Below are 72,089 nucleotides of genomic sequence, written 5' to 3' on the forward strand. Positions count from 1 at the left end.
AAAAATTTTATGGTACTGGAACAAAATAGAGAGCCCAGAAATGAGCTCATATTTCTATGGTCAATTAATCTATAACAAAGGAGGGAAGAATATACAATGGGGAAAATATAGCCTCTTCAATAAATGGTGTTGGGAAAACTGGACAGCTATGTGCAAAGGAATCAAGCTGGACTACTTTCTCCCACCATATGCCAAAATCAACTCAAAATGGATTCCAAACTTAATAACACTTGAAACCATAAAAACCCCAGAAGAAAATACAGGTAGTATGCTCTTTAACATTAGTCTTTCCAATATCTTTTGGTGGAGATATGTATCCTCAGGCAAGAGAAACAAAAGTAAACATAAACAAATGGGACTACATCAAACTAAAAAGCTTTGGCACAGCAAAGGAAACTGTTAACAAAATGAAAAATTTCTACTGAATTGGGAGAAGATATATTTGATAAGGGGTTAATATCCAAAATATACAAAGAACTCTTAAAACCCAACTTCAAAAAAACAAACCAATTGAAATAGGGGTAGAGGACCTCAAAAAGACATTTTTCCAAAAGACATACAGATGCCCAACAGACATATGAAAAGATGCTTAACATCACTAATCATCAGAGAAATGCAATCAAAACCACAATATCACCTCACATCTGTGTCGGAAGGCTGTCATCAAGACAAGTAACCAGTGTTGGTGAGCGTGTGGAGGAAGGGAACCCTCTTGCACTGTTGATGGGAATGTAAATTGGTACAATCACCATGGAAAACAGCATGGAGTTTCCTCAAAAAACTAAAAATGGAACTACCATACAATCCAGCAATTCCACATCTGGGTATTTTTCCAACAAGAACACTAATTCAGTTAGATATATGCACCCTTATATTCCTTGCAGCATTATTTACAATAGCCAAGATATGGAAGCAACCTGTGTCTATGGTGTGTGTGTGTGTGTGTGTGTGTATACACACACACACACACATATATATATATATATATATATATATATATATATATATAAAACTCAGTCATAAAAAAGAATGAAATCTTGCCATTTGTGACAACATGGATGGACCTAGAGGGTATTTTGCTACATGAAATAAGTCAGGGAGAGAAAGAAAAATACCATATGGTTACACTTATATGTGGGACCTAAAAAACAAATGAACATACATTATAAAACAGATAGATTCCTAGATGCAGAGAACAAACAGGTCATTCTTACAGTGCAGGGGGCTGGGGGATGAGTGAAATAAGTGAGGGAGATTAAGAGGTACAAACTTCCAGTTGCAAAATAGAGTCATGGGGATGAAATGGACAGCATTGGGAATATAATCAATAATATTATAATACCTTTGTATGATGACAGATGGTAACTAGACTTATCGTGCTTATCATTTTGTAATATACAGAAATATCAAATCACTATGTTGTGCACCTGGGAAAAAATAAAAAATTTAAAATGTTTTTTGGTATTCTACTTTACTGCCTCTATTGGGTTTACAGCCACACCTTATAAAATTTTCTAGTTGCTGTAAGGAATACATTTATTGCAGTTTACCTTAAATAACATACCACTTCCAGTGTAATATATACATTTTATAAATGTGTACTTCCATTCATCCCATTACTTATAATTATCACATATTTTACTTCTACATGTCCTAAGTCTTAGCTCTTAATTTCTGCTTTAAATTTTCTTCTGGTTAAACACTGTCATTTTCCTTTTAATAATAGTCAATTAGATTTTAAATAATTTAAGGAATTAGAAAAATAATTTAAAATTTTCATTTCTGGAATTTCCTTCCTTCATGTAGATATATGTTTCACCAGATGTCACTACCTTCAATGTGAAGAACCTCCTTTAAGATTTCTCGTAGTGCATATCTCCTGGTATCGAATTTTTTCAGTTTTCATTATAGGATATTTGGATATAGAATTTTAGTTTGACACCCTTTTTTAAACTTCAGCACTTTAAAGACATTGTTCCACTGTCTTCTTGATTACATTTTTCTGGTAAGTTGTTTATTCTTCTTATTGTTCACTGCTATGTGTCAAACTCTGACTGCTTTTTAAAATTTCTCATCTTTTTCAGCAATTGACCAGTTTCTTTTATCCTGTTTGCAGCTTGAGTTTCCTGGATCTGTGAGTTTTTATTTTTTAAATCAAATTTGTAAATTTTTTAATCTTTATTTTTCCATATATATTTTTCTGCTCCAGTCACTCTTCCTCTCCTTCTGGATCCAACTATACAGGTTAGACAACTTGTTATTTATCTCATATGTCAGGTTTTTTTTCTTTTTTTAAATCCTTTTGCTATGCTTTAGTTTGAGTAGTTCCAATTAACCTATCAAGTTCATTGATCTTTTCTTCTACAGTGTCTTGTATATTTTTATGCCCATCTAGTGAATTTTTCATTTAAGAATGTATTTTTCAGTTGTAGAATATATGGGTTTGTCTGTTTTTATTTGTTTTTTGTTTTTGTTGTTCTGAGACTCACCACCTACTCCCTCAATGTTAACCTTTTTCATTAATATTTTAAACATTTATATAGTAGCTTTTAAAGTGCTGTCTGCTATTTGTAACATCTGTGTCAACTCTGGATCTATTTTGATGGCTTTTTTCTCGTTATGTCACATTTTCTTGTCTTAACACCTAATAATTTTTTATTGCATATTGCATATTGTGGATGCTGTGATGTTGCTAAGGATCTGGATTTTGTTGTCTTCCTTTAGAGAGTGTCCAGTTCTGTGGTGGCAGGCAGTTAATTTACTGGCAAATACGTGTGATCCTGTTGAGGACTGGTTTTAGAGTAATGCGGATTTATAGTAACTGTATTCCCAAGGGTTGGCCTGTTTGGGGTCTCACCTGAATGCCTGGCGTTTTTTTCTTTCTTTCACTTTAAAAAAAGGTAAAGTTGAACAAAGTTCACATACTGACTGCTTAAAACACAGAGTCATGACTAAATCTTATTTTTATTGTATTATTTTCAAAACCCCAAAGAGGTTCTGCTTTTTAATCATTCTTTCAAGAGCTCGGCTTTTGAGGGATGAAGGAGATGCCCACATCATGGTATGACTAGTCAAAATATTTAGTGCTTTCCTCCCTCTCTGAATAGGTAGTTGATACTGACAAATAATGAAAGATTTGGAATTATGGGACTGAAATTGATCAACTTAAGAGTACAAGAGTATATTACATCAGAGAAAAAGCTTTAATGTTACATGCAACATAGGACAGCTAGGTCTGAGGGAGAACTAAGAAACGTGAGGTTACTAAAAATGAAATTATTCACCAGGTTTATTTAGGGCCTTTAGGGCCCTTCTGAAGTTTTATTTTCCTTGAAGTCATTTTGTGTGTGTATGTGAATACTCTCATCGCAAAAATGCTATTGGTCGGGTAAAAGCAAACTTTTGAGACACAAGGGGATGTCAACAGTTTTTATCCTTCCCTAGAAACCATCTTTATGACAATGTCATTTTCAATTTAGAATCGACATTAAGAAAAACATCCAATCCAACTAATTCAGAGCTCAAAACAACAAACAAGAAAGTGCTCAATCAAGTGCATGAAAGGATGTTATACCGTATCAATAGGTGTGAAACTAATTTGAAAAAGTTACCATTATAAAAACTGGGTATGTCATTTCTAAAATCAAGTTAATCATACATGACAGTTTTCAAGAGTGTAAGAATTCATCTGAAACAGCTAGTTGTAGATGTCTATCCAAACAATTCTATTTTAAGGTGAATTATGATTCTGTAAGCACATAACATTGCAATAACATGAACAGAAAAATACTTTGTCCATTTTTTAATACTAAAAAAATAATAATAATAATAGAGGGACTTCCCTGGTGGCACAGTTGTTAAGAATCCACCTGCCAATACTCGGGACACGGGTTTGATTCCTGGTCTGGGAAGATCCCACATGCCACAGAGCAACTGATCCTGTGTGCCACAACTACTGAGCCTGCGCTCTAGAGCCCACGAGCCGTAACTACTGAAGCCCGTGCACCTAGAGCCTGTGCTCCGCAACAAGAGAAGCCACAGCAATGAGAAGCCCACGCACTGCAATGAAGAGTAGCCCCCACTCACTGCAATTAGAAAAAGCCCGTGCGCAGCAACGAAGACCCAATGCAGCCATAAATAAATAAATAAATAAATAAATAAATAAATAAATAAATAAATAAATAAAAATAGAAATAGGCTTTGAATAAACACATTCCAGGTGAAATAAATTTTACCAAAAAAAAAAAAAAAAAAGAGTAACAGAGAGAAAAAGACTTGAGAAATTCAATTTGCCATGGAGAACTTCACAAGTAACACTTTTCTTGTCTAATACTAAATTTCTGGGGATTTGCATGAAAACACAAGACATTAAGCACACCTAAATATAAATCAAGATAGAACATATAATTCAATAAATAACCAAAGGATTAAATGCTATGTCATCTCCAATGAACAAATTTCAAAGTAATCATCTTGAGAATAGAAAAGACAGGTTTTAACTTTTTCAATTTTAACGTTTAATAATTCTGGTAATACTCAAAAAGTATTGCAATATTGTAAGTACTTACGCCCGAATATCTTAAGTTTCAGTGACAGAAATTAACTCAGTGTTCACAAAGGAATAAATAGTTCCATTCAAAATTTATTGAACTGCAAATTAGTTTAAGTATTATGCTAGTTAACTAGAGAATATATCTCTAAAAAATATCTCAGCAGGTCCCTGGATGTCTCAGTATATGCCAACATTATTGGACTGTTTAAATTAGAAGCTGAAACTATGAATTACCTGTCAAGGTTTCAACAATAAAAAATTTTAAAAGCCCATCATATGTTAATAAATTAGATTTATACAATTGATGATTTCAAAATAAATAAAACCTGAGTAGTATATGCCCTCTTTTTCCACCCACCCTCAGCATCTATACCTTTACATCCCATTTTCTTTTAGACCAGTGTGTCTCAAGCTTTAATAAGCATACATATTCCTTGAGGATCTCATTAAGATGCAATTTCTGATTCAGTAAGTCTGTTGTGGGTCCTGAGAGTCTACCTTTCTAACAAGCCACAAATGAAGCTGATGCTATCTTTGAACCACCCTTTGAGCAGCAAGGTGACCCAATATATAAAGTGAAGGAAACCTCTGGCCTAATGACTGTGGTTTTATAGATTCAATGCTGTTATATTTTGTAATCAAACATAAATAACCAACAATGATCACAAAAAATAAGTCTTGGAAGAAAAGAATGTTTTAGTTAAGTGAGAACTTAAAGTATACAAAATTGGCAGTGTTTCTATTTGTCTGACAATTGACACCTTTGATACATTATAATGTAATCAGGACACCAAATTCTGGTAACTTTAAAAAATAGTTACTATAGCTTGAGGCTCTTCCAGTTAATTCAAGTTCAGAAAATTCAAGCCAGTACACTGTAAAACCACTATTAAAAATCTTTAATGGTAAAGTGTTCATATAAATTACTTGTAAACCTGCTCTAAGCTATCCCATCTCCTCCTCCTCTTTCAACAAATAAATGCTGCTTTTTTTTCTTCTGTCTTGTAGCTAAACAGCGTGTAACACCCAGTGCCCCTCCCTTTAAAAATCGAACAAAATTGTCTCCAACCAAAGGACCCAATGCAAAAAGGTTGGCTTCTTTAACACACTCATATGTATATGCGTCTATTTCCACAGGATTACCCTTACATGTGATTGGCTGGCTTGAGTTGTGGCCCAGGTAACAACCTTGCTCCTTCAGAAAGGACAGATTGGGATGAGAACCTATCAACACTACTGCTGCAGAGAGCTTAAATATTTTCTTCAATCCAGAGATATTTTGAAGAATGCATTTCATGTCCGACTTAAAGGAAAGCACATGGTGCTCAGGAAAACTGGTATAATCAGATAAAAGATTTGAGTCTAAAGAATATGACTGAGTACACATCATATGATAGACTTTATGGTATTCTGGATAAAGCTTTTTGGGAAGCTGTTTGAAAATTAAGCTTGGATCAGTTACTCGTCTGCGAAATACATGAATCACAGGGACATTATTGTTGTAAGCACACAGTACTGCATCAGCTGCGGTAAGCCCAGAACCTACAATTAACACTGGATCCACTTTGCCACACAACTTTCCTTTGCTTATAGCGGCTCCAAATTCAGGCATTGAATGAAACACAAAAGGAAAATCTTCCCCATCAATTTCCAAACGGCCAGGAGAATCCAATGTTCCAGTTGCCAGAGCTACATTTTCAGCAAAGAGACAGAAAGGAATATGGGAACCATCTCCTATTCGCTGATAACCCCTGATTTCCCAGTTTCTCTTGGTAAATTTTGACTTCTCTATCTGTAAATGCTGTGTTGAAATATCTCTGTCTTGACCATCATTATCAACTTGATCTCTATAGAGTCTTGATACAGAGGTAATGTAAGTATTCTCTCTGAAATTCTTCTGAAGACCCATGACTTTTACATAATGTTTATAGTAGCGAGCTATTTCCTCTGGCATAACTCGATCCCCTTTTAGGTTCCTATAAAAAGAAAAGGAAAAATATTCTATGAGGATAATACTTTTAGTTTCCATGATTAGTACTTCTCCATCTAGTGAACTGTTATATCTTTTTAATTCCTCTGGACTGTCTCAGCTAAAGCTAACCATACACTTTACCATAACACTTACCATAACACTTTACATAACACTTACCATAACACTTTACAAAGAAAGAAAGCCTTTCCTTTTCTTTAAAAATGTTAATAAATTAGTTTATCAATGGAGGAAGTCCCATGAGGGTAGAGACTGTATTTAATGCATCTTTGTTTCCCCAATGCCTTGTATAAGTATCTGTTCAGATTAGCTGCCTTTATCAATAAACTTTTATTAAATAAATGGATTAAAATGTGGATATCTGAAAATTAGACTATTTTAGTCTATCTCACAATTGTAATCTAAATAATTCAGTCTATAGCTATACTATTCAGTCTGTATTCTATTTAACTGTAGACTGAATTGTTTAGATTACAACCATTGAGATATTACAGGTCTGACTGCAATACATATACTTCTCAAAGATAATATCTAGACACGATTTTTAATAAGTTGCTTTCTGTTTTCCTAATGACCAAAAATAATTCAGATCAGTCTTTTGCTGAATAAAATCATATTTAAGTAGATAACAATTCTCTCTCTGTGTTTCCTACTCATAAAGAGATCTATAAATATAAGCTGCTCTTTATGAAAAAAGCACGTTAATATATTTTTTATTTTCCACCTGAAATTTAAAGCAATGGGCGTTAGTATCCTTAAACAATGCCCCAATTAGAAGTAAGTAGAAATAAAAACACCAAATCAGGGAATTCCCTGGTGGTCCCGTGGTAAGGACTCCGTGCTTTCACTGCTAAGGGCCCGGGTTCGATCCCTGGTTGGGGACCTAAGATCCCATAAGCCACGCAGTGGGGCCAAGAAAACCCAGAAAAAACACCAAATCATTTCACATAATTCAGTGTAACTTGTAGCTGGAAGAAGTTCAAAGTTTAATGACTATAATAATTAAGATTTAGAATGTATTAACTCTCAATTTGTACAGAAACCCTATGTAATAGTTACTATTATTATTATCTTCATTTTGCAAACTAGGAAATTGATAGCTAGTTTGTTATTTGACCAAGGTCATAACATTAGAAGTTACAGAGTCAGGATTTAAACCCTGCCAATCTCTAGAGGTCTAAGAGTCTTAACACTATGCAAGGGCAGGAACTAAAGCTAATATTTATCACAAGATTCATTTTCACATATTAAACACACAATATGCTCAATTTAGAAGGATGAACACTATGGTATGTAAATCATAAAGCTCTCTTTCCCTTTCTTACCCACATCATAAAGGGAAAAATATGTTGAGCAATTTCACTTTCTTACTTATGAAAATCAAGAACTTTTATGATTTGCCTGATTTTGCAACTTAACATTTCAAACCCACATAAAATTCCTTTCTAAACACCCAAAAGTCATATTTGAAAGGTTTAAATTTACTCTGGTCTAAATTTACTTTCCTTAAATCTTCTTAAATTAAGGATAATTACTGTAGATTAACATGGTTTCTATCTAGCAGAAAGTAAAGCATTCAAACATTACAGCCCTGTTCTAACAAAGGTTGAGTAACTTCCTGCTTTAATTTATTGTTTCTGGCAGCAGTCAAATTAGAGTAGATTCTGTGTATTAGTAGTTACTATCTATAGGAATGAAAATGGCTTGAAAATGATAGGGCTTTTCATATTTCTCTTTTTAAATTTTGGGTTCTTTCTCCCAAATAAATACAAAATAAACTTTTATTCTTTCAAGTTGAGATTTTCATATTTTCTTTTTTTAAAAATTAATTTTCATTGAAGTATAGTTTTTTTTACAATGTTGTGTTAGGAGATTTTCATATTTTCTATTTTCATATTTTAGTATTCTTATTAAATATTTACCTCTACAGCCAAGTAGGCAATCACATCACAGATTCTATTTTATTCCATCATTCTAAATTATTCATTATATATATTCTGGTTTCTCTTCAGATCATATAAATCTTAAGCCTTTTAAAATTATTCATTATATATACTCTTCTACTCTGAAAAGTCAAATACTTTAGGTATGTATACATGAGATATGCATACATGAAGTTATATATCCATTCATAAAAATAAGTTATATATATCCACTCATAAAAATAAGTAAATAAGGAAAGGATATGTAGGTGGACAAGAAAGTAACAAAACAGAGTGGTTTAACAGGAGAGTGGGATAAAACTATGATTAACAGTCTGTAGACAAGCCCTTACTTCTGTGTGCTTAGTTTTATAAAATCTCTAAATAGAAACTAACTCATAACCACTGTTGCAAAGAGGTTTTATTTGAAAGACACATGCATTAATATTATTCATCTAAGACAGGATCACAACTAGTTTGAGATTGGCTGACAGACTCCCATTGTACACCAAAATTTTAATAGTTTGATCTTTACCTTCGTTTGCTAGATACCCAATCTTTAAATTTAAGTCCAGGTAGCTCCATCCAATTTCCAAAGCTGATTGTCAACATCGAGCCTTCCATATTCTATTTGAATAAAAAATGTACAATCAAAAAACATATTTTATCAGTAGCAAGGGTTTTTTTCTTTTTTGTTTTTTTTTTTTTAACCAAAGCCATCTCATTTACTATAATTAAGTCTGGAAAAGGAGAGCTCAAAGAAGTCCTAAATGGTTGTGTAAATCACCTCTGGAAATTTATTCCAATTAACTTTCAAATATTTTCAACACTTGGTAGTTTCTATACTCCTTCTTTCATGTAATTATACATTTATAAATCAGATTTACAATATCACCCAATGCCTATAATCAACATAATTAGATGCAGAATATCGTGTTAGAGGAGCAAATCAGTATTTTCATTTTAAACAAAAGGGGACAAGTTCATTCATTTCTAACACTTTAAATGTCTTTGCATTTTAATACTATTAACAAATTATTTTAAATGGGCAGCAAAATAGCTTCCCCCCCCCAATCAATTATGATTGTGAAGTCTAAGCTGGTTTCAATACAGCAGGCATCGCTTTCTAAAACTAGGGAAATAAGTAAGTGGTTGCCTGATTAAGAACAGACTCACTGCTGAGGCTAATGCTGCCTTTAAGGAAGTGAGCCCCTTCAAGCTTGCCCTACTTCTGCTTTGCTCAGTACAAAGCAAGAAAAGCCCAAGGGCCAAAAGCACCTTTCCCAATGACCTCAACGATCGCTTTCAACCAACTCTTTTAGGCTATGCCTTCTTTTATCTGAACCCTTCTTGCCCTGTTTCTACACAGCCCAGTATTGGGAATGGGACTTGTTATTATTATTATTATTGGCCAACATTTACAGAGCACTTACTATGTGCTATGGCTTATAAAGTCATATTATTTGTGACAGTACAAGATCACCACAGTAAGAGAATGCAGCAAGTTGCCACTGCTTTGAAGCAGGCTGGGCCTGATACTAGGATTAGAACCAAGTTTCAGGTATATATCGCTTTAGCACTGATTCAAATATGGTTTTAGTAATCAAGGCTTATCCATACTTTAACTTTCCTAAATGTAAGTGGGAGAAATGCAGTAACAGAGATCAAATATTGCCTGCACATTTTTCTAAGCAGAAAATATATATGTACAATAAAACCTCAGGAATTTATAGAAGGTTCTCTAAAAACTTAAAAAATGTATTATGGCTTTTTCAATAAATGCAGTTTTATTAAGAATGCTACTTATTAATAAAGCAAATATAAACATGTAAGCTAAAAGGCACAGATATTTTGATAGTTGCTATCCATTACCATAAAGGTAATTGAGATGAAAAAGTCAGCGACATAGTTAATCTATAAAGTCCCCAAATACTCTGAAACAATCGTTTGATAAATGTAAACAACTTTTAGCCATATAACGTTGCACTAATATAGGAATATCCAACCGAAGTTTATACTAAAGATTTGATATTTAAAGTTAAAATTCCCATGAAGTCTTTATTTCATAACATAGCAGAAATTATTTAACATTTATTTGTACAAGTGAGCACTCGCCACACACTAGACACTGTACTAACTGCTAAGGACACAGGAGTGAAGAAAAATTATTAGTTGCTGCCCACTAATTAAATATGCTGGATCTTTATGTTGACAGTCCTCTGGTTTAACCTCTGCTATGGACTGAATTGTATCACCCCCCAAATCCACATGCTGAAACCCTAACCCTCCAATGTTATGGCATTTGGAGATGGGGCCTTTGGAAGGTAATTAGGGCTAGATGAGGTCATGAGGCTGATGCCCTCATAACAGGATTAGTGGTTTTACAAGAAGAGAGTTCACACTCTCTTTGCTACATAAGGATATGCAAGAAAGCAGCTGTCTGCAAGCCAGAAAAAGAGCCCTCACCATAAACTGAATCATCTGGCACCTTGATCTTGGATTTTCCAGCCTTCAAAGTGTGAATCTGTTGTTTAAGACACTCAGTCTATGGTATTTTATTTTAGCAGCCCAAGCAGACTAATACAATTTTTTTTCTTTTACATGTTTCATTTAAGATCTTGAAAATGTAGGGAAATAATACATATTAGAATGAAATACTGTGTGAGATTTTGTAAACTCTACAATGAATAAATGAATTAAAAATGTTTTACTATGCAAAACATCTTGAAATATTTTCTGTATAATTCTTAGAGAAACATTTATTCTAAGACACTATCACTAATCAAATTTGGCTTAATTTCTACTAGTAATTAATTCATATTTATCCGAACACATTAAAATTCTCAGATAAAGATGTGGTAATCATCATATATAACATTATATCATAATGTTTAAGAATCAAAATGGTCTTATCAAGATGACATATAATAATTCACATTCACTAAAATGCTAAGGAAAATATACTCACATGCCAAGCTCCACCAGGCGGACCTTTACCAAGAACTAAGTGAGGGATATAATGATGCTGTTCTAATTTCCAATGCAAAATGGATGGATAATCATACCCAAAGTCAGCATCTGGATGAAGAAGTGCGTCGAAAAGTACTGCAACAGGATTGGATGATCGACCCTCAAGGCCCTCAGACAAATACTCTAAGTCCTGAATGAATTTTTTTTTCAAAAAGAAAGAAAAAAGGCAGATGGAGTTTGGAAAAACAAACAAAAAAACTCCAGCTAACATAATAATAGTGAAGACCATTATTGTAATCCAGCATTTCCCATAGAGTGTGCTACAAAACACTTGACGTTCCTTGAGATCTTAATAGATTCTCTGGTCAAATAAGTATGGGAAAAGGTTGGGTTTCAAAAAGCTAATCAGATCGTTTTACTACAAAACTTGAAGATGACTTTAATATGCTAGTATGCCTTACTATGTCTACCATGACACTCTAATAATAAAAAGCAGCATTTCCCAAACTTACCAGAGCATAGAGCACCTATTAAACTCCATCAGGAAATAATTTGGGAAATTCTGCTCTAATTAATTCAGGAAAATAAATGGAAGCAACTCAGCAGAATATATTTACAAATCTAAAATTAAAATGTTAGAAGGTGTTATTTAGAAGAAAATGTTTTCAGCTAAGAAGTACAATGCTTATATAGTAGAAAACTAACCTTGCCTCAGTATAAAAAAATTTAAAAGCATCAACATGTGAAAAATAATACCTGATCAACAATGGAAAGATGTCTCGCTTCTTCTAATTTGCTATGTAAGATTGTGTTTGGATGTATTGCTTCTGATGATAAATATGGTCTGTAGCCTGACAGCATATAAGAAAGGCAGATTCCTGAGGGTCCATTTCCTATTTAAAAAAAAAAGGTGGAGAGGGGTGTATCTTGCATCTTAATACTCATGTTCTTTGGCTTTTCTGTTTCACAGATGGTTTTTCTCCTTCACCAATTCTTCTTTCTCTAAACTCTCAAAGACAAGTATTCACAAGAGAAGATTTTTGTCTTCCCTCCTGTTTTCTTTTGGGAGTCTCACCTACTCAAAGCTTCAACTCTCTATGCTACTAACCCTCAAAATTAGATATCTAGGCTGACCTCTTACCCCCAAAATATATCCCAAATTTCCATATGCCACTTCTTCACCTGACTGAACCACTAATAACTTAATCACAATGTGTTCAAAAGCAAATTCATGAGTTCTTCCGTTTTGGTGCCCCTCCTTTAAACCTTATTCCTTTGCTGGTATGATACTTACCAGCAAAATCCTAAGTTAATCAGGTTCTGGTTTAAACGTATTTTGTCACCTATATCCATTCAGTTGTCTTTGTTATTCTCACTCATATATTCTCACTCAGAAGACAAAAATCTCTTCTTGTTCCTCTTCAAGATTCACCTACTTCAAATCATTTCACATTCTACATTCAAATGAGTTTTCATAACAGAGTTCTCATTATGTTACCCACGCTATGTTACCCACTCTACCCAAAGTCCTTCATTGCTTGTTTCTTCTATCCACTATTCTCCATGTTCTGGTCTCAACCATCTTTCAAGTCCCACCTCCTAATAACGTCCCTCCTGTATTTCTATATCCTTTACCCAAAACCAAACTGGATTTTTTGTTGTTGTTGAACTCCAACAACCACTTTGATTTCTGTAGTTCTTTTAGTCTGGGTTGCCACTTCTCTATTATATCCATCTACCAAAACTTTAATCTATCTGGGACAACTGTAAGCCATCAGAAAAATATCCTGTTCCTTGTCTAATATTTTGCCCCAAATAAAATAAGCTCATAGATGTAAACATGAAAAGTAACATCATAATATTAGGAAAGAGGTTAATATTTCTACTTATAATGCTGTAGTAAGAAGCCTTTAAATACAACACAAAACTCAAAAGACAGAAAGGAAAATAAACCATTTGACTTCATAAATTTTTTTTTTAAATGGCAAATACTGGGAGTTAAGATCTGAGGCAAAGAGCTAACTTCCTTGAATCAAAAAGAAAGAGACAAAACTAAAGAAAAATCATAATACCAACAGAAATAGAAAAAAAATCTGAGAAAATCCAACACCTATTCATGTAAAAACTCTCAACAAACAACAGAGGGGAAATTCCTTAACTTGATAAAGAGTATCGACAAAAATCCTACAGCTAACATCATAATTAATGGTGAGAAATTAGGGGGTTTTTTCCCTATAAGATCAAGAAAAGGATGTCTCTTCTCACCATTCCTACTCATCACACACCTTAATGGAAATCCTAGCTAATGCACTAAGACCAGAAAAGGAAATTAAATGTATACAGATTGGGAAAGAAGAAACAAAACTGTCTTTATTTGTAAATGCCATGATTATCTATGTCAAAAGTCCCAAAGAATTGACCAAAAAAACTCCTGGAAGTAATAAGCAATTATGTTGCATGATACAAGGTTAATATATATGTCAATTGCTTTCCTACAGACCAGTAATGAACAAGTGGAATGTGAAATTAAATACACAACATCACTTATATTTGCAAGAAATACTTGGGTATAAGTCTAACAAAATTCACATAAGATCTAAATGAGAAAAACCACAAAACTCTGATGAAAGAGATCAAAGAATATATAACTGATGGAAAGCTATTCGATGTTCATGGATAGAATGATTCAATATTGTTAAGATGTCAGTTCTTCCCAACTTGATCTACAGATATGATGCCATCAAAATCAAAATCCCAGCAAGTTACTTTGTGGATATTGGCAAACTGATTCTAAAGTTTAAATGGAAAGGCAAAAGACCCAGAACTGCCAATATAATATTGAAGAACAAAGTTAGGACTAATACCATCCAACTTCATCTTACTGTAAAACTACAGTCAACAAGACAGTGTGGAAATGAAAGAATATACAAATGAATGGAACCGAATAGACAGCCAAGAGATAGATCCTCACAAATACAGTCAACTTATTTTTGACAAAAAAGCGAAGGCAATGCAATGGAGAAAGGATAATCTTCTCAACAAATGGTACTAGAACAACTGGACATCCACATGTAAAAAATATGAATATAGATACTAACTTTATATCTTTACAAAAATGAATTAAAACAGATTATAGACTAAATATAAAACACAAAATTATAAAACATCTAGGGCTTCCCTGGTGGCGCAGTGGTTGAGAATCTGCCTGCTAATGCAGGGGACACGGGTTCGAGCCCTGGTCTGGGAAGATCCCACATGCCGCGGAGCAACTAGGCCTGTGAGCCACAATAACTGAACCTGCGCGTCTGGAGCCTGTGCTCCGCAATAAGAGAGGCCACGATAGTGAGAGGCCCGCGCACCGCGATGAAGAGTGGCCCCCACTTGCCGCAACTAGAGAAAGCCCTCGCACAGAAACGAAGACCCAACACAGCCAAAAAAAAATTAATTAATTAATTTTAAATAAAAATTATAAAACATCTAGAAAATAACTATGAGAAAATCTAGGTGACGTTGGGTTTGGTAATGAGTTTTTAGATATAACACCAAAAGCAAGATCTACGAAAGAAAAAAATTGATATGCAGGACTTCTTAAAATTTAAAATTTATGCTCTGCCAAGTCACTGTTAAGAGAATGAAAAGACAAGTCACAGACTAGGAGCAAATATTTGCAAAACATGTATTTGATAAAGTACTTGTTTCTAACATATACAAAGAACTCTTAAATCTCGACCATAAGAAAACCACCAACACAATCAATTAAAAAGTAGGGAAAAGCTCTGTACCTCAAGGTATAGAGATGGAATATAAGCATATGAGAAATTACTCAACATTGTATATCATTACAGAACAGCAAATTAAAACAATGAGATACTACACACCTATCAGAATGGCTAGACCCCAAAACACAGACAGTATCAAATGTTTCCAAGGATGTGGAAAAACAGGAACTCTCATTCATAGTTGCTGGGAATGCAAAATGATACAGTCACTTTGGAAGACAATTTGACAGTTTCTTAAAAAGCTAAACATAGTCTTACTGTATGACCCAGCAATCACACTCCTAGGTGGGTTGAAAACTGAATGGCCATGCAAAAATCTGTACATAAATGTTTGCAGCACTTTACTCATAAATGTCAAACATTGGAAGCAACCAAGATGTGCTTCAATAAGCGAATGGGTAAACTGAAACATCCAAACAATGCAATAGTATCCAGTGATAAAAAGAAATGAGTATCAAGCCATGAAAAGACAGAGAGAGGGATCTTAAATGCATATTGCTAAGTCAAAGAAGCCAGTCTGAAAAGGCTACATACAGTGATTCCATATATATGACATTCTGGAAAAGGCAAAACTATAGAGATAGTAAAAGATCAGTGGTTACCAAGGGTTGATAGTTGAAGGAAAGGATGAATGTGTGGAACACAGGAGGTTTTTAGGGCAGTGAAACTATTCTATATGATGTTATAATACATGACATTATACACCCAGCAAAACCCATAGAACTGTACAACCCAAAGAGTGAACCCTAATGCGCACTATAGATTTTAGTTAATAATAATGTATAAAAACAGTGGTTCATCAATTGTGACAAATGTACCACACCAAAGCAAGATGTTAATAAAAGGTATAAAAGGGGGTTGGGAAGGAGAAGAAAAGGAATATATAATAAAGATATTAATAAAAGGTATAAAAGGGGGTTGGGAGAGTATTTACAGAAATATTCTCTGTAATTTCTGTTTCATTTTCCTATAGACTTAAACTGCTCTAAATAAAGCCTATTAAAATAAATATTGACTATATGAAAAATAGTGGGAGTTAATATCTCAAAGAATCAAAAAGAAATAACACTCAAAAGACAATACAAAAAGAATACAAATAAGCAGTTCATAGAGAAATATATACACAGGCAGAATGTGCCCCAACTCCCAAAGATTTCCCATTCCTAACCCCAAGAACCTGAGCGTGTTACCTTACAGAGAAAAAGGACTTTGTAGATGTGATTAAATTAAGGACAGTGAGCTGGAGAGAGTACCCTGGATTATCCAGGTGGGCCCAATCTAATCACACAAGTCCTTAAAAACAGAGACTCTTTCCCACCTTTGGTAAGGAGGAACCATAACTATGAAAGGTTAAAAGAGAAACGACACTGCTGGCTTTGAAGATGCAAAAGGGGTCCAGGAGCCAAGGAATACTAGTAGCCTCTAGAAACTGGGAAAGCAAGGAAACATTTTATCTATCCTAGAGCCTCCAAAAGGAATGCAGCCCTGCTGATTTTAGCCCAGTGAGACCAGTGTTGGACTTCTGTTCTATAGAACAGTTAAATACATTTATGTTGTTAAAGCCACCAGGTTTGTGGTAATTTGTTATGACAGCAACAGAAAACCAATTACAAACATTAAGGAAATTAGCCCTTTATTATGATCAGCTGGCGGTGCTATTGCCAGCAATAATGGCCCTATATACATGAGGTTAAGCTACGCTTCGGCTAGCTGAGGCAAAATAGGAACAGATTGCTTTGGGGGAAGTAAGGCGCAGATGAAAGTAGTTTTTCCTTTTCTGACCCTGCCATAGCCCAACTAGAACAAGAAGACATAGGTTCCTTTGCCTATGGCAAGACATCCAGGATGGAAAACCAGGGCTGGATATAAGTGGGAAATGGAACGTGAGATTTAGTTTCCAAGATATCTTGGATGAGAAATACTGCAAACACTGTCAGCTCCCCTAGAGGGGAATCTAGTGTAGAACTATCTTGTTTTCCTTCCTTCCTTCCTTCCTTCCTTTATTGAATCTCTTATGGAGAGATGTCAATATGCCAGACAGAGCACAGGACTTTCCTCTCCATTAACTTGAAACAAGTCAAAGAAACTAAGGAAGTTGTATGCCATCAAGGTACATTATGTCCCATAATTCTTTCCTTTGGCTTGGTTTCATACTATAGTACTTGTCCAACTTCATGAGTTTGAATATTAGATTAAAGATACATATGACAGGTAATTAAATACATGCAATAAAACAAAATCATAAAATTTTATAATTTTGAATTAGGTTTTATTAATAACTTAATTTTTAATATCTTATATACCTATCTATTGAGGTGGTACAATGGATATATAATAGTAACATATGGTTAAAATATTATAAACCTAACTGTAGAGTACTATAATGTTCTTTACTAACTGAGCACTGACTACTAACTTGCACAGGTTACTCAACAACTGAGTTTCCCTGTCTGTCCATACCCGAAAACCTCAGAGGGCTATCGGGTTGTAAGGCATGATCCAATAATGTACACAGAATGCTCTATACAGGGCTCTAATAACATTGGTTATCATCATTATCATGACACTGTCATATAAGTAACACAACTGATAGACTACCGATATTTTAAAATAATAGAGTAATATCAACCCTTCAATGAAAAAATGTTCCATTCTAACACAGAATCTAATATCAGATAAACCAATTCCTCTCTCCAAAGATTTGGTTATTGGTTATTTAAAAATATTAAGCAACCTAAGAATACTTTTCAATACAATCCTAAGAACTTGTGCTATGTAACTGTGCATTTATAAAAGTAGTAAGGATCAGAACTGTAATTTTAAGAGATAAAATGCAATAAAACTTACCTATTACTACCACAGGCAAAGTCACTGATGAATCTTCAAGTAAAGAAGTTTCTTCAACTAATGGCATAGCTTTAACTTTTCGCCCCAAATTATCACCAAAATATTGCACTAAGGAATTAAAAATCTCTCCTTCAGTTTCAGGGTCACTATAGTTTCTTTTAAAAGGAAAATATGGAACAAAAACAAAACAACAGATATATAGTCAATATAGCCTTTATAAAAATCTGTCTTTATTCAGATTTTATTTAGGCCATAAAATATTCAATAGTTCCATAAAAGGAGAAAAGGAAATCCTTTTGATTAATGCTTTCAAATTAGTACCTTAGCTACATGTCAACGTACACCACTTTGTCAGAAATCCTAAATACAGTGGTCCCTCGGTATCCAAGGGGGGTTGGTTCCAGAACCCCACCCTCACTCCCCAAATACCAAAATCCATGGATCCTCAAGTCCCTTATATAAAATGGCATACTATTTGCATATAACCTACCTACATCCTCCCACATAGTTTAAACCATCTCTAGATTACTTATATCACCTAATACAATGTAAATGCTATGTATGTAGTTGCCTGCATGCAGCCAATTCAAGTTTAGCTTTTTGGAACTTTCTGGAATTTTTTCTTTCCCAAATATTTTTCATCTGCAGTTGGTTGAATCCGAGGACGCAGAACATGTGGACATGGAGGGCTGAATGTAGCTGCTCATGTCTCTTTAATGCCTTGAAGGCAAGTCTTAAATAAGAAGCTATTTTTAATGACCAAAGACACAACATTGTAATAGGGATTTTTATAATTCTGAGATCTCCTAGGACTGGAAAGTTTCTCCTTCACTTTTTTCTCATTAATAAAAAGGTGAGTGCAATAGAGGCAGTATATTTGGGAAAAAACAGTCACACATATTATTTTAAGGAAAAGTTACTGAACTTATATATTACAAATGGTGCATTTTGGTAAAAAAAAAAAGTAAGGTTTATACATCTTATTCTCAAAGAGATACTGAAAAATGCAAAGATCTTAACGTTGATTTCCAATCTACCTTCTTTCCCAACTGCCTCCCTAGAAACTAGTTTTGGCGTTCTGACAAGCTCATGCAATAAATGGAGTATCCTTTGAACACAGTTAATGTTCTGCATTATACTAGAGATTACTTCAGAACAGAATTCCTGAATTATTTTTCATTTTCATATAGTCAGAAACAGGCCAATGTCTGAAAATATTAAACTGAGTACTGACCAGTGGGTGAGTGTGATTACTATTCCTAAAATGATAAACATGGGAATGGATCAGTTATTTCACAGGACTCACTGACCCTTGGGGGAGGATGACAAATGGAAAGAATTAGGCAGAGACCAAAATTTCTCCCTCCCTATAACCTTCCAAGTTCCCAAACTACCCTAGGGTAGGGCAGAGTTCCCCAGGATACACTGACAGCTTTCCCACCCCCAGTAATTGGGCTCCCCTAACGATACATGGCCCCTTTTGGCCAGAACTGATACCCTTTGGATATGGCTACTTAGGAAAGCCCCTCCTCACACTGCAAGCCTGCCCCTGAAAGAAGTGTCTTATGCTCAATCCATCCCTTTCAGAGAATTCCAACTCCCACCACTAATCAGATCCAGATGTACTAGCTGTCTTGCCTTCTGCTTCTTGACAACTGAACTCAACATGAGTATATCATACTTGGGCCTGTCCGTGATATTTCTCCAAAGTGTGTGCCCAGGACAGGTTCCCCAGCTTCCTTTGGATGCTTCTGATTAGTCCTTTTAGGTATCCAGGCCTCATTAATATTATGGTGGTTGTAAAGGCCACAGTTCTTTTTCAGGAGATGCAGACATCATGGCCAGTCTCCTCCTGACATCCCTATCTCAAACACTGTTGCTTCCATATATATAACCTGGAATTTAAATAATAAAAATGATCATCACTCTAAGATTCTGGTAATTAAAAAGATGTCTCCTTCTTCAAACCCTAACAAATGTTTCACATTAATAAAAGGGCAGATATGCTGGGGGTTAGAGTCAAGTTGAGACTATATAAATATTAAACTAGATACTTGAATATTATCTGATATCCTGTACACTCTGAGAGCAAACTGATAATCCTCTGAATGAGTGAATGAAGGTACTTTAGCAGTTACTACCATATTTGATTTTATAAGCAAAACTCAATGATCTAAAATGCCTTGTCCAGTTTCTTAAGTCTACAAATAAACGCTGTGAAACAAATAATTAATATTTAAATTCCTTAAGAACAAAAAAATCATGGCTAGAAGTGTTGGCTTAAACTCCGAATCACTTTTACTTAAAGGTACAGTAGAATTCATTTATTTAATAACTTATTAAGAGGCATTTAATATTCTAAGTCAAGATGTCTCAAGAAACCTTTTTTTTTTTTTTTTTTCTGGCAGGCCTCAGAATTTTAATATAGCTATCAATTCTATAAACTGACTATACATCTTGTTTTGAATTTTATTTATTTTTGTACAGCAGCTTCTTATTAGCTATCTATTTTATGCATATTAGTCAATCCCAATCTCCCAATTCATCCCACCACCACCAACCCCCTGACTATACATTTTACAAGGATCTTTCATTACACTGGACTAGTCTTCTCAAATAATGGGTTTACACTTAAGAAAAAAGAGGTTAAGACAATTAGAAATAAAATGCCTCCTCTGTTAGGCTTCCATTAATCAAGAAAGACAAAGTTTTCAAGCGCTCAAAAACATCAGAAAAACAACAGATCATCTGATCAGGCCTTAGACCAAGGTAAATAAATAGAGGGAACTTGGTAATGCTTTTTAAAAAAAAAGACTTTTAATGAGATATAATTCACATATAAAATTCACCCTTTTATTTTTTTTGGCGGCACCACTTGGCATGTGGGATCTTAGTTTCCTGACAGGGATTGAACCCACGCCCCCCGTAGTGGAAGCACGGAGTCTTAACCACTGGACTGCCAGGGAAGTCCAAAATTCACCCTTTTAAAGTGTACAATTCAGGGCTCTAAGTAGTCACAAGGTTTTTGCAATCACTACCAATAACTTCAGAGAAATTTTATCACCCCAAAAGTATATGCTGCACCCATTAGCACTCATTCCTCATTCTTCCCTCCCCGCAGCCATTGGCAGCCACTAATCTACTGTCTTACTGATGTGCCTACTCTGGAAATTTCAAATAAATGGAACCCCTCATACATTATGTAGCCTTTTGTGTCTGGCTTCTTCCACTTAGCATGTTTTCAAGGTTCACCCAGGTGGTAGGATGTATTGGTACTTCATTCCTTTTTATGCCTGAATAATATTCCATTGTATATTACCCACTCATGAGCTGATAAACATTTGGATGGTTTCCACTTTTTGGCTATTACAAATATGCTATGAACATTCATATATAAATTTTTGTGTGGACAAATGTTTTCATTTCTCTTAGGAGTGCATGCAATGGCTGGGCCATAAACTCTATGTTTAACATCTTGAGGAATTAGCAAACTATTTTCCCAAGTGTGCATCATCTTACATTCCCACCAGTGATATGAGGGTTCCAATGTCTCCACATCCTCACCAGCATGTTATTTTTTGTGTTTGTTATTTTAGCCACTCTAGTAGGTGTAAAGTAGCATCTCACTGCAGTTTTGATTAGCATTTCCCTAATGACTAATAATGTTAAGCATCTTTTCATGTGCTTATTGGCCATCTGCATATCTTCTTCAGAGAATAATTCAACTTATTTGCCCACTTTCCAACTGGGTTGTCTTTTTTATTGTTGAGTTTAAAAAATTCTTTATATGTCCTGGATACAAGTCCCTTTTTGGATATATGATTTGTAAATATTTTCCCCCATTTTGTGGGTTGTCTTTTCACTTTTTTTATATTGTCTTTTAAATCACAAAAGTTTTAATTTTCGATCAAGTCCAATTTATTTTTTTCTTTTGTTGCTGTACTTTTGGTGTCATACCTAAGAAAGCACTGCCTAATCTAAGATTACAAACCTGTTTTCTTCTATGAGTTTTATAGTTCTAGTTCTTAAATTTAGGTCTTTCATCCATTTTGAGTTAACTTTTATATATAGTATGAGGTAGCAGTCCAACTTCATTCTTCTGCTTGTGAATATCCATCTGTCCTGGCATCATTTGTTGAAAAGACTGATATTTCCCTTTGTCTTGGGATCCCACAGAAATCAACTGACAACAAATAAAGGGAATTATTTCTGGACTCTCAATTCTATTCCATTGATCTATGTTTATCTTTATGCCAACGTCACACTGTCTTGATTACAGTTTCTTTGTAGTAAGTTGTAAAATTAGGAAGTGTGAATCCTCCAACTTTGTTCTTTTTTCAAGATTGTCTTGGCTATTCTGGGTTCCTTGTAATTCCATGTGACTTTTAGGATCTGCTCATCAATTTCTGAAAAAAAAAAGGCAGCTAGGATTTTGATAGGATTACACTGCATTTGTAGATAAATTCAAGGAATATTGCCATTACTGCCATCTTAAGAATACTAAATTTTTCAATCCATGAACATGGGATTCCTTACCATTTATTTAGGCCTCCTTTCATTCTTTTCAATGTTTTCTAGTTTTCAATGTACAAGTTTCACATTTCTTCTGTTAAATTTATTCCTAAATATTTCATTCTCTTTGATGCTAGTATAAATTGAATTGTTTTATCAATTTCATTGTCAGATTGTTCATTGTAAGTGTACAGAAATACAATTGATTTTTGTATGTTGATCTTGTATTCTGCAATATTGCTGAATTCATTTATTAGATCTAGTAGGTTTTTTGTGTGTGTGTGGGCCTCAAGCAATTTGACACTAGTCTCTCCCAAGACTCAAGCAGAGTATATAGAGCCAAAGTTTTAGCTTATCTTAATTCTCCAGAGTATACGTAATTTGTTCTGATTTTCTACTAACTGGTCATAGGTATAATCTTTGTGTATATAATCCATAATATTGGTATAAACTATTTGTAATAAACTTGCATGGTACATGATAAATACTGGTTTAACACAGGCATGAAAAACTGAATCAAGAGAAGAAATGAAAATAAGGTTCACTGAATTTACATAAAGCAACAATGAAACAAAGACCTATTAGTAAGTATTCTTTCTAAAAAATTCAGAGTCTAAACTATAAATTTAGTATTGCTGTACATATTTTACAGTATATGCATACTGTGTTCACAGGTCTATGAACAGTGAAAATTTCCACTGCAGATATCCAATTTGCTGAATGTTCTATTTAAAACAAGTATTTGAGTAATAAAAAAATCTACTTTAAAAAAATCTACTTTTCCTTTATTTGAGGCAATAAATTGGAAAATATAATTAAATTTTAGGAAATAGTAAAGAACAGCACTTTACACATATGCAAAAATAGTTACCTTATTTTTAGGCATCAAATTAGAAGACTATTTGAAATTTCAGATGATTTTAGATGCCTTCCATGTTTTGTTTTTGAAACATTATGGTCCAAAGACTCAAAACAAATTTAAAAGGATGGCACAGACATAATATTTGAATAACAAAACACTTTTCTCACACCTAGCAATACTTTTCTAAATGATCCTTCAAAATGAAATGCTTTACTACCTGAGTTTAGTCTTTGGAAGCATGAGCTTAGATTTTTACCAAATTGATACTACCATAAGAAAAGAAGGTTCTAAAGTCACAAAGGAAGTCAGTCACACTCTTTATCTTCTAGAACAGGAAGTATGGAAGTTTTCTTCCTTGGGAAGTTAGGAGACAGTTCTCTCACAATATTTATTCTTTCAGATATAAGGCAAGATCCAAAATGTAGACACTGTCACAATTGGTTTTAAAATGTGTTCCTAATGAAATTACTCAAAAAAAAAAAAAAATTGTGCTAGTAAATTATAAACCTTCTCCTAAGGAAATGTTTTAATTATTAAATAAACGTTTTCTTTTTAAAAATTTAGATAAGATAGAGCTGTTTATACAATGGAAATATGGTTTATCAATCACAATTTTTATTCTTTGGCTAGCAGGCTTGTTTTCCCTTATTCCTCAAGATCAAAATATAGCAAATACCTTGTTTTCACCTCCTCCTCCACATTTCTGTACAAGGATGTAAGCACATGATATTCACTACCTAGGGTTAGTTGAACACGTATGAATCCCAAGCTGTGTCCTTAGAATTCAAGTGTACCAAAAGGTGTCAAAAGGCTTTTGGACAGTACTTTCTAAAAGGCATATTATTTTCTCAGGGGCTTCAGTTTAACAAGTTTTCACTAGGGGAACTTGTTTTCTAAAGTTCTCCAAAGTGGATCTGATACTCTCAAATCACTGTCTGTCAAGTAGATACCACACAAATTTGCCTAGAATTTAAGATCCAGCAGTTTATTACATAAAATAATTTTTAATATCCAGAATCTAGAGACTCCTACAAAACTCACTGAGAAGGTAGGCAAGCCTGGATTGCTGCTCTAGTTCAACAGGAATTCTGAGTCTTTTCTGTGCCTTACACCCCTTTTGCAATTTGGTGAAGCCTCTGGACCTCTTCTTTGAATAATATTATTAAACACATAACAGGATTTACAAGGAAACTAAAAAGTAAACTTGGAATATGTTTTTATGTATTCCTCTACTGTATTAAATAACAAGTTCAGTGATGTAAAATAATTACTGTAATCTTGAAGAAAGAAATAAACAGTATTTCTAGGTATCTGCAACAATTAATGTGGTATGAAAATACTTGTGATTTCTATTGATGACAAAGTCACAAATACTACTGTGATTTACTGCTTATATTTACAGTTGAAGAAAATAGATTTTGGTTAAAGTTGAGTGAAAATTCCTGGTACCTTTCTTTACATCCAAGTTCACTGGCCACCTAAAGTCTATACATGCAGCCCAATTTAAGAACTCTGATCAGAATTTCATATTTTACAAAAGAAGTTTTGCATATCATTATTCTAGCACATTCGTGTATATATAAGGCAAGGCACTTTACTAAAGTCTTCGCTAAGCTTATCTTTTCTTCACCAGAAGGTTAAAACTAGTTTCAAGTTGCTTTTGGTCTTTCTCTCCATAACTGAATGAAATGTTGGCCAACTGTGCTAGATCTAGTACATAAACTTTTATTTTAAAACGTATTATCTGTATGACCCCTAAAAACGTTCCTCATAATGTTAGTCTAGAATCGCCAGATTTTTCAAATTTCTACAATATATATTACTTACAATGACTGACATCTTAAAAGTCAGAAACATATTTGTAGCTAGAACATCTCATTTTAAACATAGCTCCCTGCCTCCCTTCAACCCAGTAACTTAGGTTATTAGATTTTTTTTAAAGAAAAAAAATGTTTAAGGTGTGTGTGGGGCTGGGAGAACCTCACAACCCTTCACTAAAACTTTGCACTACTTTTAAGTCTCAGTTCGCCGTAACCGACTAGATCCGGGCCTAGCCGGTCCCGCAGTCCCGTGACTGGCACGGTCCAGGGAGAGGAAAAGGGGACAACAGAGGAGAGTCCCCCAGAGCCAGGAGCCAAGGCGGGGAACCTCGACTAGACAGGAACCAGGAGGAAGCAGCGGCCGAGGCGGGAGGCCTCTGCAGTTCAGGCGCTTGCCTTCCACCCCCGACCCGTCCCCGACTCCCTAACCCGCGCGGCCTCTACCCATTTCGGCCCCTGCCCTGCCGCAGGGCCCCGCAGCACTCTAACCTCCGCCTGCCCCCTTTTCTTCCACGGTGGAGAAGTCACCTGAAATGACCGGCCAGGGAGCAGCGGCAACACCACACGGGCATGGAGCGCGGCGCACGGGGCGCCCGAGCGCGACCGCCACGGCCACCTCCCTCGGCGGGGTTGCCCGTTCGGGGCGCCCGCCCGGTTACGGGGTCCTCGGGGCGCCCGCGCCCCGCGCCTAGCCGTTGCCGCGGCTGCCGGAAGCTGCGGTTCAGCAGCCGGCCGGGCTCTGGAGCACCCAAGCCCGCTTCAGTAAAGCGGCTTCCGCTCCTCGACTAGTTGCAGCCGGACGCCGGCGGCCGACGATCTCTGGGCGCCGCGATGGGGGCGGAACGGGGCGGGGACGCTGCGACGGCTGCGGCGGAGGCGGGCGGGCTCCTCCTCGCAGGTGCGGAGGCGGCGGCGGCGGGCGAGGCCCGGGATTGGTGGAGCCGCGGCCAGAGCGAGGGGCCCGGCCTGAAGAAGTGTTGGCTGAGAGGGCGGGGGGGCCGAGGTCCTCTGCCCACCAGACGGCTGGCGGTGGCTACTGGGGCCCGGGCCTCGGCCTGCGCCCTGCGGCCCCCCCGCGTGCTCCCGACCTGCGGCGTGGGAGGTTGGCGAGGCTGGGAGGACGAGCGTCCTGAGGGCCGGATGACAAGGGGAAGAGGAAGAGCTGCTAACCTCGGTAGCGGGACGGTTAGGGGGAAATCCCTGCGTGCTGCGCGGCCTCTGCGACCCGAGCACCCCAGTGTCTCCAGAGTCGGTGCACGCGGGCCTCTCACCGAGGACGACCGGCAAGACCGAGATTCCCGCTCCACTTTAGCGCCTTACCTGGCGCTGGCCTGGGCGCAGACGCCCTGAGCTTCCGCGCGCTTTTCGTTCTTGACCCTGCCTCACAATCGCCTGGGAGAACTCACCAAACCATGGGTGCCCGGGCCCCACCCCAAGGGTTCTGATGGGGGAAGTCTGGCTTTCCGACTGAGGTCCCCTTCCTTAAGTAAGTGGCATCGCTGGTTAAAAATACAGGTGCTCAGCCCCGCCCCAGATTCACTGAGTACCTTTCATGGAGGGGGAAAGGGCAGGAACGTGTATTTTTTAAGTCCCTCCAGGTGGTTATAATGCGAGAAAAGTTAGAAAGTACCGAGTAATGAGTGTCCCTGTTCGGTATTTTCAAGAAATGAAGGGGGACAAAACCTGGGAGAAGTGATTAATTGCATATACTGTTATATAGAGATGTCTTTCTATCCCTCTTTCCAAAGAGCGCTAATTATTTTTGCAGTTAAAATCTGGGATACGTAAGTTTCTGTTTTTAAATAATTTTTTAAGTTCTCAATTTTTGCTGAATGTTGTCATTGAACAAACTTGGACTTAGCAGGTATTTTAGAGTCTGTGGAGCTTAAAATGAAGTTCTAGGACTCAGCCTGACTCCAGGATTATACAATCTAAGATAATATATTCATTCATACATATACACTTATATTCATGTTACTCTAATGTTTATTTTGCTTTAATGTTTCAGAAAGTGAAGCATAATTTTCTGTTGATATTCATAACATTATCCTTTTAAAGGAACTAAATTCGTAATAGCTATGCCAATCCAGAGAATTGAAATATTTAAAACTGTAAGGTTTATGAGTACTTTGTATAACTTTTTCTTTTCTTTATGGCTTTGTTTTCACTTTGAGTTTCTTGTGGTATTTTCAGATGAATTAATAAAGTGAGCATGTCAAATTTTAGCCTTAAGCAGCCTTGTATTTAAACCTCGGGAACTTGCTATCATGGTTTACCCTTGATAAGGGCTAATGATTAAACCAGGTCACAATAACTACATAGAGGATTTTTCTTATAGCAAATGGGGCACATCAGAATTTTTGTTTCTGTTTTTTGAAATTGTAGGGTGAGGTGCTATTTAAATATAAAATCCGGGTTTGATGAGGTCGTGGGGCAACAGACTCAGATACTGCTGGTGAGAGTGTAAATTAGTATGTAATCCAAACTCCCCCATCTGCATAATAGACTCTCATTCCTCCTTTCAGCACGTGCAGTAGCACATTTAGGGTGGAGCTTATCTCACACTAACAACCATTCCAAAACAACCCTCCTTACTGGTGTATAATATACCAGTATTTTATACATTAAATTATAGTATAGTAGTTAAAAGGACTGTCTATTGGAATCTTCACTGTGCTAGCAGTGTGATCTTGGACAAGTTACTTAGCATCTCTGGGCTTTGATTCCTCATCTGTAAAATGAGATAATAATAATTAGTTCATTGGTTATAAGAATTAAATTAAAAAATACTTATAAAGCACTTACCACAGTACCTGGCTCATGTTAATAAATACTAAAATAATTAAGTATAAAATATTAAATAAATATGAAAATAAATACTTTTCATTATTATCAATAATATTGTAAAATATTTTCACATTTTCTAAAATCAGGAAGTATGTGTATGGATTGAAATGTGCTCTCCCCCACTCCACCCCAATTCATATATTAAAGCCCTAACCCTAATGTGACTGTATTTGGAGATAGGGCTTGTAAAGAGGTAATTGAGGTTAAATGAGGTCATGAGTGTGGAACTCTAACCCAGTAGGTTTGGTACCTTAGAAGAAGAGGAGCGGTCTCTTTTTGCCAGATGAGGACACAGGAGAGGGTGGCAAGCCAGGAAGAGAGCTCTCACCAAGAACCAAATCAGCAGCCTCCTTGGTCTCAGACCTTCCAGCCTCCAGAATTGTGAGAAAATAAATGTCTGTTTAAGCCACCTACTGTATGGCGTTTTGTTTCGGAGCCTGAGCTGACAAAGATAGTATGTTTTTGCATTTTCTAGAAGCAAACAGAAAATTTTAATGGAAATTATTCAAAATAAACTGTTGCACTTTATATACTAGGTAAACCTGTCAATGGACCATTTCATATGCTTGGTAGTATAAGACTAAGTTTTAGAGGGGTTTAGAAAACATTGTAGAAAAACAGTTCCTCCTTTATTGAAACTCTGGGAAGTTCAGATACCGTTCAGATTTCTTTATCCTCAGGCCCACTGACACTTTTTGATACAGAGAATTACCTCTGTTTAGCTGCCAATTTGGAATTCTCATCAGCTCTATTCTCTATCTAGATGGCAAATTTTAAAAAAATGCTTCCCTGACTACACAGGAAATTGGGGACTTACTGGTGCTGGGGACTTAAGATAAAGTTTGTTCCTGCAATTTGAACTCAGGGGATTAGAAAATTCTATACCAAGAAGGCTGCTTGCTAAAAATACGATTTATTTTTGTGGCTATTGTAGCAGTCAGATTCAGTTGCAGAGAACAGAACTCATAAAATTCACTCTAGCTCTTAAGAATCACTCTTAAGAGTAGCTTTTGGAGAGGAACCAAGATGGCAGAGTAGGAGGAAGTGCTCTCACTCCCTCTTGCGAGAACACCAGAATCACAACTAGCTGCTGGACAATCATCGACAGGAAGACACTGGAACTCATCAAAAATGATACCCCATATCCAAAGACAAAGGAGAAGCCACAGTGAGATGGTAGGAGGGGTGCAATCACAGTAAAATCAAGTCCCATAACTGGTGGGTGGGTGACTCACAGAGTGACGAACACTTATACCACAGAAGTCCACCCACTGGAGTGAAGGTTCTGAGCCCCACGTCAGGCTTCCCAACTTGGGGTTCCGGCAACGGGAGGAGGAATTCCTAGAGAATCAGACTTTGAAGCCTAGTGGGAATTGATTGAAGGACTTCAACAGGACTGGGGGAAACAGAGACTCCACTCTTGGAGGGCACACACAAAGTAATGTGTGCATCGGGACCCAGGGGAAGGAGAAGTGACCCCAGGGGAGACAGAACCAGACCTACCTGCTAGTGTTGGAGGGTCTCCTGTGGGGGGTGGGGGGTGCTGTGGCTCACCATGGGGACAAGGACACTGGCAGCAGAAGTTCTGGGAAGCACTCTTTGGTGTGAGCCCTCCCAGAGTCTGATATTAGCCCCACCAAAGAGCCCAGGTAGGCTCCAGTGTTGGATTGCCTCAGGCCAAACAACCAACAGGGAGGGAACCCAGCCCCACCCATCAACAGTCAAGTGGATTAAAGTTTTACTGAACTCTGACCATCAGAGCAACAGTCGGCTCTACCCACCACCAGTCCCTCCCATCAAGCCTCTTAGATAGCCTCATCCCCCAGAGGGCAGAGAGCAGAAGCAAGAAGACCTACAACCCTGCAACCTGTGGAACAAAAACCACATTCACAGAAAGATAGACAAGATGAAAAGGCAGCGGGCTATATACCAGATGAAGGAACAAGATAAAACCCCAGAAAAACAACTAAATGAAGTGGAGATAGACAACCTTCCAGAAAAAGAATTCAGAATAATGATAATGAAGATGATCCAGGACCTCAGAATAAGAATGGAGGCAAAGATCGAGAAGATGCAAGAAATGTTTAACAAAGACCTAGGAGAATTAAAGAACAAACAAACAGAGATGAACAATACAATAACTGAAATGAAAACTACACTAGAAGGAATCAATAGCAGAATAACTGAGGCAGAAGAATGGATAAGTCACCTGGAAGACAGAATGGTGGAATTCACTGCTGTGGAACAGACTAAAGAAAAAAGAATGAAAAGAAATGAAGACAGCCTAAGAGACCTCTGGGACAACATTAAACGCAACAACATTCGCATTATAGTGGTCCCAGAAGGAAAAAAGAGAGAGAAAGGAACAGAGAAAATATTTGAAGAGATTATAGTCGAAAACTTCCCTAACATGGGAAAGGAAATAGCCACCCAAGTCCAGGAAGCACAGCGAGTCCCATACAGGATACACCTAAGGAGAAACACGCCGAGACACATAGTAATCAAAGTGGCAAAAATTAAAGATAAAGAAAAATTATTGAAAGCAGCAAGGGAAAAAAAACAAATACCATACAAGGGAACTCCCATAAGGTTAACAGCTGATTTCTCAGCAGAAACTCTACAAGCCAGAAGGGAGTGGCATGATATACTGAAAGTGATGAAAGGGAAGAACGTGCAACCAAGATTACTCTACCTGGCAAGGATCTCATTTAGATTTGATGGAGAAATCAAAAGCTTTACAGAGAAGCAAAAGGTAAGAGAATTCAGCACCACCAAACCAGCTCTACAACAAATGCTAAAGGAAATTCACTAAGTGGGAAACACAAGAGAAGAAAAGGACCTACAAAAACAAACCCAAAACGATTAAGAAAATGGTCATAGGAACGTACATATTGATAATTACCTTAAACTTGAATGGATTAAATGCTCCAACCAAAAGACACTGGCTTGCTGAATGGATACAAAAACAAGACCCATATACATGCTGTCTACAAGAGACCCACTTTAGACCTAGGGACACATAGAGACTGAAAGTGAGGGGATGGAAAAAGATATTCTATGCAAATGGAAATCAACAGAAAGCTGGAGTAGCTATACTCATATCAGATAAAATAGACTTGAAAATAAAGAATGTTACAAAAGACAAGGAAGGACACTACATAATGATCAAAGGATCAATCCCAGAAGAAGATATAACAGTTATAAATATATATGCACCCAACATAGGAGCACCTCAGTACATAAGGCAACTGCTAACAGCTGTAAAAGAGGAAATCGAGAGTAACACAGTAATAGTGGGGGACTTTAACACATCACTTACACCAATGGACAGATCATCCAAAATGAAAATAAATAAGGAAACAGAAGCTTTAAATGACACAATAGACCAGATAGATTTAATTGATATTTATAGGACATTCCATCCAAAAAGAGCAGACTACACTTTCTGCTCAAGTGCGCACGGAACATTCTCCAGGATAGATCACAACTTGGATCACAAATCAAGCCTCAGTAAATTTAAGAAAATTGAAATCATATCAAGCATCTTTTCTGGCCACAACGCTATGAGATTAGAAATGAATTACAGGGAAAACACGTAAAAAACACAACCACATGGAGGCCAAACAATACGTTACTAAATAACCAAGAGATCACTGAAGAAATCAAAGAGGAAATCAAAAAAAATACGTAGAGACAAATGACAATGAAAGCATGATGATCCAAAACCTATGGGATGCAGCAAAAGCAGTTCTAAGAGGGAAGTTTATAGCTATACAAGCCTACCTCAAAAAACAAGAAAAATCTCAAGTAAACAATCTAACCTTACACCTAAAGTAACTAGAGAAATAAGAACAAGCAAAACCCAAAGTTAGCAGAAGGAAAGAAATTATAAAGATCAGAGCAGAAATAAATGAAATAGAAACAAAGAAAACAATAGCAAACATCAATAAAACTAAAAGCTGGTTCTTTGAGAAGATAAACAAAATTGAAAATTGGTAAACCATTAGCCAGACTCATCAAGAAAAAGAGGGAGAGGACTCAAAGTAATAAAATTAGAAATGAAAAGGGAGAAGTTACAAAAGACACCACAGAAATGCAAAGCATCCTAAGAGACTACTACAACCAACTCTATGCCAATAAACTGGACAACCTGGAAGAAATGGATAAATTCTTAGAAAGTTATAACCTTCCAAGACTGAACCAGGAAGCCAAAGAAAATATGAACAGACCCATCACAAGTAATGAAATTGAAACTGTAATTAAAAATCATCCAACAAGCAAAAGTCCAGGACCAGATGCCTTCACAGGTGAATTCTGTCAAACATTTAGAGACGAGCTAACACCCATCCTTCTCAAACTCTTCCAAAAAATAGCAGAGGAAGGAACACTCCCAAACTGATTTTATGAAGCCACCATCACCCTGATACCAAAACCAGACAAAGATACTACAAACAAAGAAAATTACAGACCAATATCACTGAAGAATATAGATGCAAAACTCCTCAACAAAATACTAGCAAACAGAATCCAACAAGACATTTAAAGGATCATACACCACGATCAAGTGGGATTTATTCCAGGGATGCAAGGATTCTTCAATATACACAAATCAATCAATGTGATACACCATATTAACAAATTGAAGAATAGAAACCATATGATCATCTCAACAGATGCAGAAAAAGCTTTTGACAAAATTCAACACCCATTTATTTATGATAAAAACTCTCCAGAAAGTGGGCATAGAGGGAATCTACCGCAACATAATAAAGGCCATATACAGCAAACCCACAGCAAACATCATTCTCAGTGGTGAAAAACTGAAGGCATTTCCTCTAAGATCAGGGACAAGACAAGGATATCCACTCTCAGCACTATTATTCAGCATATTTTTGGAAGTCTTAGCCATGGCAGTCAGAGAAGAAAAAGAAATAAAAGGAATACAAATTGGAAAAGAAGAAGTAAAACTGTCACTGCAGATGACATGATACTATACATAGAGAATCCTAAAAATGCCACCAGAAAACTACTACAACTAATCAATGAATTTGGTAAAGTTGCAGGATACAAAATTAATGCACAGAAATCTCTTGTATTCCTATACACTAATGAAAAATCTGAAACAGAAATTATGGAAACACTCCCATTTACCATTGCAACAAAAAGAATAAAATACCTAGGAATAAACCTACCTAGGGAGACAAAAGACCTGTATGCAGAAAACTATTAGACAGTGATGAAAGAAATTAAAGATGACACCAAGAGATGGAGAGATATACCATGTTCTTGGATTGGAATAATCAACATTGTGAAAATGACTTTACTCCCCAAAGCAATCTACAGATTCAATGCAATCCCTATCAAATTACCAATGGCATTTTTTATGGAACTAGAGCAAATCATCTTAAAATTTGTTTGGAGACACAAAAGACCCCGAATAGCCAAAGCAGTCTTGAGAGGAAAAAAACGAAGCTGGAGGAATCAGACTCCCTGACTTCAGACTATACTACAAAGCAACAGTAATCAAGACCATATGGTACTGGCACAAAAACAGAAACAAAGATCAATGGAACAAGATAGAAAGCCCAGAGATAAACCCACGCACCTACAGTTAACTAATCTATGACAAAGGAGGCAAAGATATACAATGGAGAAAAGACAGTCTCTTCAATAAGTGGTGCTGGGAAAACTGGACAGCTACATGTAAAAGAATGAAATTAGAACACTCCCTAACACCATACACAAAAATAAACTCAAAATGGATTAGAGACCTAAATGTAAGACTGGACACTATAAAACTCTTAGAGGAAAGCATAGGAAGAACACTCTTTGACATAAATCACAGCAAGACCTTTTTTGATCCATCTGCACTCCACCTAGAGTAATGGAAATAAAAACAAAAATAAACAAATGAGACCTAATGAAACTTAAAAGCTTTTGCACAGCAAAGGTAACCATAAATAAGATGAAAAGACAACCCTCAGAATGGGAGAAAATATTTGCAAATGAATCAACGGACAAAGGATTAATCTCCAAAATATATAAACAGCTCATGCAACTCAATATTAAAGAAACAAACAATCCAATCCAAAAATGGGCAGAAGACCTAAATAGACATTTCTCCAAAGAAGACATACAGACGGCCACGAAGCACATGAAAAGATTCTCAACATCACTAATTATTAGAGAAATGCAAATCAAAACTACAATGAGGTATCACCTCACACCAGTTAGAATGGGCATTATCAGAAAATCTACAAACAACAAATGCTGGAGAGGGTGTGGAGAAAAGGGAACCGTCTTGCACTGTTGGTGGGAATGTAAATTGATACAGCCACTATGGAGAAGAGTATGGAGGTTCCTTAAAATACTAAAAATAGAATTACCATATGATCCAGCAATCCCACTTGTGAGCATATACTCAGAGAAAACCATAATTCAAAAAACACATGCACCCCAATGTTCACTGCAGCACTATTTACAATAGCCAGGTCATGGAAGCAACCTAAATGCCCATCGACAGAGGAATGGATAAAGAAGTGGTGGTACATATATACAATGGAATGTTACTCAGCCATAAAAAAAATGAAATTGGGTCATTTTTTGAGACGTGGATGGATCTAGAGACTGTCATACAGAGTGAAGTAAGTCAGAAAGAGAAAAACAAATATCATATATTAATGCATGTATGTGGATCCTAGAAAAATGGTACAGATGAACCGGTTTGCAGGGCAGAAGTTGAGACACAGATGTAGAGAACAAACGTATGGACACCAAGGTGGGAAAACCGTGGTGAGGTGGGGATGGTGGTGTGCTGAATTGGGCGATTGGGATTGACATGTATACACTGATGTGTATAAAATTGATGACTAATAAGAACCTGCAGTATAAACAAACAAACAAACAAAAAACAACTAATACTAAACTTTCTTTGGGTTATTTGTATGGAAATATGTTAATATAAATGTTTCAGACATTACATGAAATTTCTAAAAATCTTATATGTTCTGGTATAATGTTATAAGTTATAATTCTAGTTATTACTTTAAAATGTATATCTCAGAAATAACTAAATTTCCTTATCAATAGCATTATTATGAACTTTCATCAAATCTTTAACCGTGGTCATTTTTAAGTCTTTTGTCATTTACAGACAGTTCTGGGTGTACTCTGATGCTTTTGCAAATATATTCCTATAAAAGGGTTTCATCTTCAAGGAATTCATGGAAAAGACTTTGACAAGTACAGGTTTCTGGTAACTGACTATACTGCTGAATTGAATGAATAAGCATTTTCAGAAGTCTAACGGAAAACTGATGAATTCATAAAAGTGCTAACAAAAGATAAAGATTAAAAAAATTAATTTCATGGGACTGAGTGCACTGATGAGGATGATTATAATTTTTGTGACTTTCTGTTTGAATGAAAAAAAAAAATCCCACAAGGACTCAGAGGCAAAGAATATACAAATCAATTTTCACTGCAAAGTAAAGGAGCTGTTACAGTGGAGGATTACTGGACTGAATGTCAATATTATGACATAGTATGAGTGTGTTTCGTGTTTGGTAATTGCAATCATTGTTGCTTTTGTTGTGGTCATCCATTTACAATGCTTGGTGTCAGTTTATTTATCTCTTGTAAAAATAAAATACAGTGTGTGTGTGTGTGAAAAAAAAAAAGAATCACTCTTAAGAATAAGAAGAATTTTTACAGGATATTGCAGAATCATAGGAGAGCTGAAGACACATAGGTAGAATTATGAGAAAAGTACCCATAGTCACACTGCAAGAGCAGTTCACTATCAGGAAAGGGGAATTTTCCCCCTCTACCCCTCTTGAATCCTTGTGGCTATACTAATACAATTGATACAAGACAGATCAACAGGAGAAAAAGAAACAAATTTTAATCATGAACATGGATGTCTTGTAGAAATGGGTCCTAAGAAGTGGCTGAAGCAAGCAGCTTTTATACTTTTAGGCAAAGAAACAATAAATTTGTAAGGAATTGATAGGACAAAGGAACTTAGGTTTTGGGTGCCCAATTAGTGAAAAATCTAAACAGAATTTGGGTTTGGGGTAGTAAATTAAAGTAACAAGTTTTGTTTATATAGGCTTCTCAGCCCCAAATTCCCTATCTTTGGTGAAAAGGTATCATTCTACCTCCAGATGCATGAGTGCACTTGTCACAATTTATTTCCTCTTTTCACGGAGACAGGAGAGTCAGTGTACTTTTTGTGTTGACTGTTTAGTAAATTTAATTCAAAATAATCAGTATGCCATTGAGGCACATTTTGGGGCTGCCTAACCTAGTACCCCAAACCACCAAGGGAGCCACTGCCTACTTGAAAGCTTCAGCTACAGCTGCTCACTCTAGAACTACACCTGAAGTGCAACATTTGATTGTTTTCCTCCCTCTAACAAAGTAAGTCCAGGATGTCAGGAACTTTGTTTCTCTGTTCACTATTGTATACTCCAGCACTGAGACCAGATATTGGTTTGTAGTAAGAGTGAACACACACCACCATAGGTGACACTCACTTACTGATCCAGGAGGACTGATGTTGGATAAGCCTTTAACTAAATGGAAGGGAGAAACATGAGTTATGACTCATTTCTCTGTCTCACTGCCTATAAGGTTGACTTGTAGGCTATATTTGCATTACTACAAGATTAGAGAAAAGGAGAAAAGTAGAGAACAGTAGTCAGAGACAAAATATGACAGAAAAGATAATTCATACAGAATTAATTGTGGTTTCCAACATGAATAGAAGTTCCAGAAAGAACAGAGAAAATGATTGGATGAAACTTACAAGAAAAAAAATTCAGAGCTAAAGGGAGATGTGAGTCTGCAAGTGTATAATATCTACTGAGCAGGAGAAAAGAAAAAAATCTATATGTGGGCATATACAACTTAAGGATAGCAAGAATAAAGAGAAGATCTCAAAAGTGTCTGGAGAGCTAATACAGGTCTTCCATAAGGGAATGAGAATCAGGCTAAGAATAGACTTCTCAGCAATAGGAGTAGAGGTTAGGAGATAAGCAATTCCCTGAAAGTTCCACTTTCCCAAGTCAAGGAAATGACTTTGAACCTAGAATTCTGTACCAAGCCAAACTATTGATAAAATATGAAGGCAGAATGAAAAAGAAAACTAAACATAAACTGAGGAAGCTTTATATCTCAAATACTCTTTTTTAGGATGTTACTTGGGAATGTTGACTGGCAAAACAAGGGAACTGTCCAAGGAATTGGAGCAGGTTGGATCTATTAACAATAGAACTAATTCAGCAAAGCAATGAGGGCAAGTTCCAGGGTGACGACCGTGCAGCAGGCCTGAGAGCCACCCATCCAAATTGAAAGGAGACTACAGAGTTGTAAGAGGATTTTCTGTCGCAACAAAAGAGCCCCCAGATGTGAGAGTAAATGGAAGTGTTGGAGAACCTATACTAATGATGGCATAAAAATAGACCATTCAAAAAAAAAAGGCAGAAGTCTAGTAGGGTGGGGGTGTATGGCAAAAAGTATACAAAAAACATATATAGTCATAGAATACAACTTGGCTGGGTAGATGTAAGATATACACTATTTACTGATTTTCACATTTATAGTCCACCTGTAGACAAATCAAGAATCCCTTAACTATGGCTATGAATCAGATTATAAATGTCATCCATGATAAGGTAAAAGAGAACAAGACAGATGAAGAGTAGGGTATGGGATACAAATTCTTGTTTGACAAAGTGAAGAGGTACTCCTTATAGTTGAAATAAGAAATACGAATTTAAGTATATTATTTAACCTCACAAATGTAAGCAATGGAAAAGCTAACAATAGTGATATAATTTATTAGGTATTGTAGGTCGGGAAAAATTGGAGTGGTTAATTTAGTAAAATCCTTACCTATCTTAGCAGAAAGTGAGTGTGCAAGACCTAACACCGATGCATCTAGAATGAACAGCATAAATATATAATTTAGAGCTAGTAGGGTAACAATGAGGTAAATGCGACTGCCACTGGGGAACAAGATTGGAGGGATCAGGAAAGGATGGGTTGGAGGCTTGTTGCTTTTTGTGTTCAGCCCTATTGAATTCATTCATTCATTTATATAACAAATATTTGTTGTGTGCCAAAAATGTGCCAGACACATAAATGAAACAGATGAGTGGGGGAGACAGGGTATTTTCTACCATAACAATGCCAAAATTTGAAATTGAATATTAGGCAGCCTTGTTCTTAAAATTTTTTATTAGGCAATTGATGCCAACATGTTGCTCCCCTCTTCTCTTACCCTTCCTCTTACATTGTCATTCTGCAACACAAACTTTTCAGTCGTCTGGTGCCCACACCCAGTCTTGTTTTTTGGTGTTGTGGGGAACTTATGAATGGGGCAGTAAAGGAGAACTCTTACCTGTCCTACCTTTCCCCTCCAATGGCATGGCTAGGAGAGGTCCCAGGATTTCTGTGGAGGGGATTTGTGGTTGTGGAGTTCCAGGTAGTTATTAGACATTGCAGTGAGCTGAAGCAGCAAGGATAATAAGCATACTGGGCAGACTACTTTGGAGCCGGAATGAGAAAAGCTGTCTCTTTTTTATATATGCAGGTACCAGAGTAGTGCATATAGAACCACCTGGGAGCACTTAAAAAACTCAATGCCCAGGCACAACCCCCTCCCTTCCCACCCTCACCACTACCAATTAAATTTAAAAGTCTCTGGCAAAGGGACCTCAGGCACATGATGTAAATCATTAACATATAGTTCATAAGCGATTTCTGCACAATTGATTGAGTTAAAAAATTAGAGCTTCAAACCACTTTTCATTCTGATATTCATAATATAAAGTCCAAGAAAGAACAACACTCACTTCCTTGACCTTATAATACATAGTTATAGTGTAAATAGAAAATGTATGGCTTTTATTTCATTAATAAGGTTAATTCTGTGGTCAAAAGCCCCCCCCCAAAACAAACATACTAGTTTACAGTTCTAATCTCACCTCTTACCCTCAGTGTCCCCATGCTGTTCTCCAAACATGCCAGGCAAGCTCTCCTCCTTAGAATTTTTCACTGTCTGCTCCTACAGCCTGCAACACTATTTCCACCATATCCATAAGGCTAAGTCCCTCACCACCTTAGAGTCTACTCAGATATTACCTCCTCAATGAGGCTGCTGAGGAAACAAAATAATTTTAAGGCAGGAAAAAAATTTAACGTGAAATTTTCTCTGCTGTTTGAGCCACTATACCTTCTCCTTAGTGTGCATTGTGCAACTGCATTATACATTAACTAGATTCCCTAAGAAGACGCAGGAATGCCTGCACACACACACACACACACACACGTGTGTGCGCACACACACACACACACACACATCAATTTCCTGCTGGCACCATCAAGGAAACTCCTTAGGAGATAGCATTCCCTCCTTAATCATGTAAGGGGTTATGAGGACCCACTACTCACTTTGTTGAGCTATGTAAACTGTCAATGTCACCTTGATGTTTAACACTTTGATGTATAACCTTTGTCTCAAAAACTTATATAACTGTGCTTTGACCTCTAATGGGCAGAACAGTCCTCAGAGCTTTCTGAAAGACTATCTCCCTAGTTATAATTTTCAGATTGGCTTGAATAAAATTTTCCGTTTCTTTCTTAGATCGCTTATTGATTATTTTTTCATCAACATTTGCATAACATAGTTGGCAGGATATCAGAGATACCCACCAGAGGACACCTGGAGTCTACCCTGAACTGGTGTTTGATATCAGCATGGGCCATTTGAGCCCCACTGACTTCTTGGTACTCCTCAGATGTTCCGGTGAGTTCTCCTGATATGTGGATCTCATTGCTTTTAAGTGATAAACCTAAAAATTTTATTTGAGCTATTTTACTTAAGACTTGGAGTCTTAAGTGGCACTGATGTATTTCCAAGGCAGGGACCTAGGGGGATCTTGGTGGGAGGTCAAGGGAAATATAGGTGTCTGGTTTTTGTTAAATTTGGCTGAAACTGAAAAAAAAACCCAAGTAGATATATGGTTTGAACAAACTATTTGCTAGTGAAATGAGAGATTGAATTATTTAGCTCTAAAGAACAAGGGATGTTGGGTCCTTCCAGCCATAAGGTGTCCTCAGGTGACTGAGAACCTAACAGATGTATCTGAGGATCAATCCTGTGACCTGCAGTAGTCCCACAGAGAACCCCACTATAACCATTAAGTAAATACTCTTCCTCTAAGGATGCATAAGATAAAGACTGATCATCCAGGGCTCCAAGCACCCACAATGGTTTTAGACTGTCAGAGGGAAAAACTATGACACCTAAAAGAGTTGAACCAACCCTTGGGGAACTGGACTCAGAAGCAGCACACATCCAATCCACCACACTGTCCTCAGAAAGTTGTTCATACCATATCTCATATCTAAATTAGACTACTAAATTAATAATGGGAAATTGTGCCCCAAAGGACAATCAGCTCCCGGATGGACAGCCACCTAAGTGGATACTAGCTGGGTTTATATATCACATTTAGGGAATGTATAACTTGCAAGTGCTTAGTTGGGAACAGAGGGAAGTCTCGACCTGAAAATGGCCAAGATGGAACTCTTCTGACATTCCAAAACAGGCTTTGGTACACAGTTAGAGAAAGCTGGCTTGATGAAACACCTTTTCAGAATTCTGACCCTAGGAATAGAGCTTGTTTTCTTCTCCCTGTGCCTTGAGATGTAAATGTTCTATCAGGGCTCTCAGGAATTTTTATCTTACTCTTATCTAGAGCATCTCCAATTCCTGAGACTGAGAAAAAGAAAGGGGGCAGGGAGGGGGACTTTTTAACCTGAATCAGGAAGACTGTGAGATCTCTGTGTCTATATGGATGTATGTATGTCTGCATGTAGATAGATACATATAGATATGTCTTTACCTCCAGACGGTATTACCAAAATTAATTTGTAAAAGAGCTCTATTTAATTGGCTTAAATAAAATTGGCTTATATAAACAGTCAGAAATATAAAAGAAAGTAACCCAAAAGAATTTCAGGTTCATGTGATCTGGGAAATATTCAGTATTAAAGTAATATCTGGTATTAAAGTTAGTTTAAGTTTGTTGGTTTAATTAACACAGAGATGTCTTTAGAGTCATCAATATTAAATATAATAATTTCATTGTACCTAGGTTTATTAGAAATCAAATAAGATCTTGTTATATCTGTTGCAAAATTGTCAGCAAGAAAAATAACTTGGTATGATGAAACTTTTAAATAACTTAAATATAAATGAGACAAGAATTTTTTAGGTGAACACTTTAAGAATAATTATGTTTTAGGTATGTTTATCTAAAATAGTTTCTCCAGATTTTTAGTAACTTGAAACTTTAGAGTTTTGCTAAATTAAGTGATGGGAATTCATTGAATATCCAGATCATTTCCTAAAAATTCCTGGAAAATTAATTGCTAAACAAGTTTAAGTTTACCTACTTTTGTCTTATTAGAGAAAAACTAAAGATGTGTGAGCTTATTGGACACATGTCTTGTGCCACAGTGAGGAAAGAAATTATACTTTGAGAAAAATGTATGTTTCTAGAGGTTATAGAATATTTTCATAAGTTTGCCAATCAGGAAATGCTAGTATGACTAACAGTTCACAATTAATTGCTTCTTGGGTTTTGACAGAGATTAATTAAGGTTTTCAAGGTTAATATTATAATATATAAGTAATTAATGTTACTAGAAATAATAAGGGAAATATTTCAGTATTCAAGAAAAGTAGGATGTGTGTTTTCAGTAAAAGAAGGTATGATAAATGGAAATGCATTCTGTTAAAGGAACAGAAAGTAATTATGTACTAAAGCTGGTTATTTCTAAATGGGAAAGAAAATAAGGAACAAACTAATACAGATATAGAAAGTTGTGGGAGGTTTGTGGAAAAGGAAACCTGAGAAAAGAGTTTTGTGCATGATCAGGACTGGCTAAAACTAGATTGAACTAAATAAGTAAATGTCTTTTGTTATTGAAAGTAAGTTGGTACAAGACTGGAGTTTGGTTTTCTCCCTCTGTAAAGAGAACAAAGTTTTCTTGGAATATTGAGCTGCTTTTATTGTCACTTTGACTACGTGAATAAGTATTGTTTCGCAGCACCCTATGATCTATTTGACCAAATGTTAAAATTTTTTTAAAATTTTTGACAAACTTCTTCAAATCAGATTCTAAATGAAGTTCTTTTGACCTCTAGCTAACTTTGGGATGTTTCAGAGGGTCCCTGAAGCCTCTCAAAGAGAGATATTCAACTAATTAGGATTATTTGATATGTTAAATTAATGGGAAGCATTGTCAAATAGTGATGATAAAGCTTCTTAGGTTATATTGTATGGGTAAATGTCATTAATATAAATGTTCTAGAAATTATATGAAATTTCTAAAATTGGATATGTCCTGGTATAATATTATCAGTCATAATTCTAGTTATTATCTTAAAATGTTTATGTCACAGCAATAATCAAGTTTCTTTGTCAATTGCATTGTAATCAAATTTTTGTCATTCATAGACAGTTGTTTTACTCTGATACTTTTGCAAAAATGCTTCATTTTCAAGAAGATTCATAGAAAGGACTTTTTGACAAGTACAGGTCTCTGATAGTTTTCAGATCATACTGCTGAAACAGGTAAGAAATTTAAAAGTTCTAATGGAAACCCCAGTGGCTTCTAAACTCTTAACAGATGATTAAAATCAAAAATTAGTTACATAGGACTGAGTGAACTGGTGAATATGGTTATAATTTTTATGGTTTTTGTTTGAAGTACTACTTTTAATCTTTGTTTTCCAGATATAAGTAAATCTTTCCCCTTAGACTAATTGTGACTTACAGCAATTTGGTAAATTATATTTTTGTAATCGGAATTGAAAATTTTATCTTTTCTCTCTACCTGGTCCGTCCAGATTTTGGAAACTCTTAATGAGTATTCTTATTTTATGGCAATATAGTTATTTCCATAAGTTCAATAAGAATCTGTTCTCCTTATAACAGGACATAATTGGAAACATTAGTTATATTACCATGGCTCCGACTGGAATGTCATATTTTGAGAATGTACATAGAATCAGATATGACCAGACAGCTTTAAAGAACTAAGGTGAACTTTATGGAGCCATAAAGCCCCTTGGAAAAATGACTTGATACACCATTTACAGGGTTCCCAGAAGCCTTACCAGGTAAATGAGGAAGGCCACATCTTGGCAGGTGAAAGAATCTCAAGATATTTTGGGGACCTTGAGAAGAGAGGAATTCTCCCAAATCTGTAGATGTTGCAGGTGGAATCTGATAGCAAGCTCTTGGTGTGGCTTTCCTGGCCTTGAGAGGCCTTTTAAAAGTTCAATCTAAGATTCCTTATGAACAGTTCTAGCAAAACCAAATTTGAAAGAGCCTATATGATCAATTATACTTATGTAATTAATGAGACCAAATTTATTGAAACCAGACATTTTGCAAACAAATTAGTCTTAATTTAGCTATATTTGGTGGAAATAAGGACAATTTTAGAGAAAAAATTATGTTTTAGCAATATGCTTTTGTGGATATTAAATTCTAACAGTGTTCTAATTGTCTTTGAGGTTCTATATTTACTGCCTAAGACTCACTTCCTGGATGGCTCCTCATTATTATGTTACATTATTGTAAAGTTTAATTGAATTATTAAAAGGACAGTCTAAGTTTGTTTCTGAAGCTTATCATAGTAAACTATTTTTGGATGAAGATCAGATGCCCCATGACCTGCAACCAGGAGATTATGCATATTGGAAAAGACATCAAGTACAGGACTCTTTATAGCCACATTGGAAGGGGCCATATCAGGCATCCTCTTCTGAATGGACTGCAATTTCTATTTCTGAAAACCAGCTTCGACTAATTGAGACCAGCAGTACCAGACCAGGACAAGAAGACGACATCTGAAGGAGAGAGCTGACCCAAGATGCTGAACCAGGCCTGTGTACTTGTTACCTTGATGGTTGCTCACACTTTTGCTTATGAACCAAATGTGTTTCTTTCTTGGGCTCAATCATATGCGTTTCAAAAATCAGTCCAATTTCTGCGTTTGTGGACAATTACCTGTGTCTAGTACTCCTGGGTTACCTTGGTGGATTTCTCCTCTCCAAGGCTCTAATTGGATGACCCTTAGGAAATTTATTCTAGAAGAAAGGACTTATAGTTCTGTTGGGGCCATTATTGATATTTCTAGATGGGACCCTCCTCACTTGGCCAATTAATCATACTTGCTCTGACCATGGCCATAAATATAGATTTTTTTTCCTTTTCTAAATATTTTATTGAAGTATAGTTGATTCACAATGTTGTGATAGTTTCAGATGTACAGCAAAGCGATTCAATTATACATATATATATAAATATATATATTCTTTTTAAAATAAATTTTTAATAATTCTCTTCCATTATAGGTTATTACAAGATATTGAGTATAGTTCCCTGTGCTATATAGTAGGTCCTTATTGATTATCTATTTTATATAGTAGTAGTGTGTATATTTAATTTATTTTTTATTGGAGTATAATTGCTTTACAATGTTGTATTAGTTTCCGCCATACAATGGAGTGAATCAACTATATGTATACCTATGTCTCCTCCCTCTTGGACTTCCCTCCCACGCCCCCCCCATCCCACCCATCTAGGTCATCACTGAGCACTGAGTTGAGCTTCCTGTTCTTTATAGCATATTCCTGCTAGCCATTTTATGCATGGTAGTGTATATACGTCAATCCTAATCTCCCAACTTGTCCCACCCTCCCCTTCCCCTCCATGTCCACATGTCCGTTCTCTATGTCTGCGTCTCTGTTCCTGACCTGCAAATAGGTTCATCTGTACTATTTTTCTAGATTCCACATATATGCATTAATATACAATATTTGCTTTTCTCTTTCTGGCTTACTTCACTCTGTATGACAGACTCTAGGTCCATCCACATCTCTATAAATAACCCAATTATGTTCCTTTTTATGGCTGAGTAATATTCCATTGTATATATGTACAATATCTTCTTTATCCATTCATCTGTCATTGGACACTTAGGTTGTTTCCATGTCCTGGCTATTGTAAATAGTGCTGCAGTGAACACTGGGGTACATGACTCTTTTTGAATTATGGTTTTCTCAGGGTATATGCCCAGTAGTGGGATTGCTGGGTCATATGGTGGTTCTATTTTTAGTTTTTTAAGGAACATCCATACTGTTCTCCACAGTGGCTGTATCAATTTATATTCTCACCAACAGTGCAAGATGGTTCCCTTTTCTCCACACCTTCTCCAGCATTTATTGTTTGTAGATTTTTTGATTATAGCCATTCTGACTGGTGTGAGGTGATACCTCATTGTACTTTTGATTTGCATTTCTCGAATGATTAGTGATGTTGATCATCCTTTCATGTGCCTCTTGGCCATCTGTATGTCTTCACTGGTGAAATGTCTGTTTAGGTCTTCCACCTATTTTTTAATTGGGTTGTTTTTTTGATATTGAGCTCCATGAGCTGTTTGTATATTTTGGAGATTAATCCTTTGTCCGTTGCTTCCTTTGTAAATATTTTCTCCCATTCTGAGCATTGTCTTCTCGTCTTATGGTTTCCTTTGCTGTGCAAAAGCTTTTAAGTTTAATTAGGTCCTATTTTGTTTATTTTTGTTTTTATTTTTGTTACTCTAGGAGATGGGTCAAAAAAGATCTTGCTGTGGTTTATGTCAAAGAGTATTTTTCCTGTGTTTTCCTCTAAGAGTTTTATAGTGTCCGTTCTTACATTTAGGTCTTTTTTTTTTTTTTAAATTTTTTTAAATTAATTAATTTATTTATTTTTATATTTATGGCTGTGTTGGGTCTTCGTTTCTGTGCCAGGGCTTTCTCCATTTGCGGCAAGTGGGGGCCACTCTTCATCGCGGTGCGCGGGCCTCTCACTGTCACGGCCTCTCTTGTTGCAGAGCACAGGCTCCAGACGCGCAGGCTCAGCAATTGTGGCTCACGGGCCGAGTCGCTCCGCGGCATGTGGGATCTTCCCAGACCAGGGCTCGAACCCGTGTCCCCTGCATTGGCAGGCAGATTCTCAACCATTGCGCCACCTGGGAAGCCCTACATTTAGGTCTTTAATCCATTTGGGGTTCATTTTTGTGTATGGTGTTAGGGAGGGTTCTAATTTCATTCTTTTACATGTAGCTGTCCAGCTTTCCCAGCACCACTTATTATAGAGGTTGTCTTTTCTCCATTGTGTGTTATTGCCTCCTTTGTCATAAATTAGGTGACCATATGTGCATGGGTTTATATCTGGGCTTTCTATCCTGCACCATTGATCTATATTTCTTTTTTTGTGCCAGTACCATACTGTCTTGATTACTGTAGCTTTGTAGGATAGTTTGAAGCTGGGGAGCCTGATTCCTCCAGCTCTGTTTTTCTTTCTCAAAATTGCTTTGGCTATTCAGGGTCTTTTGTGTTTCCATACAAATTGTTAAATTTTTTGTTCTAATTCTGTGAAGAATGCCATTGGTAATTTGACAGGGATTACATTGAATCTGTAGATTGCTTTGGGCACTATAGTCATTTTTACAGTATTGATTCTTTCAATCTGAGAACATGATATATCTCTCCATCTGTTTATGTCATCTTTGATTTCTTTCATCAGTGTTTTATAGTTTTCTGAGTATTGATATTTGCCTCCTTAGGTAGGTTTATTCCTAGGTATTTTATTCTTTTTGTTGTGATGGTAAATGGGATTGTTTCCTTAACTGTCTGATCTTTTGTCATTAGTGTATAAGAATGCAAGAGATTTCTGTGCATTAATTTTGTATCCTGCAACCTTACCAAATTCATTGATTGGTTGTAATAGTTTTCTGGTGGCCTCTTTAGGATTTTCTATGTATAGTATTATGTCATCTGTAAAGAGTGACATTTTTACTTCTTTTCCAATTTGTATTCCTTTTATTTATTTTTCTTCTCTGATTGCCATGGCTAGGACATCCAAAACTATGTTGAATAAGAGTGGCGAGAGTGGACATCCTTGTCTTGTTCCTGATCTTAGTGGAAATGCTTTCAGTTTTTCACCATTGAGAATGATGTTAGCTGTGGGTTTGTCATATATGGCCTTTATTATGTTGCGGTAGATTCCCTCTATGCCCACTTTCTGGAGAGTTTTTATCATAAATGGGTGTTGAATTTTGTCAAAAGCTTTTTCTGCATCTATTGAGGTGATCATATGGTTTTTATTCCTTAATTTGTTAATATGGTATATCACATTGATTGATTTGCGTGTACTGAAGAATCCTTGCATTCCTTGGACAAATCCCACTTGATCATGGTGTACGATCCTTTTAATGTGTCGTTGGATCCTGTTTGCTAGTATTTTGTTGAGGATTTTTGCGTCTATGTTCATCAATAATAATGGTCTGTAATTTTCTTTTTTTGTGATATCTTTGTCTAGTTTAGGTATCAGGGTGATAATGGCCTCATAGAATGAATTTAGGAGTGTTCCTTTCTCGCAAATTTTTGGAAGACTTTGAGAAGGATGGGTGTTAGGTCTTCTCTAAATGTTTGATAGAATTTGCCTGTGAAGCCATCTGGTCCTGGACTTTTGTTTGTTGGAAGATTTTTAATTACAGTTTCAATTCATTACTTGTGATAAGTCTGTTTATATTTTCTAATTCTTCCTGGTTTAGTCTTGGAAAATTGTACCTTCCCAGGAATTTGTTCATTTCTTCGAGGTTGTCCATTTTATTGGCATATGCTTGCTTGTCATAGTCTCTTATAATCCTTTGTATTTCTGTGGTGTCAGTTGTAATTTCTCCTTTTTCATTTCTAATTTTATTGATTTGTATCCTCTCCCTTTTTTTCTTGATGAGTCTTACGCCGATGGACAGATCATCCAAACAGAAAATAAATAAGGAAACACAAGCTTTAAATGACACAATAGACCAGATAGATTTAATTGATATTTATAGGACATTCCACCTGAAAGTGGCAGAATAAACTTTCTCCTCAAGTGCATATGCAACATTCTCATCACATCTTGGGTCACAAATCAAGCCTTGGAAAATTTAAGAAAATTGAAATCATATCAAGCTTCTTTTCCAACCACTACACTATGAGATTAGAAATCAATTACAGGAAAAAAACTGTAACAAACACAAATACATGGAGACTAAACAGTGTGCTAGTAAATAACCAAGAGATCACTGAAGAAATCAAAGAGGAAGTTAAAAAAATACATAGAAACAAATGGCAATGAAAACACAATGACCCAAAACCTATGGGACACAACAAAAGCAGTTCCTAGAGGGAAGTTTATAGCAATTCAATCTCACCTCAAGAAACAAGAAAAATCTCAAATAAATAATCTAACCTTACACCTAAAGCAACTAGAGAAAGGAGAACAAAGAAAACCCAAAGTCAGTAGAAGGAAAGAAATCATAAAGATCAGAGCAGAAATAAATGAAATAGAAATGAAGAAAACAATAGCAAAGATCAATAAAACTAAATGTTGGTTCTTTGAGAAGATAAACAGAATTCATAAATACGGATTTTATTTAAAATTACTCAAGCTCAATCAGAGCAATGAGCTAAATTTCAGTCAAAGAATATAACTTCCCAGTTATTGGGAGGGACCCTCCTTCAATTATGGCATGGATTTATATGGCTAACACCATGCTATGGTCATTTAAGTTTAAAGGCCCTTATATTGGGAACAGTTAAATCATACTAAGGATAATCAGCCTAATAACACTAGGAAATTGGGCTGAGTGCCTTATGAACAATGACAATATGTCATTACCTTTGAGAAGCAGTGACTGGTTTGGAACTGATTGGTTGAGATGACCAGGAAAATATTAGGTAGTTCCTAAGAGGACCCAGTGGATTTATGGAGCAAATTTACAGCGTTGGTTCTCCCCAGGTTGGTTAGAAAGATGCACAATTGATTTCTCTTGGGCTCAAGATCAGCTAAGGGCAATCCTGAAAACAGCCACTGCCACTCTACCTTTAATGCGGGCACACTGTGTTCAATCATTTTTCTAATGGTATGATAATTTGGCCATGGTATTTGTTCCTTCACTTGGAATAGAAGACGTCATTACTCACATAGAGGCTTTAACCAAATTTATTCAGCAAGCTTTGAATTATAATAATCAAGCCATTAATTGCTCAATTCAGAAGTTTCCATTATGAGAAAAGCAGTCCTATGGAATCACATGGCCCTTGATATTCTAACAGCTTCCCAAGGGGGAACTTGCACTCTAATACATACTAAATATTGTGTTTTTGTACCTAATGAGTCTTCTAATGTAACCCACCTTATGATGTTTATGAAAAATCAAATTTCCACTCTGAATGATTCTCTTCCCAGTTTAGGGGGAAAATGGGGTGCTTCAGTTTTTACGAAATCGATCAAAATTTATTTATTTGATTTAAATATTGATGCTTTGTTGGGATAAACCTATCCAATCAGCAAATATGATTATAGATGTCCTTTGCACCTAATCATCCTCTTCAATACTTTTTTGTCCATTAAATCAGAGAAAATTCTAAGATGCCTGCCAAAGTTATTTTTGGATAGTGACCTATTTTCTACATTTCCCTCCAGTTACTTCAGAGTTTCAATTTATGTCACCACATACGATAATTTCATAAGGACACTGACATTATTATTTCACTTTAAAATGTAATTTCATTATTTTGCTCCTAACTTTATTCTCCTTTAGTTTTAAAAGATTATTTGGCCTCCCCAATTGCTAAAATGGTTTATGATATAGAAGTTATCTTGTATGTATATTCATTGTTAAATGTGTCTTGACATGGATCTCAGAGTCTTAAGAGGTAATTAACAGTCTTATTTGTAGATTCTTATTCTTATTGAACTTTCAGGCCATTTTGCCTGTAGATTTATTTCCTATAGATTTGAAAGAAAAAGCTGTAATATCAAATACATCACAAATCAGATTATTTGGGAAGAAGACTTAGACTTTCCATCATTATATAATTTATTCTAAATATGTTTCAATGGTAAAAGAAGAGGAACTGTTAACCTGGCATTTTAAGGCATTCAAAGTTATACAACTCTTTTAAAATAAGACAACTGTCCTGAATTTATGTAATAGTGGTATTCTCAGATAATAGTATTATTAAAACAGCTGTCTATTTATTCTTGTTCTCAATCTTAAAACAAATTATAAATCACAGAAACAATAGCATTAATCATAAATGTGAACATAGTTTTTCTTAAAATTTTTTTAGAATATATACTAGTAATGACATAGTTAAAATAATCATTTGATTCTCTAATTGTCTGTTTAATTGCTATAACTAGAATATTTGATTGGATTGTTCTTTTGGGGGAGTTGCCAGGGAATGTGCTTATTTGTGTGCAATTTTATGTTAATTTATGAACTGCAATAGAAATCAAGAAAACTAATGCTAAATATTTTAGAAATTTAGTGTGGTATACAGAGCTCAGAACTAGAGGTTGGAATTAATTTCCTTAAAAGAATGTAAAACACATCTAGCTTCTTCGAGCAATTCCAAGGGGAAATTTTATTTCCTGTTTAAAAATATATGGATGTAAGAGTTAATCTCCAAAGTTAACTAACAAAAGACACCAGAGCTTTAGATAAACTAATTAAAAGAGATTTGAAATCTACCTACTCAGTATTTTTTTTTTTTCTTATGACTATATATTTTATTTGCAGAAAGATTCTGTTTGGCTTTTTTTTTTTTTTTTTTTACAAATCTGTCTGCTCTTATTTAAAATACTCTTATTCTTTCACTGTGATTTATATTCCTTCCTTCCTTATAAATATTTATTTCAAAGTATCTTTCAGAGTAGATTGTAACCTTGGTGTGCATATTCTTCTATTTGTTGTGTCTGCTAATACTTTCTCACAATGATTCATTTCCTCAAGTAGATTATAATCTTTAACTATAAATTCATCTGCAGCAGGGGTTGATTTGGTGGCTTATGCTGCATACTCAAGGCGTAGCCTCTTAACCACAGCCCAGTTTCAAATTTGCCTCTACTTAGACTGGATGGGTTTCACCATATCTAGATCAATTTTAATGAAAATATCTTAGTTTAGGATCATTTGAGCCAAGCAGACAGAATGAATTTGGACTCTACAGCTACCCACTGGTTAAGGTACTGGCTTCTTTTCCACCCAAGCTTCCTTGCAGTTTCCTAGGCAGGGTTAGTGGCTGATGTTTTTCCATTTCATGGAAAGGTCAGCTCCTTATGACTCCTGGTCATATGCAGGAAGTTTATAGTTAGGTCTTTTGGCCAGAACCCTACTCTCAAGCATAATACTTGCTGTCAACATGTTCATTAACTAGGAAAACCTTATCATTTATCATTTAAATCAGAACACTTTGAAAATTGGAAAGGGATTTATTATTAATTATGCAGAAGCAGCAGGTGCAAAGCAATCCTATCCTTAGAAAACTGTAACCAAGCAGGACCCTATGGGGCCTTCCTGGGACAGACCCCTCCCCCCATGTCCTCTGCCTGTTTCTTGTTTGTAGAAAAGCTGTAGTCTTCCAGGCCTCCCTGAGTCACAAAAGCCCGGCTCAAGAATGAATGATTGAAAGGATGTGAACGTATAGTGGCAAAAGTAGGAGTTGGGCCAGAAGAACTGGTAACAATTTAAATAGTAAATAAGCCATATGGCAGTATAGAATCTTTAGTTCCTCCCTGAAGTACATAGATAACAGTATTTGAAGCACATTCCTGAGTTATTTTATAGATACTAAAACCCCCACCAAACGGAAGAAGTTAACTACATGATGACCATGAGCACATAACCCCCAGACAAACTGGAGCCTGAGGCTTGGTAATGTTAACCCCTGTGACACCACCCTTTTACCTCACCATTAACCAATCAGATATTGTGCACGAGCTGAGCACACACCCTGTGACTCCCCTCCTTCACCTTGCCTTTAAAAATGCTTCCTTGAAACCTATCAGGGAGTTTGGTTTTTTAGAGCATGAGCTGCCTGGACTCCTTGTATAGCACCTACAATAAACGCTGCACTTACCTTCGCCACACCCCAGTGCCAGTAGGTTGGCTTTATCACACGTGGGCAAGCACACCCAAGTTTGTTTTGGTAACAAAACCAGTACATATGTGATAACCCTGCACTCACGCTAAGGTGGAAGCTATTTTGTCTTTGCTCCTGCCCACCAATTACAATCCCACATTTTCTGTTCCTTTATTTCTACAGTCTGGAAATTTTCCTGGTAATTTATAGCTTGACAGTACATCCAAAACTTCCATTGTTATACTTGGCCCATGCATTTTGTATTGGAATAGGTCCTTCCAGTATCAACTTTTTCTGATATGTTAACCTAAAATTTATTAATTTAATAAATTAACCTTCTTAACCTTTCATTGTTTCACTGCTTCTTGTGAGTTCCACTTGAGTTTATTAGCTACTCCCTTATCATTATCATTACATTTACTTGAATGATGGTTACAAAGATGATAAGTAAAGAATTTCCCCCTTTTTCTCTCCCTGGAAATAGTTGGCAGAATTTTGTGTAATATTATATGCTTTCTGAATGTTCATCATTCCTAGGTTAAAGTAAAATAATTCTTTTATTTCTTTCAAAGGGATCAAACTGGTACTTTGAACTTAAATTCACTACTGATATGTACAATACTTAATAAAACGACTTTATTATTATTTGGCATCTAATTATGGCCAGTAAAACTACTTTGGGAGTAGAACTTACATCTAATTGCTCATTACTCAGAATCAGGGTTCCATTCTACAAGAGTGGGACTAGCAAAAGCCAAGAATGTTCTGAATAGACTGAAGTGCCAAGAAAACTAGCAGAAAATGCTAGGTGGACAAGCTCAACATGTCAGCAGAGCCCACACATGTGCTGAGTTTAGATATACATGGCACAGCCACAAATTCAATGAAGGCAAATGGATCATGAGCTCTTAGAGAAGAGGTAATAACGTATTGGAGCTGATGCATTATGTTACACCTACTCTTAGTACCCTATTTGTTGTTCATTCCTTTAGACATACGTCCCTTCCTTCCAACATGATAATCTGTTTATCTCTTTAATGTTCTATAGGTCCAGCAGAGCACTGAGGACTGCCAAGGAGAAACTTGGTGAAAAGGCAGCAGCTTGCAGTAAGCCTCCATTAATGTAACTTGGCTTTATTACAACTGTTGTAAACTACCTCCTCTACCTCTTTCACTTCTTTGGCTCCAACCTTTCCCTAGCGACCACAGTATAGCTTTTCTTCCTGTTATATTTCCATCTGCCGCACTCCTAATTGCCAGCCCATTCTGATGGATATTGTTCAGCAAAACTTTTTACTTTCTTACATTGAGGAGTGGTCTGTAAACTCTGTGTGGTTTATTGATGTGTTAAACTTGTGGCTTCATCTTTTGAAGGTATATTTTAGAGTCAAAATCTGGAGTAAAATAGAGTTAAAACTTTATTTTGACAGAAGAAAATATTATGTTCTTTTTTCTTCCATAGTCTTTTGATTATTTGAAAAGTATCATATTTCTGATCATGTCAATACAGTCACTACTTCTCTGATTTTAACAATATGTTAACCTGAACGTTGAAAGAGAAACTTTAAATCTAATGCAAGCACACAGAAATGACATAGAAACACATTTGTGGAGCAGAAGCAAGAAGAACTACAATTCTGCAGCCTGTGGAACAAAAACCACATTCACAGAAAGACAGGCAAGATGAAAAAGCAGAGGGCTATATACCAGATGAAGGAACAAGAAAAAACCCCAGAAAAACAACTAAATGAAGTGGAGATAGGCAACCTTCCAGAAAAAGAATTCAGAATAATGATAGTGAAGATGATCCAGGACCTCGGAAAAAGAATGGAGGCAAAGATTGAGAAGATGCAAGAAATGTTTAACAAAGACTTAGAAGAATTAAAGAACAAACAAACAGGGATGAACAATACAATAACTGAAATGAAAACTACACTAGAAGGAATCAATAGCAGAATAACTGAGGCAGAAGAACGGATAAGTGACCTGGAAAACAGAATGGTGGAATTCACTGCTGTGGAACAGACTAAAGAAAAAAGAATGAAAAGAAATGAAGACACCTTAAGAGACCTCTGGGACAACATTAAATGCAACAACATTCACATTATAGGGGTCCCAGAAAGAAAAGAGAGAGAGAAAGGACCAGAGAAAATATTTGAGGAGATTATAGTCGAAAACTTCCCTAACATGGGAAAGGAAATAGCCACCCAAGTCCAGGAAGCACAGCGAGTCCCATACAGGATAAACCCAAAGCAAAACAGGCTGAGACACATAGTAATCAAATTGGCAAAAATTAAAGACAAAAATAAATATTAAAATCAGGGCTTCCCTGGTGGTGCAGTGGTTGAGAATCTGCCTGCCAATGCAGGGGACACGGGTTCGAGCCCTGGTCTGTGAAGATCCCACATGCCACAGAGCAACTGGGCCTGTGAGCCACAATTACTGAGCCTGCGCGTCTGGAGCCTGTGCTCCGCAACAAGAGAGGCTGCAATAGTGAGAGGCCCACACCCCGCGATGAAGAGTGGCCCCCACTTGCCACAACTAGAGAAAGCCCCCGCACAGAAACAAAGACCCAACACAGCCAAAAATAAATAAATAAATAAATTAAAAAAAAATATTAAAAGCAGCAAGGGAAAAATGACAAATAACATACAAGGGAACTTCCATAAGGTTAACAGCTGATTTCTCAGCAGAAACTCTACAAGCCAGAAGGGAGTAGCATGATATACTTAAAGTGATGAAAGGGAAGAACCTACAACCAAGATTACTCTACCCGGCAAGGATCTCATTCGGATTTGACAAAGAAATCAAAACCTTTACAAAGAAGCAAAAGCTAAGAGAATTCAGCACCACCAAATCAGCTCTACAACAAATGCTAAAGGAACTTCCTTAAGTGGGAAACACAAGAGAAGAAGAGGACCTTCAAAAACAAACACAAAACAATTAAGGAAATGGTCATAGGAACATACATATTGACAATTACCTTAAACGTGAATGGATTAAATGCTCCAAACAAAAGACACAGGCTTGCTGAATGGATACAAAAACAGGACTCATATATATGCTGTCTACAAGAGAACCACTTCAGACCTAGGGACACATTCAGACTGAAAGTGGGGGGATGGAAAAAGATATTCCATGCAAATGGAAATCAAAAGAAAGCTGGAGTAGCAATACTCATATCAGATAAAATAGACTTGAAAATAAAGAATGTTGCAAGAGACAAGGAAGGACACTACATAATGATCAAGGGATCAATCCAAGAAGAAGATATAACAATTATAAATATATATGCACCCAACATAGGAGTACCTCAATACATAAGGCAACTGCTAACAGCTATAAAAGAGGAAATCGACAGTAACACAATAATAGTGGGGGACTTTAACACCTCACTTACATCAATGGACAGATCATCCAAAATGAAAATAAATAAGGAAACAGAAGCTTTAAATGACACAATAGACCAGATGGATTTAATTGATATTTATAGGACATTCCATCCAAAAACAGCAGATTACACTTTCTTCTCAAGTGTGCATGGAACATTCTCCAGGATAGATCACATATTGGGTCACAAATCAAGCCTAAGAAAATTGAAATCATATCAAGCATCTTTTCTGACCACAATGCTATGAGATTAGAAATGAATTACAGGGAAAGAAACATAAAAAACCACAAACACATGGAGGCTAATCAATACGTTACTAAATAACCAAGAGATCACTGAAGAAATCAAAGAGGAAATCAAAAAATACCTAGAGACAAATGACAATGAAAACACAACAATCTGAAACCTATGGGATGCAGCAAAAGCAGCTTTAAGAGGGAAGTTTATAGCTATACAAGCCTACCTCAAGAAACAAGAAAAATCTCAAATAAACAATCTAACCTTACATCAAAAGGAACTACAGAAAGAAGAACAAACAAAACCCAAAGTCAGCAGAAGGATAGAAATCATAAAGATCAGAGCAGAAATTAATGAAATAGAAACAAAGAAAACAAAAGCAAAGATCAATAAAGCTAAAAGCTGGTTCTTTCAGAAGATAAACAAAATTGATAAACCATTAGCCAGACTCATCAAGAAAAAGAGGGAGAGGAGTCAAATCAATAAAATCAGAAATGAAAAAGGAGAAGTTACAACAGACACCGCAGAAATACAAAGCATCCTAAGAGACTACTACAAGCAACTCTGCCAATAAAATGGACAACCTGGAAGAAATGGACAAATTCTTAGAAAGGTATAACCTTCCAAGACTGAACCAGGAAGAAACAGAAAATATGAACAGACCAATCACAAGGAATGAAATTGAAACTGTGATTAAAAATCTTCCAACAAACAAAAGTCCAGGACCAGATGGCTTCACAGGTGAATTCTATCAAACATTTAGAGAAGAGCTAACACCCATCCTTCTCAAACTCTTCCAAAAAATTGCAGAGGAAGGAACACCCCCAAACTCATTCTATGAGGCCACCATCACCCTGATACCAAAACCAAAGATACTACAACAAAAGAAAATTACAGACCAATATCACTGAAGAATATAGATGCAAAAATCCTCAATAAAATACTAGCAAACAGAATCCAACAACACATTAAAAGGATCATACACCATGATCAAGTGGGATTTATCCCAGGGATGCAAGGATTCTTCAATATACGCAAATCAATCAATGTGATACACCATATTAACAAATCGAAGAATAAAGACCATATGATCATCTCAATAGATGCGGAAAAAGCTTTTGACAAAATTCAACACCTATTTATGATAAAAACTCTCCAGAAAGTGGGCATAGAGGGAACGTACCTCAACATAATAAAGGCCATATATGCCAAAAAAAAAAAAAAAAAAAAAGGAAACACATTTGTGGATTTCACCCATCCTACATAATAAATCACACTCTCAGGAAAATTCTAACAGATGTCACTGCTCTCTTTCCTGTCTTTGACTTTGTAGCTTACCTGCAAAGATTAGGACTCCTTGACAATAAGTCAATTCATGCTCTGTTGAACAAATATTTTCTATTTACTTTATCTCAATACCTGCTTGTTTGCCTTATGCTGCCCAAATCAAATTATAGATGTTACCCCTTCTCAAAAATATGTCTTTAGCCTTAGCATAGCATATGTGGTCTAGTTTAACTGCTGCTTAACCCCTTATTCTTAACCTTCCAGTGAACTCCAAATCCTAGTAGTTACAGCAGTACACCAAGTTATTTCTTTTCTTGAGCCTTTGTGCCTGCTTTCTTCTCTCTGGAATATCCTTTATTTTTTTACTGGTTAGTATTCCATTATATGAACTACCACAACTTATTTACCAGTTGATGGACATTGAAGTTGTTTCCAGTTTGGGGCTATTATGGATAAAAATTTTAAAATAAAACTGTTAGCAGGGCTTCCCTGGTGGCGCAGTGGTTGAGAATCTGCCTGCCAATGCAGGGGACATGGGTTCGAGCCCTGGTCTGGGAGCATCCCACATGCCACGGAGCAGTTAAGCCCGTGAGCCACAACTGCTGAGCCTGCGCGTCTGGAGCTTGTGCTCCGCAACAGGAGAGGCCGCGACGGTGAGAGGCCCGCGCACCGCGATGAGGAGTGGCCCCCGCTCGCCGCAACTGGAGAAGGCCCTTGCACGGAGGCAAGGACCCAACACAGCCAAAAATAAATAAATAAATTTAAAAAAAACTGTTAGAAATCTAAAAAAGAGTAGATATATGTATATGTATGACTGATTCACTTTGGTGTACAACAAGAAACTAATAAAACATTGTAAAGCAACTATACTCCAAGAAATGGAATATACTAGGTGTTATTAAGGATATTGAGCAACTGAAACTCTCATGCACTGCTGTTGGGGATGCAAAGTAATACAGCCACTTTGGAAAACAGAAGTTTCTTCTGAATGTAAGGATACTCTTACCATATGACTCAGTAATCCCAATCCTAGGTATTTCCCAAAATGAAATGAAAACTTCTCTATAAAGACGTGTCTTCAAATGTTTATAGCAGTTTTGTTTTTTTATAAAAATAGTTTTATTAGATTATTTAGTAATTAGATTTTTACAAAGTCTGTCTCCAAAATTTTAATGTTTTGAACACCATTTGGCAAAATGGCATTTTATTTTTTGAAAAGCTTGTCAAATTTGTATGGGCTAATTAAAGCAGAGATATCTTTTTTATTATTATTATTAATTTTTTTCAGAGTATAGTTGCTTTAGAATGTTGTAAACATTGTGAAAGGTCTGTGCAAACGTAATAGAATTAGTATTAGTAGCAGTAGTAGCAGAAGCAGTAGTAATAGAAATAAAAATAGAAGTAGTAATTAGCATTGGTCAGCATTCAAATGTGCTGCCTCAGGAAGGTCTGAGCTTCCGGCCTCCTGAGGTAATATTAAGGCAGTGGCTGGACAGCCCTTAGCATGTTGTGGAAGAGAATCTGTTGGATGGAACTTCAACTATCTGGTCTCTAAATTTCTTTCCAAGTTTAAGCCTCTGTATCTTTGTTATCATTAAATCACTGTATGCTTTTTCTGGTCTCTTGGCAATTTACTACAGTCAGTACCATAGGAAGCAGGGACACAGTGTAAAATAAAAGGTAGTGAGATATTTTAAGTATTGTCATTGTGTCATTGTTCATTTAATTCCTATCACCTCCTTCAATACAGTGTCAATGAATGTCAAGTAGTTTTCAGCATTAGTCACTTTCAGGAACTCTGATCTTTGTTAAAGATTAGGCATGGATTTAAATTGTAGACACAGAGCTCACATCCTGGAATTCTTGGGAGGAAAGATTTTCAGAGTCACTGATATTTTTCATAATGTTCTTATGCTGATAGACTGCTCTAAGTCAGTAATCAACCAGTAAGTGAAAAGCATAAGCTAAAACGAATATATTTGTAAAAGTATAATATTTCATAATACCTGAATACATGGACAATTAAGAGGGAAAACAGAATATTTCAGAAATGTGCAGTTTTAATGATTTATTTTTAAAAAAATAAACTCCATAAGGAACAGGCATTTTGGGTTTATCAAATATCTGGAAAGTTTTAAAAGCATTTATAGTTAAATAATTTTCAAACATATTTAACTAATAACCTTCATCCTTTAAAAATACACATTTCAGAGTAATTCCTGGTCATTATAGAAAGTTAAGAAAACGGGTATACATTTCTATAAAAAGAAGAAAATGAGAGTTATAAGAATCATACCACTAAATATAACCACTGTTAATATTTTTGTATATTCTATTCTATAATATACTTATATGTACCCATATAAATACATAATAAAATTATAGATACATGTACATTCTTTTAAAATCCTGCTTTCAAAAAATATTCTTCAAACGGTGCTTTTTTTCAACATCTTTATTGGAGCATAATTGCTTTACAATGGTGTGTTAGTTTCTGCTTTATAACAAAGTGAATCAGCTATACATATATCCCCATATCTCCTCCCTCTTGCGACTCCCTCCCATCCTCCCTATCCCACCCCTCTAGGTGGTCAGAGGGCACCAAACTGATATGATTTCAAACTGAGCACCTGGTTGCTTCCCACTAGCTATCTATTTTACAATTGGTAGTGTATATGTGTCCATGACACTCTCTCACTTCATCTCAGCTTACCCTTCCCCTCCCCGTGTCCTCAAGTCCATTCTCTATGTCTGCGTCTTTATTCCTGTCCTGCCCCTAGGTTCTTCAGAACAATTCCTTTCCTTTTTATAGATTCCATATGTATGTGTTAGCATACGGTATTTGTTTTTCTCTTTCTGACTTACTTCACTCTGTATGACAGACTCTAGGTCCATCCACCTCACTACAAATAACTCAGTTTCGTTTATTTTTATGGCTGAGTAATATTCCATTGTATATATGTGCCACATCTTCTTTATCCATTCATCTGTCGATGGACACTTAAGTTGCTACCATGTCCTGGCTATTGTAAATAGAGCTGCAATGAACATTGTGGTACGTGACTATTTTTGAATTATGGTTTTCTCAGGGTATATGCCCAGTAGTGGGATTGCTGGGTCATATGGTAGTTCTATGTTTAGTTTTTTAAGGAACATCCATACTGTTCTCCGTAGTGACTGTATCAATTTACATTCCCACCAACAGTGCAAGAAGGTTCCCTTTTCTCCACACCCTCTCCAGCATTTATTGTTTCTAGATTTTTTGATGATGGCCATTCTGACTGGTTTGAGGTGATACCTCTTTGTAGTTTTTTTTTTTTTTTTTAATTGACAAGCATTTACTTAGCTCACAGTTTACAGGTATGCAGGGCCCAGTGAGCCTTTCTTCTGGTCTCTGCTGGGCTCACTCATGTGTCTGCAGTTGACTGCTAGGCTGGCTAGGAGCCAGTTGGTCTGGGATGGCTTCAGTTGGGATGCTTTCTCTTGTTTCACATGGTCTCTCATCCTCCAGCGGGCTGAGTGTTGTTCACACGGGGTCTGGTTAGGGTTCCAATAAGAAACTACTCTTTGTAGTTTTGATTTGCATTTCTCTAATGATTAGTGATGTTGAGCATCCTTTCATGGTTTGTTGGCAATCTGTATATCCTCTTTGGAGAAATGTCTATTTAGGTCTTCTGCCCATTTTTGGATTAGGTTGTTTTTTTTTTTTTTTTTTTTCCACACACACACACTGTATTTTATTTTTACAAGAGATAAATAGACTGACACCAAGCATTGTACATGGATGACCACAACAAAAGCAACAATGATTGCAATTACCAAACATGAAACACACTCATACTATGTCATAATATTGACATTCAGTCCAGTAATCCTCCACTGTAACAGCTCCTTTACTTTGCAGTGAAAATTGATTTGTATATTCTTTGCCTCTGAGTCCTTGTGGGATTTTTTTTTTTAAAATTCAGACAGAAAGTCACAAAAATTATACTCATCCTCATCAGTTCACTCATCCCATGTAATTAATTTTTTTTTTCATCTTGATCTTTTGTTAGCACTTTTGTGAGTTCATCAGTTTTTCATTAGAGTTTTGAAAATGCTTATTCATTCAGTTCAGCAGTACAGTCAGTTACCAGAAACCTGTACTTGTCAGAGTCTTTTCCACGAATTTCTTGAAGATGAAAGCCTTTTATAGGAACATATTTGCAAAATCATCAGAGTACACCCAGAACTGTCTGTAAATGACAAAAGACTTAAAAATGACCACTGTTAAAGATTTGATGAAAGTTCATAATAATGCAGTTGACAAGAAAATTAGTTATTTCTGAGATATACATTTTAAAGTAATAACTAGGATTATTACTTATAACATTATACTAGAACATATAAGATTTTTAGAAATTTCATGTAATGTCTGAAACATTTATATTAACATATTTCCATACATATTTCCATACAAATACAAATAAAAGATTTTTAGAAATTTCATGTAATGTCTGAAACATTTATATTAACATATTTCCATACAAATAACCCAATGAAAGTTTAGTATTAGTTGTTTTGTTTGTTTGTTTTTTTATACTGCAGGTTCTTATTAGGCATCAATGTTATACACATCAGTGTATACGTATCAATCCCAATCGCCCAATTCAGCACACCACCATCCCCAACCCACCGCAGTTTTCCCCCGTTGGTGTCCATATGTCCATTCTCTACATCTGTGTCTCAACTTCTGCCCTGCAAACCTGCTCATCTGTACCATTTTTCTAGGTTCCACATACATGCATTAATATACGATATTTGTTTTTCTCTTTCTGACTTACTTCACTGTATGACAGTCTCTAGATCCATCCACGTCTCAACAAATGACTCAATTTCGTTCCTTTTTATGGCTGAGTAATATTCCATTGTATATATATCCCACGACTTCTTTATCCATTCAGCTGTTGATGGGCATTTAGGTTGCTTCCATGACCTGGCTATTGTAAATAGTGCTGCAATGAACATTCGGGTGCATGTGTCTTTTTGAATTACGGTTTTCTCTGGGTATATGCCCAGTAGTGGGATTGCTGGGTCATATGGTAATTCTATTTTTAGTTTTTTAAGGAACCTCCATATTGTTCTCCATAGTGGCTGTATCAATTTACATTCCCACCAACAGTGCAAGAGGGTTCCCTTTTCTCCACACCCTCTCCAGCATTTGTTGTTTGTAGATTTTCTGATGATGCCCATTCTAACAAGAGTGAGGTGATACCTCATTGTAGTTTTGATTTGCATTTCTCTAATAATTAGTGATGTTGAGCATCTTTTCATGTGCTTCGTGGCCGTCTGTATGTCTTCTTTGGAGAAATGTCTATTTAGGTCTTCTGCCCATTTTTGGATTGGGGTGTTTGTTTCTTTAATATTGAGCTGAATGAGCTGTTTATATATTTTGGAGATTAATCCTTTGTCCGTTGATTCATTTGCAAATATTTTCTCCCATTCTGAGGGTTGTCTTTTCGTCTTGTTTATAGTTTCCTTTGCTGTGCAAAAGCTTTGAAGTTTCATTAGGTCCCACTTGTTTATTTTTGTTTTTATTTCCATTACTCTACGAGGTGGATCAAAAAAGACCTTGCTGTGATTTATGTCACAGAGTGTTCTTCCTATGTTTTCCTCTAAGAGTTTTATAGTGTCCAGTCTTATATTTAGGTCTCGAATCCATTTTGACTTTATTTTTGTGTATGGTGTTAGGGAGTATTCTAATTTCATTCTTTTACATGTAGCTGTCCAGTTTTCCCAGCACCACTTATTGAAGAGACAGTCTTTTCTCCACTGTATATCTTTGCCTCCTTTGTCATAGATTAGTTGACCATAGGTGCGTGGGTTAATCTCTGGGCTTTCTATCTTGTTCCATTGATCTATGTTTCTGTTTTTGTGCCAGTACCATATTGTCTTGATTACTGTAGCTTTGTAGTATAGTCTGAAGTCAGGGAGTCTGATTCCTCCAGCTCCATTTTTTTGCCTCAAGACTGCTTTGGCTATTCGGGGTCTTTTGTGTCTCCATACAAATTTTAAGATGATTTGTTCTAGCTCCGTAAAAAATGCCATTGGTACTTTGATAGGGATTGCATTGAATCTGTAGATTGCTTTGGGTAGTATACTCATTTTCACAATGTTGATTCTTCCAATCCAAGAACATGGTATATCTCTCCATCTGTTGGTATCATCTTTAATTTCTTTCATCAGTGTCTTATAGTTTTCTGCATACAGGTCTTTTGTCTCCCTAGGTAGGTTTATTCCTAGGTATTTTATTCTTTTTGTTGCAATGGTAAATGGGAGTGTTTCCATAATTTCTCTTTCAGATTTTTCATCGTTAGTGTATAGGAATGCAAGAGATTTCTGTGCATTAATTTTGTATCCTGCAACTTTACCATATTCATTAATTAGCTCTAGCAGTTTTCTGGTGGCAGTTTTAGAATTCTCTATGTATAGTCATGTCATCCGCAAACAGTGACAGTTTTACTTCTTCTTTTCCAATTTGTATTCCTTTTATTTCTTTTTCTTCTCTGATTGCCGTGGCTAGGACTTCCAGAACTATGTTGAAAAATAGTGGTGAGAGTGGACATCGTTGTCTCGTTCTTGATCTTAGAGGAAATGTTTTCAGGTTTTCACCATTGAGAATGATGTTTGCTGTGGGTTTGTCATATATGGCCTTTATTATGTTGAGGTAGGTTCCCTCTATGCCCACTTTCTGGAGAGTTTTTATCATAAATGGGTGTTGAATTTTGTCAAAAGCTTTTTCTGCATCTATTGAGATGATCATATGGTTTTTATTCTTCAGTTTGTTAATATGGTGCATCACATTGATTGATTTGCGTATATTGAAGAATCCTTGCATCCCTGGGATAAATCCCACTTGATCGTGGTGTATGATCCTTTTAATGTGTTGTTGGATTCTGTTTGCTAGTATTTTGTTGAGGATTTTTGCATCTATGTTCATCAGTGATATTGGTCTGTAATTTTCTTTTTTTGTAGTGTCTTTGTCTGGTTTTGGTATCAGGGTGATGGTGGCCTCATAGAATGAGTTTGGAAGGTTTCCTTCCTCTGCAATTTTTTGGAAGAGTTTGAGAAGGATAGGTGTTAGCTCTTCTCTAAATGTTTGATAGAATTCACCTGTGAAGCCATCTGGTCCTGGAGTTTTGTTTGTTGGAAGATTTTTAATCACAGTTTCAATTTCATTCCTTGTGATTGGTCTGTTCATATTTTCTGTTTCTTCCTGGTTCAGTCTTGGAAGGTTATACCTTTCTAAAAATTTGTCCATTTCTTCCAGGTTGTCCATTTTATTGGCATAAAGTTGCTTGCAGTAGTCTCTTAGGATGCTTTGTATTTCTGCGGTGTCTGTTGTAAGTTCTCCTTTTTCATTTCTGATTTTATTGATTTGAGCCCTCTCCCTCTTTTTCTTGATGAGTCTGGCTAATGGCTTATCAATTTTGTTTATCTTCTCAAAGAACCAACTTTTAGTTTTATTGATCTTTGCTACTGTTTTCTTTGTTTCTATTTCATTTATTTCTGCTCTGATCTTTATGATTTCTTTCCTTCTGCTAACTTTGGGTTTTGTTTGTTCTTCTTTCTCTAGTTTCTTTAGGTGTAAGGTTAGATTGTTTACTTGAGATTTTTCTTGTTTCTTTAGGTAGGCTTGTATAGCTATAACCTTTCCTCTTAGAACTGCTTTTGCTGCATCCCATAGGTTTTGGGTCGTCGTGTTTTAATTGTCATTTGTCTCTAGGTATTTTTTGATTTCCTCTTTGATTTCTTCAGTGATCTCTTGGTTATTTAGTAACGTATTGTTTAGCCTCCATGTGTTTGTCTTTTTTACGTTTTTTTCCCTGTAATTCATTTCTAATCTCATAGCATTGTGGTCAGAAAAGATGCTTGATATGATTTCAATTTTCTTAAATTTACTGAGGCTTGATTTGTGACCCAAGATGTGATCTATCCTGGAGAATGTTCCGTGCGCACTTGAGAAGAACGTGTAATCTGCTGTTTTTGGATGGAATGTCCTATATATATCAATTAAATCTATCTGGTCTATTGTGTCATTTAAAGCTTATATTTCCTTATTTATTTTCATTTTGGATGATCTCTCCATTGGTGTAAGTGAGGTGTTAAAGTCCCCCACTATGATTGTGTTACTGTCAATTTCCTCTTTTACAGCTGTTAGCAGTTGCCTTATGTATTGAGGTGCTCCTATGTTGGGTGCATATATATTTATAATTGTTATATCTTCTTCTTGGATTGATCCCTGGATCATTATGTAGAGTCCTTCCTTGTCTCTTGTAACATTCTTTATTTTAAAGTCTATTTTATCTGACATGAGTATAGCTACTCCAGCTTTCTTTTGATTTCCATTTGCATGGAATATCTTTTTCCATCCCCTCACTTTCAGTCTGTATGTGTCCCTAGGTCTAAAGTGGGTCTCTTGTAGACAGCATATATATGGGTCTTGTTTTTGTATCCATTCAGCCAGTCTATGTCTTTTGGTTGGGGCATTAATCCATTCACGTTTAAGGTAATTATCAATATGTATGTTCCTATGGCCATTTTCTTAATTGTTTTGGGTTTGTTTTTGTAGGTCCTTTTCTTCTCTTGTGTTTCCCACTTAGAGAAGTTCCTTTAGCATTTGTTGTAGAGCTGGTTTGGTGGTGCTGAATTCTCTTAGCTTTTGCTTGTGTGTAAAGCTTTTGATTTCTCCATCAAATCTAAATGAGATCCTTGCCAGGTAGAGTAATCTTGGTTGTAGGTTCTTCCCTTTCATCACTTTAAGTATATCATGCCACTCCCTTCTGGCTTGCAGAGTTTCTGCTGAGAAATCAGCTGTTAACCTTATGGGAGTTCCCTTGTATGTTATTTGTCGTTTTTCCCTTGCTGCTTTCAATAATTTATCTTTGTCTTTAATTTTTGCCACTTTGATTACTATGTGTCTCGGCGTGTTTCTCCTTGGGTTTATCCTGTATGGGACTCTCTGCGCTTCCTGGACTTGGGTGGCTATTTCCTTTCCCATGTTAGGGAAGTTTTCGAGTAAAATCTCTTCAAATATTTTCTCTCATCCTTTCTCTCTCTCTTCACCTTCTGGGACCCCTATAATGCGAATTGTGTTGTGTTTAATGTTGTCCCAGAGGTCTCTTAGGCTGTCTTCATTTCTTTTCATTCTTTTTTCTTTAGTCTGTTCCACAGCAGTGAATTCCACCATTCTGTCTTCCAGGTCACTTATCCGTTCTTCTGCCTCAGTTATTCTGCTATTGATTCCTTCTAGTGTAGTTTTCATTTCAGTTATTGTATTGGTCATCTCTGTTTGTTTGTTCTTTAATTCTTCTAGGTCTTTGTTAATCATTTCTTGCATCTTCTCAATCTTTGCCTCCATTCTTATTCCGAGGTCCTGGATCATCTTCACTATCATTATTCTGAATTCTTTTTCTGGAAGGTTGCCTATCTCCACTTCATTTAGTTGTTTTTCTGGGGTTTTTTCTTGTTCCTTCATCTGGTACATAGCCCTCTGCCTTTTCATCTTGTCTATCTTTCTGTAACTGTGGTTTTTGGTCCACAGGCTGCAGGATTGTAGTTTTTCTTGCTTCTGCTGTCTGCCTTCTGGTGGTTGAGGCTATCTAAGAGGCTTGATGGGAGGCTCTGGTGGTGGGTAGAGCTGACTGTTGCTGTGGCGGTCAGAGCTCAGTAAAGCTTTAATCCACTTGACTGTTGATGGGTGGGGCTGGGTTCCCTCCTTGTCGGTTGGTTTGCCTGAGGCAACCCAACACTGGAGCCTACCTGGTCTCTTTGGTGGGGTTAATGGCCGACTCTGGGAGGGCTCACACCAAGGAGCACTTCCCAGAACCTCCGCTGCCAGAGTCCTTGTCCCCACAGGAAACAGAGCCACCCCCCGCCTCTGCAGGAGACCCCCCAACACCAGCAGGTAGGTCTGGTTCAGTCTCCCCTAGGGTCACTGCTCCTTCCCCTGGGTCCCAGTGCGCACACTACTTTGTGTGTGCCCTCCAAGAGTGGGGTCTCTGTTTCCCCCAGTCCTGTCGAAGTTCTGCAATCAATTCCCACTAGGCTTCAAAGTCTGATTCTCTATGAATTCCTCCTCCCGTTGCCGGGCCCCCAGGTTGGGAAGCCTGACGTGCGGCTCAGAACCTTCACTCCAGTGGGTGGATTTCTGTGGTATAAGTTTTCGCCAGTCTGTGAGTCATCCACGCAGCAGTTATGGGATTAGATTTTACTCTGATTGCGCCCCTCCTACCGTCTCACTGTGGCTTCTCCTCTGTCCTTGGACGTGGGGTATCCTCCTTGGTGAAGTCCAGGGTCTTCCTGTCAATGATTGTCCAGCAGCCAGTTGTGATTCTGCTGCTCTCTCAAGAGGGAGTGAGAGCACATCCTTCTACTCCGCCATCTTGGTTAATCCTCGGATTAGGTTGTTTGTTTTTTTGATATTGAGCTGCATGCGCTGCCTATACATTTTGGAGATTAATCTTTTGTTAGTTGCTTCATTTGCAAATATTTTCTCCCATTCTGAGGGTTGACTTTTCGTCTTGTTTATGTTTTCCTTTGCTGTGCAAAAGCTTTTAAGTTCCATTAGGTCCCATTTTTTACTTTTTGTTTTTATTTCCATTTCTCTGGGAGGTGGGTCATAAAGGATCTTGCTGTGATTTATGTCATAGAGTGTTTTGCCCATATTTTCCTGTAAGAGTTTTATAGTGTCTGGCCTTACATTTAGGTCTTTAATCCATTTTGAGTTTATGTTTGTGTATGGTGTTAGGGAGTGTTCTAATTTCATTCTTTTACATGTAGCTCTCCAGTTTTCCCAGCACCACTTATTGAAGTGGCTGTCTTTTCTCCATTGTATATTCTTGCCTCCTTTGTCAAAAATAAGGTGACCATATATGCGTTGATTTATGTCTGGGCTCTCTATCTTGTTCCATTGGTCTATATTTCTGTTTTTGTGTCAGTACCATATTGTTTTGATTACTGTAGCTTTCTAATATTGTCTGAAGTCAGGGAGTCTGATTCCTCCAGCTCCGTTTTTCTTTCTCAAGATTGCTTTGGGTATTCAGGGTCTTTTGTGTTTCCATACAAGTTGTGAAATTTTTTGTTCTAGTTCTGTGAAACATGCCATTGGTAGTTTGATAGAGATTGCATTGAATCTGTAGATTGCTTTGGGTAATATAGTCATTTTCAAAATGTTGATTCTTTAAATCCAAGAACATGGTATATCTCTCCATCTGTTTGTATCATCTTTAATTTCTTTCATCAGTGTCTTATAATTTTCTGCGTATAGGTCTTTTGTCTCCTTAGGTAGGTTTATTCCTAGGTGTTTTATTCTTTTTGTTACAATGGTAAATGGGGGTGTTTCCTTAATTTCTCTTTCAGAATTTTCATCATTAATGTATAGGATTGCAAGAGATTTCTGTGCATTAATTTTGTATCTGCTACTTTACCAAATTCATTGATTAGCTCTAGTAGTTTTATGGTGGCATCCTTAGGATTCTCTATGTATAGTATCATGTCATCTGCAAACAGTGACAGCTTTACTTCTTCTTTTCCAATTTGGATTCTTTTTATTTCTTTTTCTTCTCTGATTGCTGTGTCTAAAACTTCCAAAACTATGTTGAATAATAGTGGTGAGAGTGGAAAACCTTGTCTTGTTCTTGATCTTAGAGGAAATGGTTTCAGTTTTTCACCATTGAGAATGAAGTTGGATGTGGGTTTGTCATATATGGCCTTTATTATGTTGAGGTAAGTTCCCTCTATGCCGACTTTCTGGAGGGTTTTTATCATAAATGGGTGTTGAATTTTGTCAAAAGCTTTTTCTGCATGTTTTGAGATGATCATACGGTTTTTCTCCTTCAAGTTGTTAATATATTTTATCACATTGATTGATTTGTTTATATTGAAGAACCCTTGCATTCCTGGGATAAACCCCACTTGATCATGGTGTATGAGCCTTTTAATGTGCTGTTGGATTCTGTTTGCTAGTATTTTGTTGAGGATTTTTGCATCTATGTTCATCAGTGATATTGGGCAGTGTTTTCTTTCTTTGTGACATCTATGTCTGGTTTTGGTATCAGGGTGATAGTGGCCTCGTAAAATGAGTTGGGGAGGGGTCCTCCCTCTGCTATATTTTGGAAGAGTTTGAGAAGGATAGATGTTAGCTCTTCTCTAAATATTTGAAAGAATTCGCCTATGAAGCCATCTGGTCCTGGGCTTTTGTTTGTTGGAAGATTTTTAATCACAGTCTCAATTTCAGTGCTTGTCATTGGTCTGTCTACATTTTCTATTTCTTCCTGGTTCAGTCTCGGAAGGTTGTACTTTTCTCAGAATTTGTCCATTTCTTCCAGGTATCCATTTTATTGGCATATACTTTTTTGTAGTAACCTCTCATCATCCTTTGTATTTCTGCAGTGTCAGTTGTTATTCTCCTTTTTCATTTCTAATTCTATTGATTTGAGTCTTCTCTCTTTTTATCTTGATGAGTCTGGCTAATGGTTTATCAACTTTGTTTATCTTCTCAAAGAATCAGCTTTTAGTTTTATTAATCTTTGCTATTGTTTCCTTCCGTTCTTTTTCAGTTATTTCTGATCTGATATTTATGATTTCTTTCCTTCTGTTAACTTTGGAGGGTTTTTGTTCTTCTTTCTCTAATTGCTTTAGGTGTAAGTTTAGGTTGTTTATTTGAGACTTTTCTTGTTTCTTGAGGTAGGATTGTATTGCTATTAACTTCCCTCTTAGAACTGCTTTTGCTGCATCCCATAGGTTTTGGGTCATCTTGTTTTCATTGTCATTTATTTCTAGGTAATTTTTGATTTCCTCTTTAATTTCTTCAGTGATCTCTTGGTTATGTAGGAGTGTATTGTTTAGTCTCCATGTGTTTGTATTTTTTACAGGTTTTCCTGTAATTGATGTGTACATAGCGTTGTGTTTGGAAAAGATACTTGATACGATTTCAATTTTCTTAAATTTACCAAGGCTTGATTTGTGACCCAAGATATAATCTATCCTGGAGAATGTTCCATGAGCATGTGAGAAGAAAGTGTATTCTGTTGTTTTTGGATGGAATGTCCTATAAATATCAATTAATTCCACCTTGTTTAATGTATCATTTAAAGCTTGTGTTTCCTTATTTATTTTCATTTTGGATATTCTATCCATTGGTGAAAGTGGGGTGTTAAAGTCCCCTAGTATGATTGTGTTACTGTCAATTTCCCATTTTATGGGTGCTAGCATTTGCCTCATGTATTGAGGTGCTCCTATGTTGGGTGCATAAATATTTACAATTTTTATATCTTCTTCTTGGATTAATCCCTTGATCATTATGTAGTGTCCTTCTTTGTCTCTTGTAATAGTCTCTATTTTAAAATCTATTTTGTCTGATATGAGAATTGCTACTCCAGCTTTCTTTTGATTTCCATTTTCATGGAATATTTTTTTCATCCTCTCATTTTCAATGTCTATGTGTCCCTAGGTCTGAAGTGGGTCTCTTGTAGAGAGCATATATGCAGGTCTTGTTTTTGTATCCATTCAGCCAGTCTATGTCTTTTGGTTGGAGCATTTAATCCATTTACATTTAAGGTAGTTTTCAATATGTATGTTCCTATTACCATTTTCTTAATTGTTTGGGTTTGTTATTTTAAGTGTTTTCCTTCTAGAGAAGTTTTTTTAGCATTTGTTGTAAAGCTGGTTTGGTGGTGCTGAATTCTCTTAGCTTTTGCTTGTCTGTAAAGGTGTTAATTTCTCTGTTGAATCTGAATGAGATCCTTGCTGGGTAGAGTAATCTTGGTTGTAGGTTTTTCCCTTTCATCACTTTAAATATGTCTTGCCACTCCTTCGTGGCTTGCAGTGTTTCTGCTGAAAGATCAGCTGTTAACCTTATGGGGATTCCCTTGTATGTTATTTGTTGTTTTTCCCTTGCTGATTTTAATATTTTTCTTTGTATCTAATTTTTGATAGTTTGATTAATATGTGTCTTGGCATGTTTGTCCTTGGATTTATCCTTTATGGGACTCTCTCTGCTTCCTGGACTTGATTGACTATTTCCTTTCCATATTAGGGAAGTTTTCAACTATAATCTATTCAAATATTTTCTCAGTCCCTTTCTTTCTCTCTTCTTCTGGGACCCCTATAATTCAAATGTTCATGCATTTAATGTTGTCTCAGAGGTGTCTGAGATTGTCCTCAATTCTTCTCGTTCTTTTTTCTTTATTCTGCTCTGCAGTAGTTATTTCCACTATTTTATCTTCCAGGTCACTTACCCGTTCTTCTGCCTCAGTTATTGTGCTCTTGAGTCCTTCTACAGAATTTTAAATTTCATTTATTTTGTGGTTCATCATTGTTTGTTTGCTCTTTAGTTCTTCTAGGTCCTTATTAAATGTTTCTTGTATATTCTCCATTCTATTTCCAAGATTTTGGATTATCTTTACTATCATTACTCTGAATTCTTTTTCATGTAGACTGCCTATTTCCTCTTCATTTGTTTGGTCTGGTGGGTTTTTACCTTGCTCCTTCATCTGTTGTGTGTTTCTCTGTCTTCTCATTTTGCTTAACTTACTGTGTTTGGGGTCTCCTTTTTTGCAGGCTGCAGGTTTGTAGTTCCCATTGTTTTTGGTGTCTGCTCCCAGTGGGTAAGGGTGGTTCAGTGGGTTGTGTAGGCTTCCTGGTGGAGGGGACTGGTGCCTGTGTTCTGGTGGATGAGGCTGTATCTTGTCTTTCTGGTGGGCAGGACAACCTACAGTGGTATGTTTTGGGGTGTCTGTGACCTTACTATTATTTTAGGCAGACTCTTTTCTAATGCGTGGGGTTGTTTTCCTGTCTTGCTAATTGTTTGGCATAGGGTGTCCAGCACTGTAGCTTGCTGGTCATTGAGTGGAGCTGGGTCTTAGCATTGAGATGGAGATCTCTGGGAGAGATTTCGCCATTTGATATTACATGGAGCTTGGAGGTCTTGAACCAGTGTCCTGAACTTGGGTCTCTCAACTCAGAGACACAGACCTCACACCT

The 72,089-nt window shown here is 36.4% G+C and overlaps 1 protein-coding gene across 7 annotated transcripts; it reads right to left on the bottom strand.

Moving 5' to 3' along the window:
* Window positions 1-4,622: 4,622 nt before the first annotated feature.
* OSGIN2 (oxidative stress induced growth inhibitor family member 2) lies at window positions 4,623-26,077 on the bottom strand. Of its 7 annotated transcripts, none has more exons than XM_059901258.1 (7): window positions 25,783-26,077; window positions 19,742-19,955; window positions 18,061-18,215; window positions 12,191-12,327; window positions 11,433-11,624; window positions 9,000-9,091; window positions 4,623-6,528 (listed from the first exon to the last, which is right to left on the bottom strand). In XM_059901258.1, exons 3-7 carry the CDS (start codon window positions 18,125-18,127, stop codon window positions 5,493-5,495), a joined length of 1,524 nt encoding a protein of 507 aa, XP_059757241.1. In that variant the 5' UTR covers window positions 18,128-18,215; window positions 19,742-19,955; window positions 25,783-26,077; the 3' UTR covers window positions 4,623-5,492. The 7 variants fall into 7 exon arrangements, with proteins under 7 accessions (XP_059757241.1, XP_059757238.1, XP_059757242.1 ...); XM_059901255.1 differs by lacking the exon at window positions 19,742-19,955 and adding an exon at window positions 22,052-22,466; XM_059901259.1 differs by lacking the exon at window positions 25,783-26,077 and adding an exon at window positions 22,052-22,074.
* Window positions 26,078-72,089: the final 46,012 nt, after the last annotated feature.

The sequence above is a fragment of the Balaenoptera ricei genome, chromosome 17 (genome assembly GCF_028023285.1).
Source record: "Balaenoptera ricei isolate mBalRic1 chromosome 17, mBalRic1.hap2, whole genome shotgun sequence".
Taxonomy (NCBI): domain Eukaryota; kingdom Metazoa; phylum Chordata; class Mammalia; order Artiodactyla; family Balaenopteridae; genus Balaenoptera; species Balaenoptera ricei.

Excerpts from the sequence above, each read along its gene's own strand:
- OSGIN2 (XM_059901255.1), bottom strand. The coding sequence starts at position 22,155 with ATGAAGTTGGACTGCTACCTCATACTATATATAAAAGTTAACTCAAAA. Across the intron at positions 11,625-12,190 it reads ATCTTTCCATTGTTGATCAG|GACTTAGAGTATTTGTCTGA; the intron begins GTATTATTTTTC and ends AAATTCATTCAG. Across the intron at positions 6,529-8,999 it reads TGGGTATCTAGCAAACGAAG|GAACCTAAAAGGGGATCGAG; the intron begins GTAAAGATCAAA and ends TTCTTTTTATAG.